Source organism: Malus domestica, chromosome 17 (assembly GCF_042453785.1).
Source record: "Malus domestica chromosome 17, GDT2T_hap1".
Taxonomy (NCBI): Eukaryota; Viridiplantae; Streptophyta; class Magnoliopsida; order Rosales; family Rosaceae; genus Malus; species Malus domestica.
In genome coordinates, this window is record NC_091677.1 from 3,441,151 (window position 1) to 3,500,585 (window position 59,435).

The 59,435-nt window shown below is 36.1% G+C and overlaps 6 protein-coding genes across 9 annotated transcripts; 2 read left to right on the forward strand and 4 right to left on the reverse strand.

The window, feature by feature from the left end:
• Window positions 1-1,607: 1,607 nt before the first annotated feature.
• LOC103404424 (uncharacterized) lies at window positions 1,608-5,043 on the forward strand. Its single transcript, XM_008343331.4, has 5 exons — window positions 1,608-2,057; window positions 2,178-2,227; window positions 3,711-3,834; window positions 3,945-4,052; window positions 4,257-5,043. The coding sequence occupies exons 1-5, from the start codon at window positions 1,862-1,864 to the stop codon at window positions 4,880-4,882; spliced, it is 1,104 nt and encodes a 367-aa protein (XP_008341553.1). The 5' UTR covers window positions 1,608-1,861; the 3' UTR covers window positions 4,883-5,043.
• Window positions 5,044-5,264: 221 nt separating this feature from the next.
• LOC103404423 (serine/threonine-protein kinase PBL34-like) lies at window positions 5,265-10,110 on the reverse strand. 2 transcript variants are annotated; one of them, XM_008343330.4, is made up of 6 exons: window positions 9,124-10,110; window positions 7,451-7,785; window positions 7,206-7,341; window positions 6,405-6,541; window positions 6,202-6,325; window positions 5,265-6,068 (listed from the first exon to the last, which is right to left on the reverse strand). In XM_008343330.4, the coding sequence occupies exons 1-6, from the start codon at window positions 9,302-9,304 to the stop codon at window positions 5,548-5,550; spliced, it is 1,434 nt and encodes a 477-aa protein (XP_008341552.3). In that variant the 5' UTR covers window positions 9,305-10,110; the 3' UTR covers window positions 5,265-5,547. The 2 variants fall into 2 exon arrangements, with proteins under 2 accessions (XP_008341552.3, XP_008341551.3); XM_008343329.4 differs by having other exon boundaries at window positions 7,451-7,788; window positions 9,124-10,022.
• A 10,912-nt stretch (window positions 10,111-21,022) lies between these two features.
• On the reverse strand, window positions 21,023-23,519 carry LOC103404422 (homeobox-leucine zipper protein HAT7). The gene is made up of 3 exons (XM_008343328.4): window positions 23,016-23,519; window positions 22,447-22,862; window positions 21,023-21,770 (listed from the first exon to the last, which is right to left on the reverse strand). The coding sequence occupies exons 1-3, from the start codon at window positions 23,113-23,115 to the stop codon at window positions 21,372-21,374; spliced, it is 915 nt and encodes a 304-aa protein (XP_008341550.1). The 5' UTR covers window positions 23,116-23,519; the 3' UTR covers window positions 21,023-21,371.
• Window positions 23,520-34,884: 11,365 nt separating this feature from the next.
• LOC103404429 (uncharacterized protein At5g39865) lies at window positions 34,885-36,991 on the forward strand. The gene has a single exon (XM_008343338.4). It carries the CDS (start codon window positions 35,425-35,427, stop codon window positions 36,685-36,687), a length of 1,263 nt encoding a protein of 420 aa, XP_008341560.1. The 5' UTR covers window positions 34,885-35,424; the 3' UTR covers window positions 36,688-36,991.
• A 3,311-nt stretch (window positions 36,992-40,302) lies between these two features.
• Window positions 40,303-43,161, reverse strand: LOC103404428 (binding partner of ACD11 1-like). Of its 3 annotated transcripts, none has more exons than XM_008343336.4 (5): window positions 42,983-43,161; window positions 42,091-42,384; window positions 41,557-41,632; window positions 41,073-41,183; window positions 40,303-40,921 (listed from the first exon to the last, which is right to left on the reverse strand). In XM_008343336.4, the coding sequence occupies exons 2-5, from the start codon at window positions 42,204-42,206 to the stop codon at window positions 40,475-40,477; spliced, it is 750 nt and encodes a 249-aa protein (XP_008341558.1). In that variant the 5' UTR covers window positions 42,207-42,384; window positions 42,983-43,161; the 3' UTR covers window positions 40,303-40,474. The 3 variants fall into 3 exon arrangements, with proteins under 3 accessions (XP_008341558.1, XP_008341559.1, XP_070673399.1); XM_008343337.4 differs by having other exon boundaries at window positions 42,091-42,249; window positions 42,983-43,151; XM_070817298.1 differs by having other exon boundaries at window positions 42,091-42,234; window positions 42,983-43,139.
• Window positions 43,162-51,428: 8,267 nt separating this feature from the next.
• LOC103404427 (transcription factor PRE6-like) lies at window positions 51,429-52,927 on the reverse strand. The gene is made up of 2 exons (XM_008343335.4): window positions 52,604-52,927; window positions 51,429-51,899 (listed from the first exon to the last, which is right to left on the reverse strand). Exons 1-2 carry the CDS (start codon window positions 52,721-52,723, stop codon window positions 51,744-51,746), a joined length of 276 nt encoding a protein of 91 aa, XP_008341557.3. The 5' UTR covers window positions 52,724-52,927; the 3' UTR covers window positions 51,429-51,743.
• Window positions 52,928-59,435: the final 6,508 nt, after the last annotated feature.

Genomic DNA, 59,435 nt, shown 5'->3' on the forward strand with positions numbered 1-59,435 from the left:
TTTGGCCTTATGTCCTCCTTGACATGTTGTATTTTTCTTGTTTATCAATAAATTATCCTCAAAGTCACTTCCTATGATAATAATGCTAGAGTGAGGTGGATTTTGCGGCCAAATTTAATTAATATATATATATATATATATATATATATATATATATTATGATTAATAAAATAAAATGAAAAAAAAAAAAAACACTGCCTACACTATTTGAAGCTATTGTTGCTTCTTCTTATTTGATTTGATGTGATTAAACCTTATGGGGAGGGGGTATTTATACAAGAGGAAAATCTACTAAACACAAGACATAGTGACCACTCATCCTCCATGGATGCAAGCCTAACTTCCAATTAGAAGTGGGATTACTAATCCTCCATTGATGCAGTGGCCAATCTTACCTAACGATAGAAGGTTCCATAGGCTGGACCATTTATTTGTGTTTGATAACTTGGGCCCAAGACAAGTTTATAATTCAACATGATTATCATGGTATCTCCACAATTACATTCTGTGGTATGGAAGTACCTCATTTTTTATTTTGATCAGAAATTGATTGGTATGGAAGTTCTCCATCTTTTATTTTGATCAGAAATTGATTGGTATGTGCGATCATTTATTTACTTTTGATTGGAACCAAAAGTTTGCAGCCTTTTTATGTTTATACCGGCGCAGTAATATCCCGTCTTATGAAAGTTTTTCTTCTTTATTTATTTATTTATGTTAAAATTGATTGGTATTGGTAATAATTTATTTATCTAGTTATGCAATATCTTTTAGTAGGTACCTTTCCCAAAACAATACAAATGGCTGACATAAAAAAGGCAGATATCCTTAGGGAACCAACTGGTTGTGTCATTGCTTTCGTAGCCTGCCTCTCACACGGTTCTAAAATTTTAATATATGCCATTCTTCTCTCTTACAGGGACCCGGTAGTCAACATCTCCTGCCGCTTCGCTTCTCGGATAGCTAATACTTGTGTGCATACATTCCCTTCACTCCATCTTGCTCGTCACTGGATTAAATCACGTAAGGAGTGAGATAGGAAGAAGGGATATACCCTCGTTACATTGCGGAGCGAATGTCAATGATGTTTTTTCTCAATTTGCTTGGTAGGTACATGCCACATGTAGTCAAAAGTAACATTTCCAATTTTGCTTCTTATTGATGACAGAGAGTTTAATCCAAATCTAAAAACTTTAGCAACTAATACTTTACGAATGAGGATGATATTACTTTATTGCATGGTAGTCATGATTTGCAGACAAAAGCCAAAATCTTTGGGTGTCGTCACGGGTATCTTTTGTAAGACATACAGTCAAGACTTGAGGATCATGGGTCATGGAAAGTTATCTTATTCAATATTATCTTGCATATCATTGCTTAAAGCCAAGAGATTAATGAATAAATTGCGTTAATAAACTCTTAGGGCTCATTTAGAAGTGTTTTTAAAACGACTGAAAGACTTTTGAGGAAAACGTTTTTAAAACTAATTCTTAATAAAAATCCAAGTGAATCTTGAAAAAATATTTTAAGTGCTTTATGCAATAAGCACATATTTGGTACTTCTTTTAAAAAACACTTAAAGTGCTTCTAGAACAAAAAAAACAATTAGGCCAAAAGCATTTACAATCGTTTAAAAACACTTACAAGCAAACTCTTAGCCTATATTATTATGTGACCACGGTTGGGCGGCTGAAGAATCTTCTCACATTGTTTGTAAGGTTACCAAGTCAACACAACCGGCTATACAACGATAAGAGCTTAATCATAATGTACAAACTGCTGCCTTTTCTCTAACTCGTTTCGTGTTCATATCCCATCCGTGACACTTCTACTCTTCCTTTGATCTCATCTGATATGAACCATGTTACTCAGCAAAATGTCCAACACTAGTGTTCTACTTTGTTTCATCGTTCTAGCCGCTTTCGCGATTGCGAATGCTTCTGGTTCCGAATCGAAGGAAAGGATTGGTGTGTATGCGCTCAAGAAGGGTGATCTTTCAGTCAAGTTCACCAACTGGGGTGCAACTATCATCTCCCTCGTCTTACCGGACAAAAATGGTTTGAGTTCATTTCTCGAATTCTATGAACTTTGATTTTACCTCGATAGTTTCCTGTTTCTCGAATTCTTGTGTTAACTTCTTTTCGGTTTTCCTGTTTCTTCCTTTCTGGTGTTTGCAGGAAAGCTTGCTGATGTAGTTCTCGGGTACGATTCCGTCAAAGAGTATACGGTGAGTTTTCTCTTTTCCTGTATTTTTTTTTTCTGTTTAGTGTTCTTGTTGTGGTGTTCCAAAGCTTCTATGAGGGATCCACACTGCTGTGTTTGTCTCATAGGGAGGACAATGTTAGTTTGGATTTTAGGCAAGAATTAATGTGGATGTGCTAGCTATGTTTAGTTGTTTTTATTTTCACATTAATCTTTGAAATGATTTGATTAGCTGGGCAGGGGAGCTGTAGGATGTGGTAATCTCTAGTCTTATTTTTATGGGAAATTGGCCGAAAAGGTGAAAATACAAATTTAAACGATAACTTTCAGTATTTGATCGGTATGTTGTTAATATTTTATCAAAATATTTGAGAGGTGTATGATTTATAAAATTATTATTTCAGTCAGTTTGTGTTAGAACCTAGCTCCACATCTTCTACAATTGCACAGAGAGATAGTAACAGAACAACAATATCATTTCATTCACCCCCTTCCTTCTCTTACAATGTACTATTTATACTCGTGCTCAACTCTAACTGTCACCACAAGATGATGCCATCTGGCATCCTAACAGTTTGTCTATTTTTTATTAAATGATTTCTTATTCTTGAATCAACCAAATCTACATTTCTTGAATGTCATGGAAAATTTGTAAAATTGTGATTAACCCCAGCTGGAAATTTATCTGTAGTCAAGGAAAATGCAGGCAAGATTTTAAGTCAATGGTCAAGTTTTTCCTAATCTTGAAACAAAAAAAGTTGTCCATTTGAAAAGTTATAGGGAAACACACTCCTTAAAATAATACAACTAGAGAAGTGATGAAGGGACTCTCTCAAAGTGGCTCTCATGGACTCTCTGTCACCTCAAAAACGTCAATTTTGTTGCCAACATTATAAAACATTGTGCAAAGTATGAGGTGACAAAGAATCTATGAAGAGTCCCATTTTTTTGAGAGTCCCTTAGCATTTCTCATACAACTAACCACATGGACAGAGTTTTTGGTTCCTGCACTTCTGCTACTCACAACAATTGTTTTTAACCAATCATTCCATATAAAACCAAAAAAGGATCATGCTATGCAGAATGCAGAGCAAGTTGAAGGTGTGCAAATCTAAGTCTTGACCTGGGTTTTTTGTTTTGGTCTATATTTAAATAGTTACTATATTGTAGATACTTGAATGATGATTTACAGTAACACGTGAATCGAAGTGGTTGGTTGACCAGTGTGTTTGTCCTGTAACTCGAGAAAAACTTACGTGCACTAGAATGTTAAAGTGGCGGTTTGCATTTTTCATGATCCTCTTATGTGGATTAGGATGGTGTTGATGGATAATTGCTTAGGGATCTCCAAGGCTTGTTTTGTTTAGGGTTTTTGACCCTCCTATTTTACCAAAAAAAAAAAAGAAAAGTGACGGTATTTCAAATCTACCACTTGGGTCTCACCTTGCTTTTTTACTCCTGCAACTGTCTAATTGCTTCTGTTTTCATTGTGATTTGCAATTTTGCAGAATGATACTTCTTACATCGGTTCTGTCGTTGGACGGGTTGCTAACAGAATTGGAGGAGCTCAATTTACGTTAAATGGAACTCACTACAAGCTAGTTGCTAATGAGGGAAAAAACATACTTCATGGTATATACATTAATCTTGTTTTAACTTGAAACTAATCTTGTTTTAATCTGTGTTTTAGCTTAATACCTGCAACTTAATTTACCTTATTGAATTGGTTAACTGAATGTCAGGTGGCAAAAAAGGATTCAGTGATGTTGTCTGGAAAGTGAGAAAGTACAAGAACGAAGGCCATTCTCCTTCCATTGCCTTCACCTATCATAGTGCCGATGGCGAACAAGGTATACGCAACTTCACTACGTTCGCTTTTGTATGTGGTCTAGATGCTACTGTGACGGTTTCCCAAGCAAATCAAGCATTGTTATGCTTTTGAACTTTCCAACATTGACCATACATGATTTAATTTGGATACTGCTACAATGACATCTCGTTGCATAAAAGTTCTCGTTCTGCACACTGAATTCATTGTTACATAATCTGTGCAGGATTTCCCGGCGATGTGCTAGCTACCGTGAGCTATACCCTCACTGGAGACAACCAACTGAGCATAAAAATGAAAGCTAAGGCTCTAAACAAACCGACACCGGTCAGTCTAGCTCAACACACCTACTGGAACCTCGGCGGTCACAACAGTGGCGATGTTCTGTCCCAAGACGTCACGATCTTTGCCTCTCATTACACTCCCGTCGACAGTCACCTCATTCCCACCGGCAAAATAGCTTCTGTAAAAGGAACCCCGTACGACTTCCTCAAGCCTGATGCTGTGGGAAGCAGGATCAACAAGCTGACTAGCGGTTACGACATCAACTACTGCCTCGACAGCAGCGGTGTAGGCAACAAACTGAGGCCTGCCGCGGTGGTGCACGACAAGAAGTCCGGGAGGGTTTTAGAGCTGTCGACGAATGCGCCCGGCTTGCAGTTCTACACGAGTAACTCTCTCAAGGATGTGAAGGGGAAAGGAGGGTTTGTGTATGAACCGCATGCAGCGTTGTGTTTGGAGACTCAAGGGTTTCCGGATTCTGTCAATCACCCTAATTTCCCTTCCACAATTGTGACTCCCAAAAAGCCTTACAAGCATTTTATGCTTTTTAAGTTTTCAATTAAAGCTTAAATTAGCTTCATACGTCTCATGAGTTTCGTGGCTAAAAGAGGAATGTCACTATTCTCACCTTTTGTGATTTGAATTTCTTGTAAGAGTAGGTTCTAGGGAATGAATAAATGTAATGATTAAATGCATTGATCTGGACATAATTCGAAGATTTTTCCCCAGCGCGTCATGGCATGTTTGCTTATTTAAAATAGGAAACTCGTGGTTAAAGTTTAAAAACAATCAACCAAGTGCACGTGCGCAATTGTCCACCGTGGATGTGTTTACTGCTTCGAAACTTCAAGCAGTTTCATGCACATCAACGGTTGGCAATTGCTCAGGCAGTTCACGTACGACACAAATAATTCAATGAGAAACACAGATTGCAGATTACCGACAAGGGCAGTTACTGACGAAGAAACAAGAAAACATGAAACCTTTTTCACTGCACATACAACAAGCATCTTTAAGATTCTTTTCTTTGGTAAATTTCTATGCTCAATATCTATGTCTAGCCATACAAGTTAAGCTTGATGACAAAACCCTATAAACTCGACTCTCCGAAGAACACACTGACATTCGACTCAGATAAAACAACTGAGGTCTTTTCTTTTCTCACTCTGTCCCATTCCTTAAACGATAACTTCTGACGAAAGGAAACGAAATGGAAAACTAACGGGAGCTCAATCTTACGATTGTGCAGATTGCGCAATAGGTCTGGGTGATCGGTTAAGATGGTTTAGGTGATATGGTGAGGCATGCGGACCATTTGGCATGGATCGGGTTCTGGTTGGTTGTCCATTCCTTGAAACCCCAGCCAGCCCTCTGCTGCCATTTCGAGAATTTGGATTGGACCCAGGAGCTTGTAAGGCTTGGTAGTAAGACGAGGAGCAGGCCATGTCTTTGAGATCGGGAAGAGGCTTCAGCACTTCAACAACTTCACTCATCAGGGGTCTAGCCTTGGGGTCACGGCTAAGACAACGGGCAGCCAAATGAAATGCCTTCTGAGCACCTTTGATAGAGAAGCGGCCTTCAATTCGAGGATCTACTAGACGATAGAACCTTCGCCTGTCTCTCAGATGCGGGTGTGCCCACTCAACCAAGTTATGCTCCCCTTTGGGTCGGTTTTTGTCCATAGATCTTTTACCAACCAACATTTCAAGCAGAACCACCCCGAAGCTATACACATCACTTTTTGAAGTGAGGTGTCCTGATAGAAGATGGCTTGCATTATATAAATTAGTTTACATTCCACAAAAGCAAAAGAGCATAAATAATGAGATGCAGTAAGCACTGTTGAGACCAAGGCAAAAAAGATGATTCATACAGTTTATGATACCAACCTGTCATTACATACTCAGGGGCTGCATAACCGTAAGTGCCCATAACTCGGGTGGAGACGTGAGTTTTGTCTCCCTTTGGAGCATCTTTGGCGAGCCCAAAATCAGAAAGCTTGGCAGTGTAGTCCTGGAAGAATAAATCATTGATTAGAAGAATAGGTATCAGGTAAAAACAAAGACATTCGAACCTGAACTCAGTAACACACCGCATCCAGCAATATATTAGATGTTTTGAAATCTCGATAAATCACTGGCCTTTCGGCTTCCTCATGAAGAAAGGTAAGACCCTTTGCAGCGCCAAGAGCTATTTTCATCCGGATAGACCAAGGGAGCGGCCAGGACTCTGAAATTGGGGAAAAAATAGTACTGAAGTATAAAAAAATCAAACAACCAGAACTTACACTGCAGACTCTCATTCACATCTAACTTTTGTTTTTTGTTTTTTCAGGAAACATCTCACGGAAATTTTTTCAGGTGTGGCAACTTAAACTCGAGCATTCTTACCACCTCACCACATTTAATCATGACGTGGATCCAACTTTGGTAAGTTTTAACCCCTTTCTTTATTTAGATGTAAATTAACAGTAGGAAATAAATCGTAATCCACAACCTCCAAACATGAATTTAAGATTGTATTATCACAATTTGCATATGAATAGCATCTAAAACATAGAAACTTTTCATTCCTAAGACAAGCACTTTCAAACACACTATAACAAGCTAAAAACTTCAAGGACCTGTGTTAAAACAGCATCCACACACGTCAACGCTAATACTAATAGAAAACCGGTCACCAAAAAATACAACCACCATCATCCTTATGTCCCTCTGCATCACATTAAACTCTATCCTAGGTTAAATTCAGTGGGAGTCACAGTAGTTCAAATCACTCGCAAGCATTAAAAGGTGAACATAAATCTTCAAGCCAAAAGAAAATACACATCTAAACACTTGTCACAAGGAAGACCAAATTCAAATTTCGAGCAGATATAGTTTTGAGTACATACTTCTAAAGAGGTGATTCTCCAAGCTTCCCCGAGGCATAAACTCATATACAAGTAACCTTTGATCATCCTCAATGCAATAACCATATAGTTTGACTAAATTAGGATGAAGTAGGTCGCCAAGATAATTAACTTCAGCCTACAACATGGAAAAGACAAAACATCATTCGTCATCCACGAAGGAGAAACAAACACCCCATAATTCTAATTAGTGGTAACGGACAAAAAATGATAATGAGGTTCCATACCAGCCATTCTTTATGACCTTGAAGTCCGTCATGGTTCAGAGTCTTTACGGCAACTGCAAGCCCACCTCCAGGTTTTACTGGAGCAGTTCCATGTTCGTCAATCCAGCCTTTAAATACACAACCAAATCCACCTTCGCCCAGAAGATTCACAGGTCTAAAATTCTTTGTTACAGACTTGAGCTCATCAAAGGTGAACTTTCGTAGCTGGGAAGCAACTTTCAGTTCCTCAGCTGCCTTAGGAGTAGGCACAGTACTTCCTGTGTTACTGGTGGTTGAAGACAAAGCAACTGGAGCACCTGGTTGGTCTTTGATCGATTCATGTGTACCTTTACTTTCTGCTGGTTCACAAATGACACCACATCAAATCATTAGGTATAATTTAAGACAACCAGCTTAGCCTTATATAAAGAGTAGGCACAGATTCTAAATTTGGCATGACTAGGATATATGATATGCATTGATAGAGAAGTCTGCATATTTATCAAGCATTGATGAGGTATTTTATACACCAGAACTCGTAATAGGAAAATGCTCTGCCAATGTGAGTATCCCGTTAAATGGTTTCCTCATTTAATTATTATTTTTTATTATCGGAAGCATACTCTGTGGATATGCTAAATTGTTTACGGATTAACATCTAGATGATCATAAAAAAATTGGACACGGCTATTTGAAGGAGTAGGTGACCATGACTAGAGCCCTCCCTGCTAAAGATAAGATTGCTAAACAGTTAACCGGACACAGGTAACACAGAGTTCCACCTACGTTACTTTCATGAAAGAGTTTTGTTTCAGTCAGTTGTCCACGTGCACGTGGAGAGTAACTATCATCGCCGTTACAAAATGTGCATACAGAGACGTGTCTCATCACATTAGAGATGCATTAATTGTCAAGACAACTCTAAAATCTTCCGCTAAAACTGGAAACATTATCATTTCACAATAGCACACAGCGAACAGCCAAATTAACACATGCACAGAATTTATACAAAACAATGAAAGGGTACACCTGTGTATCCCTCTTACCCCGCATCCAGAGACACGAGTCAAAGAATAAACTAGCCGCATTTCATAAGCACAGAGCAAATCAAACACGTGCCAGCATTTATCCAAAACCACAAAAGAATGATCTAGCCCTATATCCTTATGTTTGGGAGCATCCAGAAAACACAAGTCCAATTCGAATCTAGATAACAGAACATACTTAAAAAGTCAAAATCAAACGTGCTGGAAATGTTTAGGCAAGTTGGAATGTTCGGTAGAATTGGTACAATTCTAATTCAAAATGTGAAGAACACCTCATGGTTGAACTTTCGAAAGTTCTTAGCCTTTCTTGATTAATAAACTACCAACTAAAGAAACCTTATCACTGGATAAAACCAAAACCCAGAAACAATGCACAAACAGATACAATCACAGAATGATCGATGTATCCAACCAGAATAACAAATACAGAACCAAATGAAGATTGATGAATAACATGATCACTTCAATTCTTTCACAAACATCTATATTCATGGCGCACCGACGTGCTAAATAACATGATCGCACCAGTACATTGTCAATGAATCAATCAAAATCTAATCTGCAGGTAAAACCATAAAAATTGGGACAAATTGTATAAGAAAAACGTCGTAAAACAAAACGAAATTTAAGGAATGAATTGAATTATACCATCTGGTGAGCTAGTTCCACTTGCAGAACTATTAAGTTTGGTCTTTGGAGACATGCACCTCCCCATGAACCTTAACTTCATCCAACACCCTGTCACTTCATCTTCGTCATCTTTCTTTTCCTTTCCCTTCGATTTCCCGACATTCTTAGCTTCAACAAAAGCATCAGGACCCAATTCCATGTTGTCAAAACTCAAAATTAATCCCCCGTTTGCGAAAATATATGAAATTTCACCAAAAAAACCGATCTGTCAATCCCCTTTGAAAACAACCAAATTATGAATTCAGAAAACAACTCTGAAAAAAAACAACCTCAAAAGAGAAAAACTGCCCAAAGAATCATAATTCTAGGAAACGCATTGGGTCCTTCGCAGATATGAGAATCCTGAATTCAGAAAAAAAAACCCAAAAAACACTGAAACCAACTCGAAAAATCAAGCTTTTTGCTTCAAATCAAGACAAGAAAAACGACATGCATGCGAAAATGACGACCACCTAGTAAAATTTGCAGCTAAAACAGAGGAGAATGTCGGACTCGGAACGAAGAAAAAAACCCAGGAACAAAATCTCAGAGGGCGACGAGTTCTAAGAGAAAGAACACATTTTGCACTCGAAAACCATCACTTGGTCACTCGCAGCAAAACTAAAAAACAAAAACACACATTCACTGGCACAAAAAAGACGTAGAGACACGGAGACAGAACAGAAACAACTACTGAATCGCGTCGAGGTTAAGCTAACCAGAAACCTAAGAACAATGTGGTTTGGTTTGGTGAGAGAGAGAGGAGCCAAACGCGCGTTAAGCATGAAAAGGAGCGAAGGACAAGCGTGAGGAATGAGGAGGATGTTTGAGAGGGTTTTAAGGGAGAGAAACAAGAGAGAGGAGGGGGAACAAGAGGCAGTCACTCAGTGAGTGAGAAGAGATTTTTTAGTACGCCGATGACAAGATTTTAACATTAATTGTTATAATACAAATGCTTAGATACTTGAAAAAAAAATTATTTCAATCACTTATATACCGACATTTTAATGTACGGACTATGTTATAGCACATTGAAAATTTTCTAGTGAGTTATCCAAACAAACGGTTTGTTTGCCGTCCTCCAACTTGTGACTAAAACGTTACTATGCCAATTCTCGGTTGCCACATTTCATGTGTTTTTTGGCGAAAAAAGGAACATAAATTTTAAAATTGAAAAAGATAATTACAAATTTTGATGATGATGGATGCTCATGCAGATGCTCAACACATTGTTTGACTGCAAAATTATGGCGTTCTTAGGACTTAATTTGTCTTATTATTGCTAATTGGGATAAGGGTTTTTCTCTTTGGATTAGGCCAGTGTGTCCATCTCTTGTAGTTGAGTTTGAATTCCTTTTAATGTAGATTAGAGTAGATTTAAACATTCTAACAACGATGTTATTTAAACACATAAAATTAACATACTTGTTGACACACTTTATAGATGGTTTCTTCCATTATATGTCTGCACTAGTTTTGTGTGTCAAGTAGAAACATAAAACTGACAACATTACTGATACATACTCTAATACTAATGATCTCACGCCGTCCTAATGCTATTTAGACACATTTGATGACACACTCTAATGCAATTGACACATACAATGATAGGACCAACCTCATTAAATAGCGTGTTGAGCAATGTTAAATTGTTGTGCATCTAAATAGCTTTCTCAAAAAACAAGAAGACAAAAACAGAGGTTTTTTCCTTTTACTTTATCTTTTTGTGGTGTGGTTTTTATGGTGTTAACTTTCTGCTCGTTTTTTTTCAATTTCTGTTGAGGACACTTTAATGCATTCTTGTCGGATCTTTTTAACTTTTGTTGTTGTTTTTGTCGTGCAAGCCCAATTGCCATTTACAATTAGGGGATGCATGATCAACCGATTGGATTGTGAATTGAGATCTGTTTAGTTTAATTTCGCCTTACACCATCATCACTATTACTAATCTCACGATCTGTTTAGTTTAATTTCGCCTTACACCATCATCACTATTACTAATCTCACTTCTATATTATAGTGATATCAAATTAAACAGGTCTTCATGGGTACTCATTAATAACTCAATTTGCCACCTCTACTTACAACGGCTAATATCAGCACCATGCGCGAGTAAATGCACTTCTCTTCATAAGAAATTATGCTTTGACTAGTGCTATTCACACACCGCATTTTACTTCCTATATACTATTGTCAATTTTTGTCAATTGATCTTTTTCAAATGGGGCTTTCTTGCAGAAACGGCTATGCCGACTTTTAATAAGTCTCATATTCAACCAATTCTGAAAGCAAGGACTTTTGCTTCTGTGGTTTCCACCCCAACTAAAGATGTTCATCTCAGCCAACTTCCGACTCCAGTTGTGCTTGGCGACAAAACATATGTCAAAATTAGCAAGGATTTATACCAAGAACAGTTGAAGTTGTTTCAAAATAATCTCCTTGGACGTTTGCTCCTCAAAAAGGATTCTACGCCAATGAAGACCGGTGCTCTAAAATCTTGTTTAGAAGATGCATGGTGCCCTACTACACCATGGAACCTTGTTCCTATAAGTAAAGGTTATTTTGATATCCATTTCAATAAGGAAGATGATATGCGACGGGCATGGGGTAGCGGTACGTGTACTCTCGCTACTGGTTTATTCAGGTTATCAAAATGGACGCTAGATTTTTAACCAGGTGACGTTCTCCCTCAAACTCATGCTCAGTTATGGATTAAATTTTTTGGTTTGAGTCAGGAATATTGGCATCCTAGACACTTGATGGAAATTGTGAGAGGGGTTGGCACTCCCTTGCAACTAGATGTAGCTATAAGGGAAAGGCAATATGGTTATTATGCACGTATATTAGTTGATGTCAATCTTGCAGATGATTTACCTACATCCCTTATGGTTGAAAGAGAAAGTCATGGCTTCCCAGTTGAGGTGGTTTATGAAAATTTACTGCCTAAATGTAGTCACTATGGTTTGATAAGGCATTTGGTTAATAGTTGCAAACAACTTAAACAGATGCCGAGAGGTTGTTCTCGTAGCCGGACGCGGAATGTTGGTAACAAGGGGGACAACAAAATTGGAGATCACTCTCGGAGTCAACTGCACATGGAATATTGTCCCAAAAAGGATACGGCTACCAGTTAATGTTTTATGTGGGTCACATGCTTCTGAACCTCTTAAACATTGTTACCTGCCTTCAATACTGAAGGTAATGAGGCAGTGGTTGATGGTAATGACGAGCCCATTCTTCAGTCTCTGCTTGATACAGCGCCAATTGTCTCTGGTAATGATAATAATGTCATACTAACTCCCGATAATGCCCATATTCTCATAAACCAAGTTCTTGAACAGGTGGTCGATAAGGCCTTAAGGATTATTGCTCAAGTTGTGGTTAATTTTGAAAATGAAGAACATGGTATCCAATCCCTTGGGATATCTCATATTTGCAATTCTATGACCGGATCGTTGTCATCAGATGGATCACATTCTCAAAATGGTCATTCTTATGGTCAGCATTTCGGCAACACCGATGTCCCAAATAATTTTGGCTCGCAGGATCTTCATGACGACTCTAGCATTCCTCATGGCTTTGAACATGTTAAGACATTAGTTAAGGATGTTGTCGATATTGTTAATCACATAGATGGTTGTGATAAGGATGGTTTTACTCCTGTGTTATCTAACAGTAAAAAATAAATAAAAGCAGGTTACCAAGCTTAACCAACCCTCTGATAAACCCTATCCGAGTAGGGTCCGTGGAATACCAGCTCGTTATAAATAAAGATTATCTTCTGGAATATCCGTGGCATTGGTAATGATGACTCTCAGACAGAACTCTCTAACATCTGTCAGTTGCATCACCCGGATTTGGTTTGCATTGCGCAACCCATTGTGACTTTTAATTCTATTTCAGTTGCTTATTGGGACTCTTTAAATTTATCTGCTCTTACTTTTAATTCTATAGGAACTCTTGCTCCCAATCTTTGGTTACTAACATCTTCAACTTGTGCAGACCCTTTAGTTATTTCTATATCTGATCAACAGGTTACTGTTCAGTGTACTTTTGATCATATCCCAAGTCAGTTCACCTTTGTTTATGCAAGCACTTCATCTATCAAAAGAAGAGACTAAGTTTATTACTCTGCACTCACAAACACAAGTTCCATGGATGGCTATTGGCGATTTCAATCTTATCCTTGGTGCCCACAAGCAGATGGAAGGAGGTAGACCGTCTTAAACTTCATGCGCTGAGTTTAGTAACATGTCTTACTCTTGTAACTTTACTCACTTGAACATTTCTAGGGCAACTTTTACATGGTTTAATGGTTTGAGGTTTCATGGTCGCACAGAAAGAAGGTTAAATTGTTCTTTGTGTGATATAAGTTGGTTTGATTCTTGTCCTCACTTTAAATGCATAGTGTTGCCAAAGGTAGTATTAGATCATAACCCTCTTATCTTTTTTGGTTCAAAAGTTTTGAGTAGTGGTCATCGTCCTTTCCGTTTTCAATCAATGTGGGTTCAACATTCATCTTTTCGAGAAACTGTAACTTAGTGTTGGAGGAATATAGTTGCCTATGGTTATCCTATATTTATCATTCTGCAAAAATTGAAAGCTCTAAAAATCTATTTGCACCAATGGAATTTTTCAGTTTTTGGTGATGTCCATAATAAAGTGGCTGATGCTCGGCATAAACTCTTTATGATTCAACAGAGAATCTCAATTGAGGGTATCAATAATGATCTTTTCGAAGAGAAGATTGTCGCCAAGACTACAATAATGGAGTCTCTTAAAATGCAAGATGCCTTTTGGAAAGATAGAGCTCGTGTTAAGTGGTTGACTAAAGGGGATAGAAATTCTTCTTTCTTTCATGCCTATGCTTGTGTTAAATCCTCCAGCTCTCGTATCAGTTGTATTCTTGATGGAGATAATCTTTTTACTAATCCGCAGGCAATTGAGAACCATATTGTTAATTTCTATCAAACTTTGTTCAGTTCTTCTTTCATTCATTCAGGTATTGATAAGGTTTGTGAGGTCATTCAGCCAATGGTCACTGATTCTGAAAATGGTCTTTTATCTACATTACCTACTGATGAGGAAATTAAAAAGGCAGTTTTCTCTTTAAGTGCTTCTAGTGCACCCAAGCCAGATGGTTTTCCAAGTTTTTTCTATCACAATTGTTAGGATATTGTTGGCTTTGATGTTATTCAATTTGTGAAGCAATTCTTTCAATAGAATTGGTTATACCCTAATGCCAACAGTAATTTCTTGATTTTGATACCGAAGGTGAAATACGCTATTTCCATTACCCAATTTATACCCACTGCTTTGGCAAATTTTCTTTTCAAGGTTATTCCCAAAATTTTGGCAGTTCGTCTTTCTCATGTTGTTCAACGCATTATTTCTCCTCAACAAGCTGCTTTTATACCTAGGTGACGTATCACAGATTGTATTGGCCTTGTTTCATAATGTTTCAATGTGTTTGACAAAAAATCTCGTGGTGGTAATATGAGAGTTAAAGTTGATATAGCTAAGGCTTTTGATACTTTAGATTGGTCATTTCTACTGCGGGTGCTTACAAACTTTGGGTTGTCCACTTGTTTTATAGACTGGGTTTCTACTATCTTAATATCTGCTAAATTGTCCATCTTAATCAATGGTTCCCCGCATGGTTTTTTTTCTCTTGTTCTCAAGGAGTGCACCAAGGGGATCCTCTATCTCCGTTACTTTTTTGTCTAGCTGAGGAGGCTCTATCAAGGGGTCTAAGTCGTCTCCAACTTGATGGGCTTACTAAGCCAATTTTTGCCCCAAGTGGTTGTATTTCTCCTTCTCATGTTCTATATGGAAATGATTTATTCATTTTCTATATAAGTGATAAAGTCACACTGGGTAATTTGCAAGGTTTTTTCGATAGATATAGTTGGGCCTCTGGTCAATTTATCAATAAGGCAAAAAGTACTTTCTACTTGGGCTCTACTTCAAGGCACCGCAAAGTTGAGGTTGAGAGTTACTTGGGATTCAAAGAAGGCAAAATACCATTTGTCTATTTAAGAGTTCCAATCTTTTGTGGCAAGCCTAAGAGGTGTCATCTTCAAGCCTTGGTCGATAAAGCTAAAGCTAAGTTAACAGGTTGGAAGGGGAAACTTTTATCTATGGCAGGAAGAATTCAACTCATTCAATCAAAATTTCAGAATATGCTTCTGCATAGTTTTTCTGTTTATCAGTGGCCTTCTTCCTTGCTGAGATCTCTTTCGCGATGTGCTCGCAACTTTATATAGTCTGGTGATGTGACCTCAAAGAAGATTGTTACCGTTTCTTGGCTTTAGATATGTGCTTCGAAGAATGAGGGTGTTTTGGGCAAGGTTCTAAAAAATGCTAGGCGCTAGTCGGGTGGTGAGCTGGCGCCTAGCGCCTAGGCAGCTAGGCGGGGTCTAGGCGGCCTAGGCGGCCTAGGCGGATTTAGGTAATCTTCTTGTATATCTTATAAATAAGTGCATATTAACACGTACAAAAAATTATACTTGTATGAAATCCATGGATAAGATAATAAAAAATGATAAAATGCAAAAAGAGTATCCAACAAGTCCAAATTTTAAAAATACATTAAGCATATATGCCATATAACCATAGTGAGGAGTATTGTAGAATGACAAATGTATAACAAGTTCATAATTTTAAACCACTTAGACTTATATAGGATTTTTTATTTTATTTTTCAATTTCATTAAAAAAAAAAAAAACCGCCTAGCCCCGCCTAGCCGCCTACCTCGCCTAGGCGGCCGCCTATAGCCGATCTGATTTTTCCAACCGATTTGCAAGAAAACGCCTCGGCTCACCACCGCCTAGCGCCTAGACGGCCGTCTAGGCCGTTTTTTAGAACAGTGGTTTTGGGATTGTATGATCTTTACTCTCTAAATACTACAACTCTCTTAAAGCTTGGATGGGTTATTATTACTTTTGATTCTCCTTGGAGTGTTTATTTTCGAGAATGATTCCAGCTACATAATCGTTTATATTCTTGTAGTTACAAGCGATCTTCTATATGGCCTAGTATTAAATCCATTATTCATATCTTGTTTCAGAATTGTCGTTGGGTGATTGGAAATGGCTTTAGTACTTCTCTTTGGGTTTATAAATGGTTGGATACGCCTATTGTGGACGTCGTTGGTGCAACTAAGATTGCTCATTCTCTATCTCGTACTAAGGTCTAAAAAATTATTCGTATGGGAAAATGGGTTATTCCTTCTATTTTTTCTTCTACTTTTCTTGACCTAGCTAAAGAGATTTTAGAGCTTCCAATTGATTAGGAAGCTTCTACATCTGGAGTCTTTTCGTTTTCAAATGGCTATGAAATTGTTCGTCATCAATTTCCTGTTAAGAATTGGGCTTCCATTAATTGGCGTCATTTCATTCCACCTCGCTACTCTATTTTAGTTTGGAAGATTCTTTTCAAAAAGCTCCCCACAGAGGATCAACTTCAACAACGGGGCATTTCGCTGATTCCAATATGCCAACTATGTTACAAGAATTCTGAATCTATTAACCACATATTTTTTTAGTTGTGAATTTGCAAAACATGCTTGGTGTTAGCTAGCTACCCAATTTGGCACTACTTTTCCACCTACAGGTTCCCTCTTTGATTTATGGCTTGCTTTTGTGTCAAAGCAGTTTTCTCCACAACTTCGCAACGTCTAGCTAACTTCAGGGTTTTTCTTACTAATGGCTATTTGGAAGATGTGTAACAAAGTGAAGTTTGAAAGTAAACCCCATTCATTCTCACGCCTTTGTTGTTCCACCTCGACCTGGATTAGGCAGGTTAAAGTTCTCACCCCTGGCCATGTACAAGGCATTTTGGATAGGCAACTTTTAGTCTCTCTGATAGGCAACTTTTAGTCTCTCTTGGAATCTCAGCTAAGTCTTGTAAAACTCCTTTTATAGTCCCTGTTCTTTGGCATCCCTCTCCTTTTTCTTGGGTCAAAGTGAATACTTATGGCCTTGCTAAAGGTAATCCAGGTCCTGCAGCTTGTGACAGGGTTTTCCGAGATTTTGCAGGCTATTTTCTTGGTGGTTTCTCCCTAAGCTTAGGGCATTGTACTTCTTTCTATGCGGAGCTCTATGCTGTCATCCTTGTTGTGCAATTGGCTCACGTGCAGGGTTGGCAAAATCTATAGCTTGAAAGTGACTCTTCTAGCGTGATATCCTGTTTTGCTTCTAGATTATTCTCTCCTCCTTGGTCGCTCCAGACACGCTGGAGCAATTGTATTCTCCAATTGCAAAACATGGTTTTCCGTTGCTCTCATACATTTTGAGAATGGAATGTTGTTATTGACAAATTAGCCAATTTAGGACTTCTCTCATCTTCACTTGTTTGGCATTCCGCTCATCCTATAGAGATTCTTCCTCTTTTGCACTCAGATTTCTTGGGCATGCCAGCTTACAGGTTTGTCTCCCCTTATTGATGTGTGATTTCCCTTTTTTACCTAATCTTTTTGGATTTCCTTTTCCGTTTTGTAGCTTGTCTTGCAGGTTCTTACCTTTTAAGGTTTATAGAGGGGTTTGGGTATATGTCCACCCAATCTTTTTCTTGTATTTTCTTTTTCAAGAGGTGTATGGTCTATGTCCCCCCCCCCCTCTTTTTCCTGCATTTTCTTTTCAAAAGGGTTAAGGTGTATGTCCCCCCCTATTTGTATTTCGTTTTTCTTGTTCTATGAGGAATAAGGTTTATATCCCTTCCTAACTAGGTGTAACTTCTTTTTTTCCTATCAATAAATTTACCTCGTCCCGCCGAGATTTTCCCAAAAAAATAAAAATAAAAATAAATCTTTTTCAAATGACACTTTCAAACGGGCCTTAAAATCGTTATCACATGCCTCCTCGTGAATTTGGGCTTTACACTATGTTGAGGCCACATCTCCATCTATGGATCTAGGCTACAATATTTTGAAGTTTGTAACTGTTGGGCTTTGCCACTTTACCCAAAAGAAAAAGGAAAAAAAAGAGAGAAAAAGGATGGATTTTACAATAAACAATTGGAGTGGTAGAGATTTTTTTAATGTGCCAGAAACGTGACCTGATACACTATATTTATAATATAATTAGTTGAAAACTTTAAAAAGAAATTTCAACTAATTATATTATAATACTTGATATATCAAACTGTGTTCCTGGCACACTGAAAAATTTCTTGTGGAGTGGATGGAGAGGGTTGCACATGATCGTTCATTAGTCCGCCATGCATCAAGAAAATACTATCCCAATGCATCAAACTATTGCAAACTCTAGAAAATGATAATGCTAGGGGGATTAAATTTTTAAACTAAATTTGCAAATCAAATGATGTGTAACCAATAGGAAATAAGCACGTTTATCAACACCTAATTAATAATTCAAGCATCAACAACCACATCATTTAGTTTACATAATTTAGATTATTAATTATCTTCTATTGGTGATACATCATTTAGTTTGCAAATTTGGTTTAAAATTTTGGTATCAAAAAACAACATGCAACTGCAAGCACGGTGTTCAAGGCTTGGCTTGCAGTTCCAAAATCTTCAATCATCGACTGCTATATTATATAGAGCAGATGAATATCTAAGAACCACGAAAGTGATTCTTGTAGAGTGTACTTTGAAAAAAAAAATCCTAAAAACTAAACGGTTGAGCTCATAAAAAAAAACAGTGTGAACTAGACTATGGGCTGGTTTGGTTTTACTGTGATTTGACAAAAAAAAATTCTTTTGTTGTGCTGTGAGAATAAGTTCATTTTGTTGCTTCACGTTTTCAGCTTTTTTTCACCCAAAATTGTGAAAATACGTTGTTTTTAAATATTTATCAAACACCTTTTTTAGCTCAGTTTTTTTAGATGCCCACTTTTTATAAAGCACCTTAGTACCAAACCAGTACTATGTGTCTCTCAAAAAAGCTGAAGAATCTCGCAACTGACGCTCAAAGTTTTAAAACTTTTTTCATAAGTTTTCCTTATATTATAAGCTCAAACCCATGTCAACAATTAGCTCATGATTTATAAAGAACTGAGATGCACGGATCAAGAGAGGATGGAAGGTGACATGAATGGATCATATTCGACTAGTCCCTTCCTCCTGCAGACTGCAGAAGAAACGTCACTGAACAGTGTGTGTGTGTGTGTATTAATCATAAGCATCCCTCTAATTTTGTAATCATGTCAATCATGTACTGGAAATTCATGCCAAATTTCATAGTTTCATGATGAGGGCATTGAATTAATAAGATATACTTTCCAGTTCCCAGCTTAAACATGTGACTAAATACTTATGGTCTAAATTGAAGGAGACAGAAGCCTTACATTTTCACATGTACTCCACATGCTAGCTAGTACTACATGCGTATATATAACTCACATTGTAAGCGAGATGGGATTAATGTAGCCAAGCATTATATGAAGGGTGGTGCTATATACATACTCTGTTTTACCTTCAACAAATCCATCACCATTTATGGCTGTTAGATCGAATGAATTGAAGAAGATCTAATGACAACAATTAACTAAAGGCATATATGTGCATATATATGTGTGTGCTGCCAAGCGTATGTACATAACCTTGCATGTTGTACAACAATTTCGAGGTTACAATTGATAGGAGTCAAACTATTAATCTATCCTAATTCTCATTCATCCACTGACATTCACCGCAGATTCCAAAGTTATACATATAGTTTTATTAATTAGTGGTTAACTGTTGTGACCTTGTTTTCATTGGTTAACTTGATATGACCATTTCGGTCTCCTAAACACCAACCCATCAACACAATTTCTATCAAATCCTATTGAAAATGATACATAGATTACACAAGAAAAGAAATCTTTTGTAATAGTACCTAACTCAAGAAAACTACAAATATATAGAACTTGGATGATGTGACCACTCAAAAGATAAGTACTCGAGTATTCTAAGGCTCTGTTGATAATAGATATATGTCATGAAATGGACCCAAAAAAAATTAAAGATATATTTCATGAAAAGTTAACTTCTATGACCGTATCGTAAAGTAATTACGTAGATAAATTAACATACTTTGATATATTATGAAAGTAATTGAAATTTTGTCTTAGTCAATTAGCTAGCAGGAGGATTTCAATTCTTTATAAGTTTATGCAAAGTTTTTTAGTTACTTTTACGTGAGGTTCACACTACTAACAGAAAATCTGGTTTAGGAAGGGATTCACATATGGTGTGGCAGTAGGTCACATGGATATACACAGGTAGATACTTTATCTTGTCAGATGGAAATATACAAACGTCACCTTCAAAAACCCTCACAAATATTATTTACAGTCCAATGAATCCATTTGTTTTCCTTCTCCTCCCATCTCTTTGGCTTCTTTCGACTTGGAATGTGTGCTCAGAATCTACCACTCAACCCTCGTTTTCCCACCTCTTTAATTGACCCTTCGATCTTTACCTCCCACAGAGATTTTCCTCACAGTTACCTTTAAGGCTTTAATCTTTATGAACACTTCTGTAGCTAATCTGCTATATGAAGTCAGCTTTTTCTCATCACTGCAAGTCTGCAACTTATTTCCACAGAGCAATTCTATATATAGAAATTGTTTTATATTACAATATATCATGATCCCCAAAGCACCAACAAACATAGAAATTAAAAAAGAAAATTGAAAATTTTGCAGGTGAAGAGAATCCTTTTGATCTCACGTCCCATATGCTCCATGGCAGTGCTGGAAATCCACTCACTGGCACATGTGTGTGTATATATATAACTTAATTATTTAGCTAAATCTTTTTGTAGTGTACTGTACGTAGTCTTGTAAAATTGAGCGTAACCAAGTTGGTTATTTCTCGGCACTCAAGTTTGAATATCTTCATGTAGTTTAGATTAGACTAGAACATTGCTCGAACAAGAAAAAATTCTTAATATGATCTGAGTGCAACCCAGAAAATTAACAAGCCTAGACAATCTAGAAAAATTTGGGATATAAACTAGAATTGAAGTATTATTCAGAGCCAAATCAATTCCCCCACACTGATTTTTCAGCCCAACTGATGAAATTGATGAAGCAAAAGTGGAACTCTGTACATCAAAAAAAAAAAACCTTGAATATTTAATTAAAACTCATAGGAAAAAATTTCCCAATTGTTTTTTAATTACTTGTCTGATCACTGAGCCTTGGCCAAACTTGCTTGAGAATAATGTAATTAATCTTCAGGGTTTGGAATTTAATTGGATGATCAATCCAATTAATGAAAATGCTGCTGCTCAGGCCATGGCCAAAACCCTTGCTGCTCTTGATCAATGCCATTGAACATGCTGCACAATCCTTCGTCCTGAATCATCTGATCAAGTTTGAGGGACTGAAGATCTGACCTCGATGATCCTTGGAGGAGTTGGGTTGTGCTTGCAGACATGAGGGAGGAGGAGGACGGTGGAAAGAGGTTTTTTCCGTTCATATGAGGAGAATCAGAAGGTGGGCTGCTGGTGGTTGCCGTTGTTCTTGAAATTTCTAAGTTGAGATGGTGGTGGTGGTGGTGGTGGTCAAAACTGTTCTCACTTCCATTGCTCCAAGAACCCTGATCAATTTCTTTCTTGAAATTAAACCCTCCTTCATTTGATGAATCTTTGCTTTTTAGAGTCAATAACTGCATCATATTTAATTTTAAACCAAACAAATATAAATATCTAAACAATTGGAGTTAGGTAAACTTTTGAAGCAACTCAGATTAAAGTACCTTTGTTCATTAAGATGCACATCTTACAGACTGACACTGATTAAGATAAAATAATTAGGGAATATTACTATGACTTTTGATACTAATTATATATTTCCATGTGCATTGGATCAGGAGTTGATCCAGCATCCAGTAGAATTGAGATTAAGATGTCCTAGTAATCATAATGCACCATAATCAATGCTGATGCTATAAATAAATATTCCTCTTACAATAACAAGTTATTTAATCATTTAATTAAATGTTTAAAAGAAAAATTAGCATTTTCTAGCTACTTCAAACTCTATGTACACCTCAGGAAAACCAAGGAAGGAAGGAAGAAGAAGGTCAATCTGCAATGAAATTAGGGAGATGAAGATTCAAACTGCAAACTTGGTTTTCATCCGAGAAGAAAATTGAGGAATGGAGGAGAAAATCAGTCTGCGATATTCTACTTTCATCTAATCTAAATTACAGGACGAAATTCAAACTAGAGTGCAGAGCATGGAGCACATCTGCTCTAGCCAGCTTGGTTATGCTTAAGGCTGCAACAATTTATTCTTCAAAAGTTATAAACTTGAGCTAATTAATTAACTTAATCGATTACCTCAGCTTGAAGCTTCTTATTGTGAGCCTGAAGGGCATCATTGTCAGCCTTAAGGGCATCAAATTTGTTCTTCAAAACATCGTAGTCTTTCTCCAACTGCTTTGTCTTCCACCTTGCCCTTCTGTTCTGAAACCATATAGCGATCTGTCTCGGCTGCAAACCGAGTGCCTTAGCCAGCTGCATTTTTCTCTCCGGTTCTAGCTTGTTCCCCATTTCGAAGCTCTTCTCCAGAGTCTTGACCTGCTCAAGATTCAGCCTCTTCTTCTTCTCTCCCATCTGGGATCCGTCGTCCGACAAATCATCATCCCCTCCTCCTCCTCCATGCAGCGCCGCTTCTTGGTCGTGATGGTGGCATCTATTGTTCTCAACGCCTGAAAACGACAGTGATCTCTTCATCATAAAAGGCATTCCACCACCTGCAGAGAGCCCACAAAAAACCACAAAAAGTAATCAATAATTAAACACCCCATCTATTCATTAATCAATTTAATGAATCACAAAGTATAAATTTTTTGGTCGAAAATCACAAACTATATAAATGAAAGAAAAAAAAAATGAGAAAGAGAAACCATGGAAGTGCTGAGGAGGGCAAGAGGAATTAGCAAGGTGGAGGTCTGGATCTTCATGGGTTTGAAACATGAAACTGTGACAAGGAGGGAAGGCCATCATATGTGATGTGAGCTATGAAAAATAATAATAATAAGACTTGGATTTTTTTTTCATGCAGGAATGAAAAGCATAGCATAGAAATAAGGAAGCATCATGTACTAAAAATCCCGATGGTACTGTGAGTTTTTTGGAACAAATTTTATACGGAGGGGAGCTTTAGATTATGGTGGTGCTGGCTCTCACTCTCATGGCTGACAGGGCTTTCAGAAAGAGAAAGGGGATGGGTGAGATGGGTGCGCAAACTGAAAGACAGCGATTTTTAGGTGAGAGAGAGAGAGAGAGAGAGAGAGAGAGAGAGAGAGAGAGAGAGAGAGAGAGAAAATGAGAGAGAGAGATCCATATCCTAGGATGGGTCCACGAAAGCTCTCCTCCAATATTATACACAAATACCTCACAAACAATATACTGAGAAAAGGAAAACGATCCTTGCCGGATCATTTTTTTAGGGATCCAGAGAATTCCGTGATCATGATCGTTCATCGTACATCTTGTAGTCAGAAAAAAAAATTGACCGTATGATGTACAATAAACGATCATGATCACGGAATCTCCCGGATCCCAAGGAAAATGATCCGGCGAGGATCCTTTTTCCTGAGAAAAGCAGATGACCGTTTATGGCAGTGTCGAAAAAAAAAATATTGTATGAGTTCGATTCTAATTGATTCTCCTCATTCTTAACAACTAGCTAATAATTTAATCTATTAACATTATCATTTGTAATAAGGATACTGTGAAAAAAAAATGTATTGAGAAATATTCAACTAGGGTTAAATATTTTTAAAACCCTCCTCTTAAAACAATGTCGTAAGACCAAATTATTGTAAAGTTAATTCAGTGGTGTAATTTTGTACTCTCGTTTTCCCTCCACTTAAAAATGCAACAGAAGAAAACTATACGTTTGTACGGTTTACCTTAAGATTGTGAAACAATGTCATAAGACCAAATCATAGTAAAATCAATTTAGTATTGTAATTTTTGTACTCTCATTTTCTCTCCATGTAAAAATGTAAAAGGAGAAACCTATACATTAGTACGATTTAACTTAAGATAATATTGCGATTAGTGGTGGACTACACATCTTGTCTTTTTAAAATTTTAACTGAATAACTAAATATTTTTTAAATTGAATAAATAGATAATGATAAAGAGAATGAATAATTGAAATTATAATGTTACGTGGTGAAACGATGTCATGTTAAGAATGAGGGAAGTTTTGTCCCTTTAGGGGGTGTTTGTTACACCTCCTTAGGAGAGACTGGCTTGGACTAGCTTAAATAAGACTATAATCCTATGTTTGTAAGGCTCTGGACTAGAATAAGTGGGACTCGCCTCGACTACGAGGCACTCCGCTCTTCGCTAAACCTCATTAGCTAGTCCCCTGCTTTCGCTTGGTATTAAGCAGGACTACGAAAATGAGGCGAACATCCAGTTCCAGTTCACGGGCCTCGCTTCTTTTTCTGCATCGTTGTCATCATGGCCAAGCCGTCGGTGGTGCTTGGAATCGGGAAGTTGGCTTTTTGAAAATTGGAGGAGTTCTCGGGAGGGTTGGGTCTTTGGAATTGAGAGGGCTGAGATTTTTTTTATTTGATTTGGGGATTTTGAAAATCGAAGGGCAAGACCTCCAAACCACAAACTCACCCCATCTTCCAGATATGCTCACGAATTTCAAGTGCAAAGGAGAGGGATGGAAGATTTGGATGTTGATTGTGAAAAGCTTCTAGAATGCAAACCAGATCTTGATTGTATAAAGGCTCTGCATTTTGACAGCGAGGTAATTTGGATTCCAATACCCCAATACAAATTCTCTTAATCAATGAAGAAAATTAAGAGATTGATGTAGGATTTAACAGAGAGAAAATGATGGGGAAGAGATAAACGATGAAGGATATAGGAAGGAAGGGAAAGAAAATGTTCTTGGTTCCATTCATCTCCAGACTTCACCCCTTTTATTATTAATTTTTGTTTAATTTTTAAGTGAATTAAAAATGGCCAAAAACTTAGTCCAGCTTAGTCCGATACTGCACCAAACGTCTTACTAAGTTAGTCCAGCTTAGTCTAGTCTAAGCCAGTCCAGCTTAGTTCCTGAAGCTAGTCCAGTCCGAGATAATCCGGTGCAACAAACGCACCCTTAATTTATTGTAAAGGATAGAGAAAAAGTGATTAAAGGAAAGATTTGTGGAAAAATACGGCAATATGAAAACCCACAGAAGAAGAATATCATATTGACATCAAATACTTCCCCAATGCATCGAAAGATCACATTATGTGTGACGAGGAAACTGGGCATGCAACATGAAATTCCAGAATCCAAGGGGAAAAAAATAATAGACAATGGTTATGGCTATAACTAAGTTTTTCGGTTGTTTAAGAGCATCTTCAATGGTGTAGGGAAAAAAATAGGCAAAGTTGCACTCTAATGACTAACTTGGAAAGTCGCATACTCATTTGCTTCATAAAAAAAAGAAGGTAAATTTCCACTTTATTACCCTCAAGTTTCACCAAAATCGCATTTTACTACATTTACTTTTTTTTGTATCACTTTCACACCTAAAATTTGATTTTTCTGATATTTTGATATTTCCTTAGCCTAGCCATTAATTTTTCTATTAATCGATGACGTGGTAAGATCTTGGCCCACTAATTCTTATTTTACTACTTTTAAATATCGTGAAATTCGCACTTTACTACCCTCAGAGGGGGTGTTAAAAGGGAGCGAAAGGTGCAGTTGCACAAAACCCTAAATTTGAAGGGACCCCCAAAATTTTTGCCATCTAATGTTATGTAATAATGTTATATATTTAGAAAAATATTTTTGTTAGTACTTTAAAATCTCATTATGCATTCCTTATAAGAGTAAATTTTGTTCATTTCTAAATATAAAAGGGTAATGCTAGAGAGACTAAATTTGTGAACTAAATGATGAGTCACCAATAAGAAATGATCACGTTTATCAATACTTAAGTAATAATCCAATAATCAACTTACATGTCATTTAATTTACAAAATTTTGTCTACAAATTTAGTATCCCTAGCATCACTCAATATAAATTTTTTTAGTACAATGAGATATTCTGATTGTCAATAATAACACCCTAAAAACGATAGTTTTCCAATTTTATTATATAATAAGGTTATATATTCAAGTGGACTTTAAAGTTAGAGTTTTGAAGTTTTTTTTTTCATGTTTAGTTGTTTAAGATTGAACTGCTTTTGATTACCTAGTGAAGGTTATGTTTGTAGCTTTTTAAATTATAATTAATGACATTTGTAAACTTGCAATCAGTGTTGATTTAAGTGATTGTTTTATAACATCAATACATTGTTTTACTTTTTTTTAATACTATTTTAAGGAGAGACCCTTTTATAAATTTCGCACAGGCGTTAGGACTCTCGAAATCTCAAAAAGGGCCATGACTACCCTTAGTTTTTTCATCTCACTTTTATATCGAAAGTTATGTGTTGCTCACAGATTCATACTTCAGTTAGCCTTAATATCAAAAATTCTATTAAATTATGACATGACGCTTAACTGAAAAATGATTGTACACAAACGTGGCACTGTGATTACGGTTACCCATTCGCCTACTCTGGAGATGTAATAAGTTAACGGTTTGATATTCGTGGACCCTGTAATTTGCTGGAGAATTTTGGTTTATTTTGTATCAAACGTTATGTAATATTTTATATGAGCTGTTCCTGTGTCACCTTGGGATTTGAAACATAGTTACTGTAGAAGAAATAAAATCATTTACAATTCATTTTAGCATGGTATTTTTATAAAAGCCAAATATTTTAACCTATATTCTCAGATATCTTGCCTAGTATATATCGAAGAATATTTAATTCCTTACGTGTAAATAACTATTTTTCCTTATAGAACGTTTGCAGTTCGAAATACAAGCGAAAAAAAAATCTTTGTATTTTTATAATGTTTATGCGGACTGTAATTCGTAGACAAGTAAAAAATGATTGCTTATGTTTGATGATCTAATTCAATTGTAATATAGATACTTTAGTAATAAATAAGTACACTAGCTAAAATGTTTCTGTAAGTCTTTCCAACTCTTAAAATAGTGAACTACGTAGCGAAATCATCAACTAGTCTCATTAAAAAAAAAAAAAAAAAAAAAAAAAGCCTAGCCTGTTTAGGATGGACTACCGTTGTGAAACACTAGCTTGTTTAAGGTGATTATCTTAATTAGTAGACCTAATTAATTAAATCCCAGCTATGTAACCACCCCGACACATATTGTTCAAGACATAATTGAAGTGGGAATTGCAGAACACATGAGATTCCGCATTGGTTGAAATTAGGGCATCTCTCTCTCCTTCCCACTCCCCTTCAGTACTTTGGTTTGGTCCTCCCATAATTTTATGGTTTGAAAGCTGAGCAGATAAGGCTTCAGGAGGAAAATGGATGGGATTGTCCGTGTCATTTATCCATGAAAGGAGAAACCATTTGTCGCTTTCACTTTTCTAGTGTTAATACCTACAACTATAAGTCCGACTGTGTTTTGGTATAGGCCGAGGGATGTAAATTGTTGTGTCTAGAGTCCCACATTGGCTAAGGCCACCACCACCATGCATCCCCATTTCGAGAAGAACCTTCAAGTAATGGGAATATCATTACAGTTGTATATCAAATTAATCTTGCATTGTCATTTCGAAAAATTAAAACGTATAATGTAATAGGCCAAGGAATGGAAATTCGTTGTCTAGAGACCCTCCTAGGGCTATGGCTACCACCACCACCCCACTTCTTGGAGGAGAACTTATAAGTAAGGAATTGTCGCTACAACAACTATATTTCAAATCAATTACGCACTGCCGTATAAAAGAGTTAAATTATATAACAATACATGTTCAGCATCAAATAGGCCATAGTAATATGGGAACATATCCTCTCCAGATCCCCTGACCATTCATCAGGATCCTTACCATCCCTCACCTCCCCCTCCCCTCCCAATTCCCACTGCATACCCTCACCTTCAACCCCTTTCATTTTCTTCTTCTCCTTTCTTTCTCTGCGGTTCTTTTTCGTCAATCGCCGCCAAAGAAGAAGGCAAGGATCGGTAAAAAAAAGAGTGAGAGCTGAAAAGAAAGACTGATCTCAGCTGTACAATTTTAAGTGAACGACTGACACTATTTGGTCCGCATGATCCGAATGGAAAAAAATCCAAAGAGGATCATGTTCTCAGTAATATCTCCAAGTTATATAACAGTGGTAGGGTAAAGAAGTTGGATTTTTGGGGCAATGTGGGACCTACAAATGATTCGGCATTTGAGCTGGCCTACAACAAAGCTCCTCTTACAATCACATGCCTTTATTAGAAGATTAGAGGGTACCCCCTTGGGAGAAGGGTGGATCCATGTTGTTCCTTTGTTGCTCATTTCAAAAATAAATTAAAGAACGGGAGCTCGGAATCTTCCTCGCATGGCCTCCTGTTTCCATGTGCCCTGCTTCCAACTCCTTTCTCTTCCTTCTTTTTTCTCTGAAGGGGGTTCTTCAACCATGTTATTTAGTTTAATATATATATATATATTGTTATGTGCATTATGCTTCTTCTATTCTCCAACCATGAAATATTGTTTGAGGTGAGCATTAACGCAATAGAAATATTGTTTATTTGTAACTGAAAGGTCAGAGTGCAAGTCTTGAAAATAATCTTTTTGCAAAGCAAGTGTAAAATTGTGTATGATAAACGTTTCCCCTCTCTCTGCCTACCCTTGCAAAGCAGAGAGCTTTGTTGGCTTGGGGTCGCCTCTTTAATTGTTCATTATCTATATTATATAATATTTTTTGGGTTGTTTTGATACACAAACTTATTAATCATATCATTTAATCAGATGGGACCCTTTCATCCAAAGAGATGAGCAAAAAACAAGCATTGAATTGTGGCATCCACAAGGTATCCAATTGAATTCGACCTAAACAGATGGGGTTACCCCCCAGATGGGAAAGAAGAATAGACACATTTGAAAGCTAATACTGTTTTTGCATCCACTAATTAAAACCAAAAAGAGAGAGAGAAGTTTTGTAAGTGATATGTGGTGCTTGCTTGCTATGCATGCACTGGATATAAATACAAGTAGCTAAACATAATTAAGGAAAATAAAATGATTCTCGCACACTTTTTTTTTTTCCTTCATATTTTTGTCTTTCATCAAATCAAGTTACTGATGGTTTTAATGAGTTTGCGAAATTTTAGAAAAAAGAATCATAAATGTATTTCCATAGAATTTTTGTCCTTGGATAAGCTTTTCTAATTCACACATGACAAGTTCAAAAACACTTCCATTAAATGCACTTTCAGTCATTAAAAAAACTCTTCCAAACGAGCTTTTAGTAATTTGTAAGATACATATTAGCTTCTTAAACACTTCTTTCTTCTTTTTGTTCTCCATCTAAGTTCCTTATTGTTTAAACTGAAAACTCCGAACAATTTTCTCTAGCCAGTCTTGGTACTCTCTCACCATCGTTGAATATGTTATGCTCCTTTTCCTGTTCCCGCTCTCTCAAAAAATCTTCTTTCCAACTTGAAAAAAAAAATGTTTATAATTCACTTTTGTCCTACCTCTTGGCTTGAATACGATCATGCGATACGCCCTTAAGGAGTTTGGAAAGGATCATAGAGTTTGCAACATTTTTGTTTTCGAGAAACTTCGTTTATCTCAGCCTTTTGCCTTTTCTGCTATGTCTGGTCTTGTTCCCTCCCTCTTTTTTTTCTTGGTATCGTAGATTAGGACATGTCACCAACTCATGGATTATAACATTTTTCTTATTACGCACACAAAAGATTTAACGAAAAAACCAGTTTCAGTCCAAAACATAAACTTCTGTAGATAATAAGGCCCAAAAGATTTGAATCCATTTGCAGATGGCCCAGCTCAAACATTGTAGACTTATATACTCGGTTACTCTTCAAAAAATTAGAAGCCTATCCAGCTACATCATTCTTCAGTTTTGCTACTCTGAAAGCTTAATTTGATGGGCTACCCAAACTCATGCCGAAACGCGAGAGAGCGATTCTACCTTAGCTACGGAGATATTTTTCTGAGTGATCAATATTATATACTTATATGCTAGGTAACAAGGTGCTAAAAGTTTCGGCCACGTGATGAGTAAGACACTGATATGAGCATTTATCTCTTGTGACGCCTAATAATTTCTTGATTTGTTCGTTAATAAGTAAAGACTTTAGTCTCCCAAAGACGATGTTATTGAAGAACAAGATGTTCAATAAAGCTATTAGGGTAAAAATTGTACTAATAATCTTCACCATTAACATGCAACATTCTTGTAAAACATATTGTAATGAAATTTGCGGTTCAAAACACGTGTAAACTATGAGAAATCAGTGTTCCCGGAATATGAGGAGATACACCGTATGCTATTATATAAGTGGAATGAAATTTTATTTTTAAGTGTACTTTCACTTGTAAAATAAAATGTGGTATCACCCCTTATTACGGACACACTGAAATAGTTTGTTTGATTGTCATCTCCAAAATTAGATCAAAAAGAGACAATCTGAGCCGTCCGATCTAAGTCTCAAATGTCTAACCCCGATATACAATTTCCCCAAAACACCTAATAGATATTTTATTAGGACATGATTAGTATTTAGTTGGATAGTGGAAGCCATGAACTTAAACAAGAAGATAGCACTACGCAGACAAACATTCCATCCAAGAAGCCACTCACCCACAAAACGTGGTCAAGTTCCACTAATTTAATGATTTCTTCATTTCAAAATGTGTTAACTAATTTAATCATTTTTCTTTTTTTTTTGACAAGAATTTAATCATTTTTCTTTTGTTGCAATTTTTGGAGTTAAATATGAATTGCTTAGTCACTCCCTTTTTGTAACACAATGTTCCCTTCACGATAACAATATTTAGAATAAAGTTAGAGCTAGTCCATGAACTAAAAATATATTGATTGCGGTTTTTTTTTTTTTTTAAGTAATCAATTGGTTCACTACATCAGTTCATTTTTCTGAGGGTCAGAAAAACTCATATAGGCATTTCAATATCTCTTGACCACCATCGTGTGATTCGCCAGTGTCTGGAATCAAATATAAGATATGCCATGTATTATTGCTCCATACCATAAATTTAAATAAAAAAATTCAATTAGTATGATGATGTGACACTCAGGTAAAATTAATCTAAAGTCAATTCTAAATAGAGAAAGTTCATAGAGTAATTCTTTTTTTTTTTTTATCTAATACATGTATTTCAAGTTTCATCATTTATTCAAAATCATTGTACTATTTCATTTGTGCTTTGCTCTTATTTTGCATTTTAAATAGATCTTTTCATACTTTCCGTCGTGCTATTTCTAAAGAAAATTGGTCACAAAGCTCCTCCCTCAATACTATTATGTGTATGAAGTTTTGGGATCAACCCTAGATCATTTTGAAAGTACAAGTATTCAAACCACTTCGTCGGTGTTTCACTCCAATTTAATGTTTCTTTATCTTCTTTTGAGTTTAATGAAAGGGGGCATGCACATCAATTGCATGTAGTCGGTAACAGAGAAGATGGAATCGAGAGATTTTTCAATATACTTGGAACACATAGTATTTTTTTAATTGTCCGTTATATGTCATTGGGAGAGGTTTTTTTTTCTTTTTTTTTTCAAGCCTCTCTATTTGTATAACGACGTATGTGATCATATTCTAAACATACGGAAAAATGTCTCTAGAATCCTACCATTCATTATGGTCATCTTATTATTCCCAGACGTGCCTAATAAATCTTCAATTATCTTTTAATCTCGAAGCATAATGAAGTGGTTCCTTGTTCGGTTGAAGCCATTATGGAAGTGATTGCATTAATTTAAGATCAGATTTAGCAATTTAAGGAGTATGGTGGGGTGGGTCTTGGAAACTGCATACAAGAAGCGTCCACGTGGCCTCACGTGGAGAGTGCCAATTCACCATGCCTACGTAATAATGAGAGTAATGAGGATCCTCTTCGGATTCTTTTAGTGAAAATCTGAGAATTCTCAAATCATGTCCATTCATCGTACATCGTACGACTATAAATTATTTTAAATATTTTTATTTAAATTAAACATGAATAATAACTGACGAAAACCGCAGAATATACGATAAATGAACACGATTTAAAGATTCATGGAATCCTCACAAAGAAGATCCGGAGAGGAACCTCATTCTAATGAGAGAACCAATCCCCATGCTCTGTCCTAGCTGTAAAATTTAGACGAGCTTATATTATAGCCTCCCAATTAACTATGGTGATACCAATTATCGACCTTTTCTCGTAACTTTAAGTTGAGTAAAGTTAGCTAGAGAATTTATTAAAAAAAAAGGTGGCTAGAGGATTAAACATACGAGAAATGTTAAGAGGATTTTCTCAAAAGTGAAACTTTTTATATACTTTTTGTCACTTCACATTTTAACGCTAATTCTCGTATCAATTTTATAAAATATTGTGCCAAAAACATGAGGGGACATGGAGTCTATGAAGAGTCTCACTTTTAAAAGGTAATCCCTAGCATTTCTCAAGACAAAATTACTCTCTAGAAAATGTAAGGGGGTAAAATAAAAAATTATTATTTGTATTTTGGATACAATGATATATTTACACTAAATGGACAAAGAATCAATTGGTTGCGTGCTCGTCATTTCAAGATTTGAACCTCTTTCGTTTAAGGCAACCCTCTTTGTAATCAATTTTACATTTTTTTTTAACAACTGATATTATTTACACTAAGAGGAGGTGGTGGGTTTAATCTCACAATGAACTAGCAATTATGTGATTCGAATTCGCCTTTGACGATAGTTAAACCTAAGATCTCTCACTTACAAGTAAAGAGGAATACCACTAGACCGTAGTACTAAGTGACTAGTTTTATGTTTTTTTTTTATATATTAAATAAGCTTACTCATAATTTTTAAATCAAAGATAATATAGAAATTAATCATACTATTTTTATTTGCTTTTTTACTATTATAATTTGTCAAGTTAACTTCCTTTTTTGCTGTCTAATATTTTGATCTCGTACGGTTTCCCCGACACGTCACTTCCGTTGTAACAATTAGTAACTACACTAAGGGTTGGTAAGAAAATGTTTTTAAAATTGTTAAACGCGTTTTTAATAAAAATATTTTTGAAATCAATTCTTAATAAAAATAAAAATGAATATTGAAAAAGTACTTAAAATGATTTCCACAATAAGCACTTTTTTTTTTGTGGTAAAGATGCAAGAAGCACTTCGAATGCTTTTGAAAGTTAAAAAACATTTTTTCTAAAAAAAATTTCAATCATTTTAAATACACTTACAAATGAACTTTAAAAAATCATAGGGCAATTACAGATTGAGTTCGTGTCAACAAGAATTTAAACACAATTAGAATCAACTCGAACAATACAAAATTTAAATAAATTTATCAAATTGCGGGATTTGTTGCTCGAATGGCTCCACAGGACAGAAGTCGGACGAGGCAGCACCATTCGCTGCTTGACCTGAATGATTTAAGCGAAGGTTGAGGAATTGTGGGCCCCCTGTGTTGTGTTTTTGCTATAGTCGCATTTCAGGTTGATATTGACTTAATCTAAATCGATACATTTGGAGCGTGAACTAGAATTTTGAAATTGGTAAATTATTTATTTAAGCTGGTGCTATCTACGTATTTATTTTTAAATTTTACACATTTTTTTAATTTCTGATCGTTGAATTGAATAAATTTAAAAAAATTAATGAACAAAACTTAATAAAAATATGTGAAAGGTAAAAAAAAAGTGTATGAATAACATTATCCTTCAAGCAAAATTATTGTATTATTTTTTAAGTAATAAAGAAAGTTCAACTACTTTTTCATTAGTTTAGTCAAATAAAAGAAACAAATTGTACTAATATTTTCCATAATGTATTAGAAAGAAAAAAATTGTAGCAATAGTCCACTAATAGTTTCTTAACTCATCAAAACGTGCAGCTATGTTTCTTTTTGTCACTTTGTCATAATTCCGTCAAAATGACTCATCTTAGAAGGACTATGCCACAATTGAGTTAAAATTAAGGGATCGTTGCTTCAATTGGGTTAAACTTGAGGAACCATTTCTCCAATTGGGTTAAGGTTGAGATATCATTGCTACAATTTTTTTCATTTGGTTTTCCATATTTATCCCTTGATTTAGCCTCACGTGTGTGGTATGTGACTCATTTTGATGGAAGTTCTAACGAAGTTAGCAAAAAGGACTATAGATGCTCATTTTAATGAGTTAAAGGATCATTGGTCATGAATTTTTAAATGAGGGACCATTACTCCAATTAAATTAAAATTGAGTGGGTATTGCTACAATTTCCTTTATTAGAAATTTCATTAGTTTAGCATTATTATGAGGCAAAATTTCTTTTAAATTGGATTTTTAAATGAGAAAATGTGCACAATAATGAAAAGAAAAAGCAAGTTAGTTGACAATCAATGCTCAAGTGAAAACACATGGGACGAAGATGTGAGAAAAAATCATGATTGAAAGTAAAAATTCAAATAAATTACGAGGATACGAAGTTATTGCACTTACTTAGCAAAGAGAGAAATTTTAAACCCAAAACACATAAGTCGGTAAAATTTTTACTAAGATATTGACTACATGCAACACTTGCATTTCATTATAAGCAATAAACTATTTCATTAGCATAACGTATGTGAAAATTCAAGTAAACTACGAGGACTTTTCTAGTAAAAATTCTAATTTGTTGCCAAGTCAAGGCACAAATATATATATATATATATATTGACACATTCTTTTGGGGAATGTTGGGTTCTTGCTTCCACTCCATTGCAGTTTTCGATTTTTTTGTTTTCGAGAGACGGCTTGTGGGGATCGGAGGTGGGAACTTAGTCACAATGGTCTTCGCCCTCCTTCTCTGACTTTTCCATTCCGTTCATTCCATTACCTCCTCCCAACTTTTTGTTCCCTTTCCCTTCTGGAATCTCATTCCGTTTGTCCTCTCCCTCACGGACTGCAAATTTCCAGGACCAGAAAATCCACTTCTTCGTCGTTTTTCTCCTCCAGGTCTCTTCCGAGAAAATCCACAGTTTCGAGTCTCTCCGCCATTAATGCGAGTTTCTCACGTGTGTCTATATCTCTCGTCAAGCAAATATATTCACAAAGAAGAAAGGAGAGGAATGGTTTTCTAATCCTTCTTCATAATCCAACAATTTCCCATTTTCTCCTGAGGAATTCCATTTCCGATCGTTTAGAAAAACACCCTTTTGATTTTTGATCGAATCTCGTTTGTATCCAATCGAGCTTCGGCGGTTTTGGGGTCCGATGGGTTGCGCAACCTCGAAGGAAAAGCGGTGCCGGCACTGCGAAAGCGCCATTTCTCCGATTTCCCGAAGCTACTCGATGCATGTCCACCACCCGCCGCAGACCAAAGGTGACAGCAACCATGTCGTCGCCCTCACCTCCTCCACTTTAGGTTCTCTCAACCGCCCTGAAAACAGAGTAATTGCTAACGGATGCGATGATACCAACGAGAACATGATCGAGCACGAGAACAAGGAATTCTCAGTGGGACTAATCGAAGCCAAGACGTGGTCGAATATGATCGAAGCGAAAATCCCAAAAGTTGTGCCAAAAACTCCGACCAGGACTCCGCCGGGCGAGCCGGAGACGATCAATACATGGGAGTTGATGGAAGGCCTCGAGGACATGAGCCCTCTCAGGTCGCCAGCCCATCACCTTCGGAGCTTTTCTTTCGACGTTGTTCGGGACCTGTGTCCGAGGCCGATTTCCCCTTCCGACCGCCAGAAATCGAGATTCCAAGAAAATGGGAACTCTCCCCCTAAGCCGCAGCCAATGTGGCTTCAAATATCGGATGACAATGATCAGGTGAAATCCAATTCTTTGATTGCAGATTTTGATCCGGATGTGATCTCCGCGTTCCGGAAATCATTATCGGAGATCAAATCCGAGGAAGATCCCTTCGATTTAGCGCATTTGGTAGTCAGCAAGGAGCCGGCTTGGGCCTGCAATGACGTGTTGGAGGTCCAGGACAAGAAGGGCAGGGACAGAGTGGTGTTGTACTTCACGAGCCTCCGAGGGGTACGGAAGACGTACGAGGATTGTTGCCACGTGCGGGTGATACTGAAGGGCATAGGGGTCCGGGTGGACGAGCGGGACGTGTCGATGCATTCGGGGTTCAAGGAGGAGCTGAGGGAGCTCCTCAAGGACAGGTACAATGTGGCTCCGCTGCCCAGAGTGTTTGTGGGGAACAAGTACGTTGGCGGAGCCGATGAGATTCGGCAATTGCACGAAGACGGAAAGCTCGAAAAGTTGCTCGATTCCTGTGAAAAATTGGATGGCGGTTGTGGCGGCGGAGATGGTGGTGGAGTTTGTGATGCTTGTGGGGATATAAGGTTTGTGCCTTGCGAAACATGTTCAGGGAGCTGTAAGATATATTACGAAGACATTGATCGCGACGGCAAAGAAGAGGAGGAGGAGGAGGCGGAGGAGGGTGAATCGGGGTTCCAACGCTGCCCGGATTGTAACGAAAATGGCCTAATACGCTGCCCCATATGTTGCTATTAGTCCTAAATTCAGGTACTGATTAGTTTTAACCATTTTTGTGCTTATTTTCTTCTTCTCTTTTGGGTTTTTTTGTTGGCGAGTTGTTTGTTGTACAGTAAAGAGTTTTGGTACATTTGATGAGAAAAGAAAAAAAAACTGCAATAGGAAACAGTGGAATAATCTTTCAAGCAGATATAGGTTCCCTCAACCTATATGAGAAAGCCTTGTATTGTAAGACTATATGAACCTTTGCAAGAATCTGAAGGCCACATTTGAAATGCATATTGTCAGCCATGATGAATGGACATGGTGGTATCTCTTCGTATACCTGTATCATGTTGTATTTCTGTTTCCTTGTCCATGCATTGTAGATTGTCAGCTATTTGTTCTTGTTTCACGTACTAAACCTGATTAAGACAACTCTCACACTGAATGAAACTAGTGTAAGGTCATACGAGATTAAAATATAGAGCATCATACTGTTGTCAGAAATTCTCAATTAAAAACATAATTGGATGCGGCCACACAAGTTTATTTCCTTCTTCATCATGATATTTTGAATTTTCTTTTTCTAATTACAAACACTTGACTTAAAATTGATGCCAAAATTATCACCAACGAGAAATCTACTTTATCACCGATTGTACAACTATCGACTCCTATATATTATACAAGAAACAAATCAATATTATTATAGTTAAGCGTAAAATCGTAGCTTGAATAATTTATTCATACACAATATTATTTTATGGTGTATTGTATTTGGATAGTAGTTGGCTTTAACCATCTCAGAGATAGAAGGGGTCATCCAACATCTTTGATGCGTCATGTTCATGCCAAGCACATTAGGTGGATGAAACCATCAAGGGTCAATGTCGGCGAAACAACAAAAGTTTAGTGCCCTAGTCAATCCACCGTCTTTCGACTTCTCACCAATTTGAAACATACTCAATTCTTTTCACAGACAAAATATAATTTGACATCTGACATGCGTAAAAATTTACTCTATTTTGATTTATTTTAATAATAACTTGCAACTTACACACTTGTGTCAAATTGTAATTTTTGGTATAAAATTATAACTCATTACATATAAAATGTTAAACAATATTCAAGACGTCATGTGAAATAATGACAGCTTTTTGAGTGAGTCTTGCTAATATTTTCTGTATATTTAAATAAAAGTTTCTGAAAAATTAGGTTCTGCAAAATAAACAAATGCCCCCTTTATCTTTAGCTTTGTTGTCAAAGCAAATGTGTGGCCCTCAAAGTGTATAAAAAAACTTGGAGTCACCTGAAGCGAATGAACGAAGCCGCAGACTAGTTTTTATATAGAAATTAGGTTGACTACGCAGGCAGAATACAATATCATGACATGGTGCCGCTAAGGGACACTAACACAATACAAATTAATGAATATTGAGTGCCAAAATTTTTACCATCTCTCCTTTCCTATTCTCATCTCTCGTTTGGGCAATCAAAGTCATATTAGGGTTTCGAGGCAAGGGCTCTTACTTATAATCAAGAATATATCATCTTAAGTTTAATACGCATCACGTATTTTTATTATTTGGGTACTTATCGGATGATGAGTGTTGTAAAACTTTGTTCGTGGCATTGGATTCTTTCTTTTCTGAGATCTTAAAAATTTTGATTATGACCACCTGACCACGTTATTCGTAAATATTTCCATAAAAGCATGAAACTCTTTGTATTTCACTCTCATTAATTCTAAGTTGGTCTCATAGAGTGCGAGAACAGTCATAAATGGACAGTCCTATTGAAATGTCGTTGTAGCAGTTAACATGGTGGGTAAGGCGGAAAAAGCTCTAACATCGGATGTAACAATTGGCTACGTGATTTGTTCCAAAAAAAAAAACACAATTGGCTACGTGACACTTTGCATCCAATCAAATCATATCAATTTGGGTTGTTAAGAAATAGAGGGCACATTAATGTGGTGACCAAAAAGAAAGGGAAGGAGATCATCTCTGTATCCATTATACCTAATTCTCATCATTAAACAATTTGAGTCCTTAAAATTTGATTCAAGGGCTAAAGTTATTATAACTTTTAAAGTGGGCCCATATTTTTAGCCGTTGGATCAAATTTCAAGGATCCGAATTATTTGATGAAGAGGATTGGGTGTCAGGATCCATTTCCAAAAGAAAGGGATAGGAAGAAAAGAGTGTAATGAACAACTATTTCTTGTCGAAAACATTATGTCATTTAATAAAACAGTCCCATTAATTTAAAAGGGTAACGACATTATCTAAAAGTTGCATTTGGGTTGCCACTTAGTACAACTTTGAAAAAAAAAAAGAGTTAATGATCCGACTCGTTAATGAATTCTTAACAAGTGACTCGATAACGACCTGACTCTTTAACAAATTAACCTAAGACCTGCTATTTTCATATCGTTTTGCATTCGATTAACAGCTCGTTTAAGAAATTGCCAAGTATCAGGCGCGTTTGCCCTATGTTCGGCTGATTCCCTGGAAAGTGAAAGGGGAAGCAAGTTCCAGGCTTTCTAGTTGTATAATAATATGCTTTGAATGATGGGAGTCTTAAACAAACCATGAACCAAACAAAGCGTAGGAGGAGCAAAGTCAGTGAAGATTCATAATCTGCAATGACCATAAAGCTGAGATCTCATGATCCAAAACCAATTGATTAATCAATCTTATAAAGCATGATTCTCCTAAATTAGGACAACTCTCACATCGAGTGAGACCAGTGTAAAATGAGGTGAGATTAAAATACACTTATACTTTTGTGAAACGCGTCCAAAAATAGATATCTCAGAAGCGACAGACACTGCATCTGGACCCTTTCGGCCCCACCCGTTTCTAGAACTTGCCGCACAGGGTAGCCGCAACCTACAACTGCTCCGTAGATGGTGGCTCAAAAAAAAAAAACAACATGATTTTAAAGTTGGAAGAACGTCACGGGGTCGTTTGAAAGTAAAGACTTGAGCAGGAGTAGCTGCTGTGATGCTGAATAAGTGTATAAATAAGTGCACAATGACTGGTTGGCAGATGAAGAACATCATAAAAAAATTAGGAAGTAGTTGATGGGGAGGCAGAGGGAGTTGTGAAGCTTAAACCTTAAATGATGAAAACTAACAACCACAACTGTGATGAAATTAATGATATCTGAAATATTTAACATTAATTCTGGTTGTTACTTGGAGTGAAGTCCCAGTTGCTGATCTTCCAGGGTGCTTGCTGATTGCTTGCCTTCCAAGAATGGTAGGTTTCAAATAATCGGGTCAAACGTGTTGATGGAGCATATTGAATGGGTCATCGTTTGCATCAGTGTTTTGACTAAATTACTTCAGACCAATTAGGCGGAGAAACACTTGCATGTCATGACTTCATATTTTCTCTCTATCTCTTTGTTTAACTGATCAGGTGAGGCAAGAGATGAAGAAAGAAAGCGGATATGAGCCCGGGATACCAAACACATGTTTATCATGGTGAGTGTTATTGGGTTCCAAAAGCACTTGAAGTGTTTCCTGCAAGGACCAGTTATGTGCTTCTTGCAGGAAGCTCTTCAAGTGTTTTTTCATGATTTGCTTGCATTTTTACTAAGGATTGTTTTCAAACGTACTCTCATCAAAAGCGTTTTCAGTCATTTTAAAAACACTTCCAAACTAACCATTTGTCACTTTAAGCACCAATGCTTGAATGTGATATACTACGACTTTAAACACCAACAATTTCCAACCAAAGTTGGCATGTAACAAAAGATGATTTATTTGCAGAGAAATTGGTAGACACAAAACAATCTAGACAAATGTTGGACCTTATTTACCGCCATGGGTACCCAAATTGGCTGCAGCTTTGCTTGCACGAGTCAATACATCTGAAAACCAAAGAGCTCCTTTGGCAAAGTAGCTGCTGTTGACCACAGCGCTTCCTGCTGCCACAGCTGCTTGCCCAGTATACGTAGCAGCCACCACAGCTGCCGTTCCAGTAACGGTTGCAGCTGATTTGGTGATATCTGAAACATGGAACTTCTCGTCCACGGTTTTAACAACTTCCATGCCTGCGTAAATTTTTTCAGTGAGGCCGATTCTGTTGCTGAGCTCGCAAACCTTGGCTGCTGCAGTTGCTGAGAGTTGATGGGACTCGTCGAAAGCTTTGGCCTTGGTTAATGCGTCTTTTCCCAAAACATATCCCTTGGCTGCCATTGTTTTGACAACAGTTACTGCTTCTCCAGGAGTAGAGATGAACTGACTCGTGTGATAAGTCTGATAACGTCGTACAAATTTGAGAAATAATGAAGTTTGAATAGAATTTTAAACAGACAATTTTTCAGAAGCACATGAAAAATTTGTTATGCTAAGCTCGTACTGTGATAAATCTTCATCCAAAACAACAAAGCAGTTAATTTACACGTACCGTTAAGCTAGTATTGCCTTCGGGGTTGTAAGGACTGTTCCAAGCATCGGATTCATCAGTATAACTTCCCCACCTTGTTATGCATACACATTGATCTACAATCCTAGCTCCCTGAAGTTGGGACGGACGGACAAATCAGTGGACAACCAATATCAAATATCTGAGGCATTTTAACACTAAAAATTTATCCATATGAACACGTAATCGTTTTTTGGAGTAAAAGTGCACAACCAAACGTCAGGCAGGTGTAAGTTCTACCCGACTTGCATATGAACACGTAAAATTTATCCATGTACTATCCGGACAAAATGCCTAATTACATCTAATCGAACATCACGCAAGTGCAGGTTCTACCCGACTTTTTATGGACATCTAGAGCTAATGACTCGATGATAGCGATTGCATTTATGGACTGAATTAAGCAGGGAAAAACGAACTTTTCCATTCGAGAAGCATTTGCAGGGTAGAATGACCACCAACTTACACTGAGTAGTATAGCAGTCTGCAGAGCAAAAGCATCTTTGAATGTCACATATGCGGTACTGGCATATTCACCAGATCTGTTTCCAACAACAAAAGCATTAATCAGATACACATTCATTAAGGAAATTCAGAGGACTTAATTAACTGAGGATTGTGGAAACTAGAACTCGTGCAAACATGACTTCTCAAATTCGATCTTTTGAACCTTGTCTTCTCACTTTTGAAGATTTCTCAACCAACCCTCGTTGGCTGCAGTGATGACTTCTAAACTCATGGAAATCAAAATTAAACCTTTTACACTGCCGACTTCAATTTCTTTAACAACTAAGTACGACGTAAGGAAATTGAAGAGGCTTCACATAAGTCATTGTTCCTTTTAACCAATTTCCAAAAACAACCTGCTTCTGACTGATTCAATGAGTTTACAGTGAACAAACCCCACACATAAAACATGACTAGACAACCATTTTCCAGATTCAGTACAAAAATTCGGAATCATTCTCAATAATTAGAAGCAGGGAAAGATGAATTCTACCTGATGATTTCAACATGCTCAACTGCACCGCAGTGACTGAAAAAATCGTAAACATCCTCTTCTGTAGCTTTAGAGGACAAGCTTGTAACTTCAGCGGTGTATCCACCCGGGTACATTTTCCCGAGAAATCACTAGAAGAAAAAGCTGGACCGAGAGAACCTAGGAAAATGAGAGGATAACGAAAACCAGCTCATACAACGAACGTAAATGAACATCAAAAAATCATTTCGGTCATTGAACTTGGACTCGCAACAGCATTTCACAGCAAGGTTTCAGCTTTCTAGCATAGAATTCCTAAATGGAGGAACAAACAAAAGGGATAAGAAAGTTTTCAGAAACAGATAGAAGGCATTGTCATGTTTCAATCCATATGCCATGTGATGATCATCTATTACCCCTAAGTGGTCCCTCCATAACTAACATAATTTGACAAGAAGAACAAGAAAAAAAATTGAATGCTTCTAACATCTAGTGAAATCCATGAGTTTTACAATGAGAACTTGATTACTCAAAAATTAAAGTTAAAAACTTAAATCCATCAATGCCATCACCGTGTGGTGTTACTAATTCACGTGGCAGTGCAAAAGTTACTACGTAAATGCATCATCAAGTAATGCAGCAGTTATAAGCATAATTACTGATTATAATTCTGGAAGAAATAAAGAAAGAGGGTAATCCTCAGGACCATCACAGAAAGTCAATTCCTGAGGAACCAGTGTCAACTTGCATTACAGAATCAAAGCAAGTCAAAGAATGATTAGTGGGAAAAGTGATAAACTTTGCTCTGATTGATTGCCGAGATGATTCTTGTAATGATAATTCGGAAAATTAATGAACTGAAAAACCAAGATAGAAAAGCTCATGAATTTGATAATTATTGCAGTTTACATACCAGTTCTTGAATCTTGATGCGAGTTGCAGTAGCACTGTGAGAGGCTCCAGCGAAGAAGAAGTGGAGCGTGGCGTTTGATTGCCGTTGGAGGAGCGTAGGGTTATCTTTTTGTGACGCCGTCGGAGATTTTTATGATCCGATTGCCGGGGAATGATCTAGTTTTCTGTTAGGATAGAACCATATAATCTGACTATAGATCCAACTTAAATTTTAAACGTGAATTGTCCCTTCTGTCCTTGTGAAATAATTACTATCAAATACATGATAAAATTATCAGTAAGACTATAATTTATCGATAAATTCATATTTAATAATCAAACTCTTACCATCATTGATCATACAATCTAACTTCTTATTTTAGCTAAAACTTTAAGACGTTGTCTATAGAGGAAAAAAAAAAAATCTTTTTGCCGGATGGATGATGATTTTGAAGTTTTGGATCCATTAAGGTATGAATTGGCTTATGACGATTTTGGATCCTCCAAATAAGATATGAATCGAGTTATGGATCTTCCAAAACCAAGGTCAATTTGCAGTACGATCACTGAACTCTTTAACATCTTCCCACTGATGAAAACTGTTTCGAGAGGCCTAGCTATCCATTGTGCTGCATGAATTGGCTGTGTAAAAGATCATATCTATGCAAATATTTGAACCATTTCAGTCATTACACGTTGCTTTGGATAGTCTTAATTTGTGGAAATCAACTGAATTATCACTCCTTTTGCAGTTCATGACAAAATGTACAACTACGAGTACAAGACACTGAGAACACGCTTCTTCACACTTTGTATTCCCCTTCTGTTCTTCACTGGCTAACTCGCTTCAGTGGAAGAACCAGCAACCCTATATACAAAAACCCACTAAGGAATTCAGATTGTTGCAATTTCCTTATTTGTTAGGATACAAGGGTTCTCCATAAATCACTTCAAACAATGTTTAATTGGAAAACGATAATGTTTAGCAAACTAAGAAAATATTAATGCCTTGTTCACTCTCCCATACGTGGGCATACCTTTAACCTTCTTTTTTTTTAATTGGGCTCGAAGATCTTAGACCACGACAAGCAAAACATCAACACACCAAAGTCAAATGGATTCATGACTTGTAAACAATGATCATCTTTATATATAAAGCCAAGGCCCAATGAACAGGGTTTTTTGGGTGTCAAGTTTCACAAAAAGTAATTGAACAAAAATATCCCTCAAACAAAAAACTTCAAAAGCAACAAAAAATGATGTATCAAATGTGACATGGGTATTTTCGTCATTTTAACAATATTCTTTTATAATAATTATTTTTTGTACAATTATTTTTTAATAATTAATACCTCACAATAGGCTAACAATAATATGATTCAATCAGTTGTTCATTAAATATTATTTTCTCTATTTTTTAACACGTTCAAAACATTTTAAGAGGCCTGTAATACCGTTTATAAAAAAAAATCTTTTACACGTGGATAATAATGTGATTAAATTAGATATCAAATGATTTTTTTTTCAACAAACGATATTATCTACATTAAACGGAAGTGGGTGAGCTTAACTTCACAATGGGCTAGCAATAATGTGATTCAATTAGTTGTTTATTAAATATTATTTTCTCTATTATTAATATAAATTCAATAGAGACCAATTTTATTATGTGGATTCAGCTGCTTTAATTGGTTTATGAAGGGTTTCTTCTAGCATAATCTAAGATTATTCTTTTACTTTAAATATTTGACTTTTCTTTTGTCAATTTACATATATAAATACATTTAAAACGTGTAAGTTGCGCGTAGCACGCCGTGATTCAAAAAATGTCTTCTACACGCGCGTGAACGTGTGTATGAATGCTAGTATATATAAAGACAAGTGATCCAAAATACCCAAGATTCTAAAATACACTATAAAAAAAAACGCTAGGCGCTAGTCGAGCGGCTGGCTGGGGCCTAGCGGCTAGACAGGGCCTTGGCGGATTTAAGTAAATTTATCGTTTATTTGTGAATAAGTGCCTATTTACATTTAAAAAAAAACATAATTGTATTGTGATACGTCAATTGTGAAAATCCCGTTCCTGGATTTCATGCACTGTTATAATCTATGTATTTGTATTATTGAGATTTTATGTTATTTTTGGAGAATTTATATCAACTTATTTGAATTTAGATTTTAATTAAACTAGTTACGAAGTTTGAAGTTTGGAAATCAATTATCTAAAATTTGTAAACCTTTCGAGGTCACAATTTATATTTTCGAATAGAGATCAATCTCACGAACACATAGGTCACGAATGCATAGGTAAAAACCGTTTGCGAATCAAAGTTGAAACGAAGAAATTAGAGATGTTTTAGTTGTTTTTTTTAATGAAAAAAGAAAAGAAAAGAAAGAACTCTAGAAGATGCCAAATGGCAGCAGGGGAGAGGAAAGAAAGGAAAGGCGGGAGAGAAATGAAAAGGGGGGAAAGGGAGATGCCCAATAGGAGGGGAGATCAATGAGAGAAAGGAGGGAAGTGAGAAGCACTAAACCCAGACTTTTCCCCTTGACCCGTTTCTTTCACCCTGACCCGGTTCAATTGACGTCTATTTTCGACGCCCTCACAACGTTTTCCTAGCAAATGAAATCTCCCCGCCACTACCAAATCATTTCCCTACCACTTTTCCATCAATCTTCATCCAAACTCGACGTGTTTAGCCTTGTTTTTGAGAAAAAAACCACCATCGGGTCCGAGTGGTTCTCGGCTTTGAACCACCATTTGTGAAACAATTTCCTTAGATCTCCATCACCATTAGACTCTCATTGAACTCAGGAACAAGGCCCAAACAGTTTTGGGGGTGGCGTAGCACCAAAGGTGATGGATCGAAGCACATCCTATTTAGGGTTTCCGGCGGGTTTGAGGTAATTCCAAGCACTTCCCGGCCGAATTGGACTTCGGCTTATGTATGAAAATTACTCCCCTAATTGAATTTTTTGAAATAGTTGACTTTTTCGATGAGTCGGGGTGGCCGGCTGCCACGTGTGGCGGCGCGTGGGCCGAGACCCCACCTAACCTTCCTAGACTAATTTGGATACCCTGATTCAATAGGTGATGTTCAATTGACGAAATCTCATCATATGACTATAGTTTTGATAGAGACCACTACTTGAACATTATATGAATTGATGATACGACCATTGGATCTTGACCAAACTTTAATACGTAATATTTGAGGATAATAGGAACTTACGGATCTTCCCAAATTGGATCTCTAAGTTTGTAAAACTAAACGTTGGCAACTTTACCGATTGGCGAAGATCCGACCGTTGGATCGTAATGAAATTTAAGTACGTTGTTCTAGAAGTATAATGTGGACTTTGGTAAGTTATGGATCAGAAATCTGATAGGCGGATCTTCCGGTTTAGATTTCTAGGGTTGTGAACCCTACTCTCGACCTTGATCGACGGTTAACTTTTTAGTCAACTAGTCTGAGTTCTTCTAGATTGTCGTTGATCTTAGAGTGTTGTTGAGATTCCATGGAGCTTATTGGGCTCAACGAGAGTGTTGTTGAGATTCCATGGAGCTTATTGGGCTCAGTGAGATGACGTGTTTGTCTCGTTTGACACGTGTCTCGATTTACGTACTAGTGGCGCCATATTGTGTTATACTTGGTTATTAAATGTAATTCCTATTGAATTGCTATTTTTATTTTTAGCCATCAATTTATATGATTTGATTGTGAATTGGAAATATTTATGAAATGTGATTGACGTACAAATTTGAAATGTGGTTTGTGTTGTATGATTGGCATGATGTGATGAAATGTGAGGGCTAGAAGTGGACCATTAACCAATTGTCATGGGGTTTGTTACTTCGACACTTGTTTCACATCTTGTTTTCTTGTTTCACTTTTTGTTTCGTTCAGCCTTTCTAATTGAGTATTTGGTACTTGTATTGTTTCTTCAAGCCGTTGCTATATTCCTTGAACTTCCGCTCGGTTCCGTTGAGCGATCCAGAACTAGGTATCTATTGGGGTTCCGTTGAGTGGTCCGGAATCCCTCGTGATCCACAATTCTATTGAGTGGTCTGGAATTGTATCTAGCTTGTATTTCATTGAGTGGTTCGATATGCATTGTACTCCGTGATTCTGTTGAGTGGTCCGAAATCGTATCCACTTGGATTCCATTGATAGGTCTGAAATCCCTTCTACTCCACGATTTTGTTGAGTGGTCCGAAATCGTATCCTAGTTTGGATTTCGTTGAGTGATCCAGAATCTCCTTGATGTCTTGGTTTCATTGAGTGGTCCGGAACCTAATGTTGATGGATTTTGTTAAGTGATCTAGAATCTCCTTCCAAACGGCAGCCACAGCCTTGGAGGAGTGGATTAATTAGCATCTTGTTTATAACTCTGTTTTCTTATATTGTCTTATACATCAATTTAATTGTAAGATAACTTAACGTAGTACTGTACCACTTACAGTCCAATGTTTCCTTCTCTCTCCTTTTTCCTTTGTTTGTTAGCAATCAAACAAAAGTTCATGTAAATTAAATTACGCTCGCATTTTCCGTGGTTTATGGTGCTAATGATTTGATTAAATAATGTAAATGTTGCATACATATGGTATGCAAGAGTTTTTCTAGTGTGTCTAGAACACGAGACGGTACGTACAACACATTATTTTATAATTGGAAGAATTTTTTTTTTCTCGTATCTCTCTAATTATATAATGATATATGGATGTTCCGTCCCTGATTTGAAGCAAAATGAAAATCTCGAGTATAGGCAATCTCCTCGATGGATTCATTAATGTTTCTTCCAAAGTTGACAACCTCTGCAGATTCAATTAATTAGGCTCTTCATGTTTCTTAATCGAAGGAAATTTCCCATAAACCCTCTCCTAATCATGTACCTACAAGTTTATAGTTTTTAGATGACTCCTTCGATGAATGGTCAAACTCAAATGTCTCTTTTGGATATATGAATGCATTGACCTGATCACAGTGATCAGGAAGCAACGAAGTCACCCGTTTGTCCTTTTATAATTAGTCTAATCTTAATTATATATGTGATTGATTGCCCTATACCGCTTTAACTGTGTGCTCATTTCCTTGATTTTGAGGATGACATTATATGGTTGCATGCATTCATGCATTAACGAATTTATGAATTATAAATTAGGTTTGTCAAAAATATTCATAGATGTGCAACTAGTTGATTGCCCTAGTGGTTAGCGTTGGGGTTCAAACACTTCTCATTTTTTTAGTATAAATTAATATAAATATCGCTTGTAATAATAAAAAATATTCATAGATGTGGGATGCGAACAAGTATGTATATATAAATAAAAATTTTGATTATATTTTCAACAATTCAAATATAAAGAAAAAATCACTACATGGTATATATTAATCTTTGCATGATTAATGTAGGAAGGATCTATTAATTTTCGTGATCAAATTTCTTAATTAAAATTGAAATTTAATAACCTAGTCTCGGGATACCATGTAGAATTATAGAACTTGATGATTGTATTGAGAGCACAAGGTGCACTTATATACACGGTTATGACTTGATGTAAAAGCAAAGCTAACTTAACGTACAAGAATACATGTGGAAAATGGAAATAGGTACATCATCAAGTCCTAAACTTAAGACTAAACGGATTCCTCGTGGAGGACTCCTCTAACAAGATATTGGTCAACCAAAACGACCGGAACCAAAATATCCCATATATTTCAAGCGCTTGCAGCAAAGGATCAGTTAGTCACATTATAATGTGACTGATAAAGTTGTTTTCGTCACACAAAACTCGGCAAACCCCATGAGCTTGAAATACCTTGATGCAATTGCAGAGTAGTGAAATATAACGGAATATGATATATAAGTAATGCTAATTTACATCATGATGCCAAAGGCTACTATAATTTACATCATGATGCCAAAGGCTACTCTCTAATCCAGTCTAAATTCAACTGATTATCAATTAAGCAATATACATATAATTAGATATCCAGATAAACGTTTCACAAGTTGTATGTCAAATATCGAAGATGAGTACTCTTACCGCCTACCATTGAATTGTCAATTTTAACGTCATATTAAAATGTGAGCATTCAATTTAAAATTCAAATAACGAGTGGTAAGGGTCAAAATCATATGAGCTCTTTTGCAAGATTTTAATACGTTGCGGACTCTCAAACTCTTATGACATTCGGATAAACGTTTCACAAGTTGTATGGCAATTAACAAAGATGAGCACTCTTATAGTCTATATCATTGAGTTGTCAGCTTCGATGTCATATCCAAAGTTCCAAAAGATGTTAGGCACTAGTCAGGCGGCGGGTTGGGGCTTAGGTGGACTCGGCGGATTTAAATAAATATATTGTATTTCGTGTAAATAAGTATCTGTTTATACTTAAAATATAAATAATTTCATCATAACTAGAAAATAGAATGAAATATATATTATGAAGTATTAGAACATAATGAAAACATGAGGAGCAAACATATAATGTGTGTTTATTTAAGTGTTCAATAAGTCTCTTACAATTTATTGGAAACAATAAAATGCAAAAAGAAAGCTATCTATTTTCTATCTTAAGTGAGTTGCAACCTAGGCAGGTGTCTAGGCGGGTCTGTGCAGGCTAGGCGGGTCTGTGCAGGTTAGGCGGTGCCTAAGCGGGTGCCTCAGCAGGTCTAGGCACTTTTCTTAATTTTCAAACGCTTAGGCATTAATCGGGGCGGTGACCAACCACCTAGCGCCTAGGTGGGGTCTAAACAGCGTTAGGCGATGATTTTTAGAACAGTGGTCATAATAAAATGTGAGCATTTAATTTAAAATTCAAACAACGAGTACTGGAAAGGGTCGAAATCATATGAACTCTTATGCAAGATGTTAGTTCGTTGCGGACTCTCAAACTTTCATGACTATAGCTAGGACCCTAGTTTGTGGAGATGAACAAACGACAATCATGATCAAATTATTTTCACGTGAGTGTTTGGTGGCTGTTTTGCTGAACCTTGCGACATATTGGTTTGGCCGATTTGATGTTACTGTGCCACGATTATAATATTAAAACAGGCAAGTTAATTAATAATCTTTCCATGCACGATCGTCTGTTGGAATATAATGAGAAAGAGAAGCGTGACAAGTGAGACTTCTACATTACTAAGTTTGAAGTCCATAACCAAAAACCACACTACCTAAAAAGGATATAAACGAAGAGCTAGCACTAATCTTGTGCGTAAATGCAGTGCGGATATACAATTTTCTGGTTTCAATTTCAATGAAATGCAGAATAATGAGGGTGAGTCTTGGCGGAACAAAAAGGTTGTTTCTTTGTGACCAAAAGATCACAAATTCGAGTAGTGGAAATAACCTCTTGCAAAGTAAGAGTAAGGCTACGTATAAATGTTTCCTTCCCAACCCTTGCAAAAGGAAGAGCCTTGTTGGCTTGGGATTGTCTTTTTTTTTTTAGTTTCAATGAAGCCTAGCTAGAATACAGAATGGCAAATGATTTTTTTTCAATTTTTTTCTTGGAAAAATTAGTATCTGGTCCCTAGTTTTTACTGTTCATTGACTAAGACCTTATTAGTTCTCAAATTTTGATTCAAGTCCCTATCATTAATGTGATAATGAATTTACATGTTTATTATATAATTTTTAATATAAAAATTAGTAATTAATTTAGGGTTTAATACTCACACCTCTATTAAACTTCTAATTAATTTTCAATTCAAACATTTCCAAAACAATAAAAAATTAAATTAAATTAAGTTTGTACCTATTAGTTTTATATATATATATATAAAAAGATTCTCAATTTTTTAATCTTAAATGTACCCATTCATATGATTTTTCAATTTTTTAAATCTTAAATGTACCCATTCTCAAATATATCAATTTGTTATATGTAAAATGTACCCTTTTTTTAATATAAAATCCATTCAAATTTTTTAATCCATGTTTAAACTTATATGGGTACATTCTTTTTCGTTGATTTGAGAATGTATCCATGTTTTGGTACAATACCTTTTTTTGTTAATTTTGGTTAATGTACCCATACATATATGTACACACACGCGCGCGCGCACACACACACACAATATAATAGAGAGTATAATTTATATTTTATTATTTTTAATCCCATAAATTATGGATTTTATTTAAAATCTCATTAATATAAACAATTACAAATTTCAATTTTAATTTTTAATTTAAAAATATAGTAACTTACATTATTATATTAATGTCGAGGACCTTAATAAAAAACTAAAAACTAAAAAGGCTTCAATCAAAGAATATTGATAGTTAGGGACCGCATCCAAAGTGTCCCTTTTTTTTTCTTCTGCCCGTTTTTGTTTGTTTGTCGATCCTTTAATTCTCTTTACATTTATTCAATTCAAAGGCAACAATTAAGTTGTGAGAATGTGTAGAAGAAAGAAAAAATGTGCAGAAATCATTTTTGCGTAAAGAAATTACATAGAGTAAATAGGAATTCCTTCTTTATGATAGGACTTGCTAGTAGCAGTGCAAGTCCTTCAATTTATTAAACAAACTAGAATACAGTACGCCTCTAATTAACAACACACATGACATCTTTAAATACATACAGTACTAAGTACTCTAACCTGGAAAGAAAGTAAAAGGACACTTAACTATATAAATTAAAATGCTCTTAGACACACATACACACACATATACATATACATACATACATATATATATATATATATATATATATATATATATATATATATATAATATTAGGGTTTCTCATCATGATCTGATGATCCATCTACTGCGTAATCAAGCTCCTAATTATAGCGGCCTCCGGACTATCAGCATCAATTGTAGAGAGCAGTTGGGAGAGTCGCTCGCTTAGGTCGTCAACCTCTGTGTGTAAGTTTCTGATATAGTTGCAAGTCTCTTGCAGGACCTTCGATGCTGGCACCTGCACCATACAACAAAGCAAAACCCAGATCCCAGTTAGCGCCATAACTACTGGCTTTCTAATATTTCTACAAAGGAAATAATTTTTTGTAACATTACTGCTGCACAACATCATCAAATTTGCTTACCCAAAACAATCTCTCCGTATAACATATTATATATGTATAACGTAATAAATTCTCCAAATTCTAAACATACCATCACATGCCACATGACACGTGACACGTGACACGTGATGAGGTTTACTACTAGATGGTCCCAACTCCAACCACGACACTGTTTAGTAATATATGGGTCAATGGGAAACCGATATTAATATTATCAACCCATATATATCTAGTTACCATGGAAAAAATGTATTGATCCCTTGATGTCCGGGTCAAGTTTTTAGACTACTATAACAGTCCAAATAGACTGCAATAGTACAGTTTACATCCGGTCCTAAAGTTACCTCTTTTTGCTCCATTGTTTCTACTGTTGTTGAGAACTTTTCAAATCTAGATGCATATGCAGCATGAGAGAGAATTGTTATTGGCACATTAAAAAAAAAAGTTCTATATTACATATCATATGCGGTTTTAACAACGTATTTGCTAATTTACCTACGATAATGAGTGCAAAATCAATGATTTTTTTAAAGTACAAATAATGACTCCAGTATTATGATCGATGTATTTTCATTGAGAGCAGAGAGGAAGAGTTTACCTTGTTGGAGCGCCTATCTCGAATCTCAGGAACCAGTTGACGTAATTTGGACACCAGTTCGATGATTTGGTCATCTTTGATCGCTGGAGTACCTGACTGCCTTGACCCTCTGCTAGACATGATCCTTACTTACCTAGCTAGACAAGTAGCTAATTTTATATTATCGTTTTCAAAATATATATATGTATGAATGATCAGCCTGGCAATGGAGCTTTATATATATAGGGTTTAGGAACGAGAATATTAACCTAAAAGAGACTAGCAACAGAAAAATACTGGGGAGGGGGGAAAGGAAGGAGAAGTTGATGAAAGAAGGAGGAGAAGGAAAAGGGTAGCTAGTAACAGAAGTGGCACTAGCAGTCCTATAAATAAGGTATATGATGGGCTTAGCCCCAGACAGTGATAAGAGATATAAAGAGAGGAAGGACCACTGGGGAAAATAGGAGAGAGAGAGAGAGAGAGGGAGAGTACTATAACATAGACAGCGATGTTGGATGTGAAGAAGACAACTGCGCATTGGAGAAAGCAGTAGACTAGACCTGGTATTTTAAGCCAAGTGAGAGATAGAACACGAGAGCCACGATAATTTTTTATATATTCCGAACACAAAATGTGTTAATTATTTCACGTGTTATAACACACATAGACAATATAGGTTTAAGATATTAACAAAAAAAAAAGGTAAATCGCTAAAATGGTCCCTGAGATTTGCATAACTCATCACTTGGTCCCTGAGATTCCAAATCGATAAAAGTGGTCCCTGAGATTGTCCACCATCCATCATTTTGGTTCTTCTATTAAAAACTCCGTTAAGTGTCCCGGAGCTCTTGGCCGGAAGTTTGGGCAATTTTCAAAGCTTCGTAACTCAATCGTTTCTTAACCAAATTTGACCCATAATATATCAAAATGAAGATAGGAACGTGTAGAATAAGATTATACCTATTTCGAAGCCCAATGGTTGCCGGATATTGCCGGAAAATAGCCTCAAAGTTGATTGGTCCGAGTGAAAACTTGAAAACTCGCCGGAAATTGGGTAAACTTTACACGTTCATAACTTCTTCAATACTCAACGAAATCAAGTGATTCAAAAACAAAAATCATACTTCTAGATGAGACGAAGATAATGGTACCTTTTTCAATGGCTAAATAGATGTGGTTTGGCCGGAAAATGGCTCGAAAGTGGTTGTCTTGGTCTCGAGTTAGCCACTTTTGAGCCGTTTTTCGGCCAAACCACGGTGATTTAGCCATCTAAAAAGGTACCATTCTCTTCGTCTCATTGAGAAGTATAATTTTTGTTTTCGAATCACTTGATTTCGTTGAGTATTGAAGAAGTTATGAACGTTTAAAATTTACCCAGTTTCCGGCGAGTTTTCAAGTTTTCACTCGGACCAGTCAACTTTGAGGCTATTTTCCGGCCATCTCCGGTCACCATTGGGCTTTGAAATAGGTATAATCTTATTCTACACTTTTCTATCTTCATTTTGATATATTATGGGTCGAATTGGTTAAGAAACGATTGAGTTACGAAGCTTTGAAAATTGCCCAAACTTCCGGCTAAGAGCTCCTGGACACTTAACGGAGTTTTTAACAGAAGGACCAAAATGATGGATGGTGGACAATCTCATAGACCACTTTTATCAATTTGGAATCTCAGGGACCAAAGTGATAAGTTATGCAAATCTTAGAGACCATTTTGGTGATTTACCCAAAAAAATGAATTTACGTGTTAAAAATACTAACATTACGTGACTGTGTTATCTCTTCTCTACTAATTAATAAAACCCTCTTTGTCAACCAAAAGAGGGTGAAAAGATAAATTAGTCTTTTATCACAAAAAAAAAATAATGGGTAATAATGTAATTTCACAGGTCAAAATTTTACTATTTTTTATTGAAACCTCACCTACAGGTGATGTTAAAATACTTCCAATATTTATAAATAAATAAATAAACCAAAAAGAAAAACCTCTCACTCCCCCACGTACTCTCTCTCTCCCTCTCTCCTTCTCATTTTCTAAAAAAATGTGTTCATACATACAAAGTGTGTAAGCAAACACTAGTAATTATATATATAAAAAAAAGCATGAGGATCCTCAAATCACATTTGTTCATCGTACATCGTACGGTAAAAAATTATTGTAATTTTTTTATTAAAATTAAATATAAACAGTACTTTACAAAAAATAACCATACAATGTACGATGAATGAATGTGATCCTTACAAAAATAATCCGGCAAGGATTCTCTCTAAAAAAAAATTGAGAGAGAGAGAGAGTTAGATGCTCTGTGTATGTTCCCAAGTTGGGGTTTGCTTTCAATGGGCTTCAAGAAAGTTGTTTGATTTTGAGCCAACAAAGTGGGGCCTTCATGTATATGTCTCCATACGCACCACCATGTGATCGTAGGATACAGATCCTCTCAACTTCCACAACTAAGGTTACTGAATTTTATTCACCAATCAGCCATTGCCAGCCCCTTGAATTTTCAGCCACGGCTCCTATGTTTCAGGGCAGTCATCTCCAGATGCAGGTATTTCTTTTCTCCAACAGGATCTCTCCGGATCTTTTTGGTGAGGATCCTAAAAATCTATAAATTATGTTTGTTCATTATACATTGTGTGATCAATTTTTGTCAAATACTGTTTATGTTTATTTTTAAATAAAAATATTTAAAATAATTTTTTACTGTACGATGTACGATGTACGAACACGATTCACGGATTCCCGAGATCCTCACAAAGAAGATCCGGCGAGGATCCGGACTCTTCTTTTCTACCCATTATTCTGACTTGGCACGCAACAGTTGGCTTTCAACACAAGGTGGATTGATTACATACACTGGGGCTTCTACTTGACAAGGTTAAAACTTTAGGAAAACTAATGAAAAGGGCTTGAAAACTTTGAGTTTTAATGATAAGGACAAAATAAAGGGTAAAGTGAATAGTACCAGGATTGACTTTTTAGTGTAAAAATGTGGTTTTTCGTTAAAGTGAACAGTACCGGGTGCTTTTCGTTAAAGTTCCCTAAAACTTTAGTAAGATTGCCTTACTAAGCCGGTAGTTTTTACACGGAGTGAAACCAATTTAGTGTTGTATGCATGAAACGAAAACATACAGAGAAATCTCATGTTTTTTCTTAGGGACACATTGGATGCAGTCTCTAGCTATCAATATTCTTTGATTAACCTTATCTGTTTTTAGTTTTTTATCAAAGTCTCTGACATTAATGTAATAGTGTAATATTTTTTTAATTAAAAATTAAAATTTGAAATTTGTATTTGTTTATATTAATGAAATTTTAAATATAACCCATAATTTGTGGGATTAAAAATAATAAAATAGAAATTATACCCTCTATTATATTGTGTGTGTATGTAAATATGGGTACATTCATCAAAATTAACACACAATAAAATTATTGTACCAAAACATGGGTACATTCTTCAAAACACAGAAAAAAAGAAGAAGATATTAGGCTTAATAACATTAGTAAATTTCTTCGATTAAACTTGACATAGATACATTCTCAAATCATTGGAAGAAAAAAAATGTACTCATATAAGTTTTAAAATGGATTAAAAATTTTTGAAAGGATTTTATATTAAAAAATTGGGTACATTTTATATGAAAAATTTGTACATTTTATATTGAAAAAATGGTACATTTTACATATAACAAATTGGTATATTTAAGAATAGGTACATTTAAGATTAAAGAAATTGAAAATTATATGAATGGGTACATTTAAGATTAAAAAATTGAGAATCTTTTTATAGAAAACTAATGGGTACAAACTTATTCTAATTGATTTTGGAAATGTTTGAATTGAAAATTAATTAGGAGTATAATAGTGGTGTGATTATTAAAATGCTAAATCTTTGACCAAAAAAAAAATTAAAATGCTAAACTTATTTTAAAAAATATGTAATAAACATGTAAATTCATTATCACATTAATGCTAGGAACTTTAATCAAATTTCTAAAACTAATAAGATTTTAGTCAATGAACATTAGTAACTAGAGACTGTATACTAATTTTTTCTTTTTCTTATATAAGATGATGTGGAAAGTTGGGTTGGTTCTACTCAAGTTTTTCCTCTACTTGACAAATGAACTTACGGTTGGTGTTGTAGATTCGAATTTTCTTTAACCTGTTTCAAGTTTTCTTTGAATTCAATGCATTTAGTTTTCCAACTGCCTATTTGAAAGATTCCTTTCATATATCCCATGAAAATCATATCAAATCTTCTTATTTATGCATTAAGCAAATTGTAAATGAAATACTCAATTCATTTTAACCAAGCAAATCTCTCCTCTCTGAGTCTTTGACTACGAGTCTATCTTTCCCATGTCGCTTTCTACATTTGTTTTCCCTTCTTATTTGGGACACACAACTACGTGAGTACTACATGGCATAAGCTTCAGGGTCACATGCCAATTTCCTGGCTCACACGACATGCCACGTGGCACGCCATAAACCTGACTACACACAATTAGAGGATGAGATATTTTTTCAGTGTGTTCGGAACATGAGGTGGTATACCACATGCAAGTAGTGAGATACTTATGTTAAAAAATTAACAACTTGAAAAATAATTTTTTTTTCCCACTTATACAATGACATGTAATGTACTACATACGTTCCATACACAATTAAAAAATTCTCCCAGCGGTGGGAGGTGTTCTCTAAAACAGGCAATGGATGTGAAATTTCCAGGCTTTTGTCAAGCACTGTCACGTGCGACTATAAAATTAAACGACCCCTATTTGTCTGCAAGGACCACCGACCCTCTATTTGTCTGCAAGGACCCCCCCCCCCCACACACACACACTCCTTCCTCTCTCTCTCTCTCTCTCTCTCTCTCTCTCTCTCTCTCTCTCTCTCTCTCTCTCTCTCTCTCTCTCTCTCAGAGAGCCTCTTTGTGAGTTGTGTGCTTATGTGCTGCATGTGTGTGTATTTTGTTGCAAAACCAACGAAATTATATCGGGGATAAATATGTTGCGTGGGCGTATCTTTGATGTTTCCAATCTCTAATCCCCATTTGATATATGTTTAATTTATAAAGATAGGATGTTTTGCTAAAACAGTTTGACATGTTATATGTTATCAACTTAAGCTATGAATAAAATCATAAACGTAGTTGTACTTACTAATGAACATAAAACTAGGGTTTACTAATGGACGCATATACCGACATTGCATTATAATCTAGAATTAGGGTTCAGTAAAAAGATAATCTTTTGTAGCAATGGCATCTCTAATCTTTTAGATGAACTTTTTGGCCTCTATGTGTTGCGTAATGCAACCAAATGGTACATGTATTATGCACCCTAAGGAGTTGCAAAGAGAAGGAAACTTTCATATTCCCTTCAAACGCACATAATCCACTGAAAATGGTAAAGGCTAGACACACATGCAGTTTCTATATACATGCGTTATAATTCGATAGATTCACATGGCTTACTTCATGAAATTTAATCGGGAAGAAAAATTAACCACCCTATATATACAATCAAATCTTATCTCATTGATCGTAATGTATTGTCCTTATATACATGCATGCATGTGAGGTTGCTGTAAAAATAAGGGTGTAGTACCGACCCCATTTAACTTAATGGACCAATACAGGATTCATTTAAGGCAACAATCAGCTACTTATTAGCTTAATCTATCTTCTTGTTGTTTTCATTAATCATTATACACACCTTATACTCGAATTTTTTTTAAGGTATTGAAAACACAAGTCATATGGTTTATTATTACACATGTTATAAAAACGGTGGACGATATAATTGAAACGTCTCACTCATAAGATATTTAATAAAAAAACAAATCAAAATACTATAATTTAAATAATGACGTATATTAGCATCACACCGTCACATAATCGGGTTCCAAATATGTTGAAAATTTGTTCTACGGTGCTCTTTGATTGTGAGCCGTATTGCTCTTACTCGATCCAGGTCCCCCTATTATTGATTCAATTAATTCAACGAGGTGTGGCCAATTTTTGGGGTCCTCTGGGGGGCCTTTTTTGTTCCTCTATATTTTTGAAAGTTCTGTATTATTTATTGGGGTCTTGCTTTTATGTGGAAAGGACATTCCAAAAGTTCAATGATGGCCTACTACATTTCATAAATCTTCCTGAAAGTTATGTGTGTTGCAAGCTACAAAAATCTGTTATATATCGATCTGTGTGATGTCAAACGTGAGTTGGAGAATAAATTTCACATTGATGAAAGAATGGATCTTGTTTAATATTGTCAATTTGGTTTTATGATGGAACATCAATTTTCTTTATGATATCAGAGCAGGTTATCCCCAATGTGCAGCTCAACGGCCACATGCTCCACGCCACCCCGTTTGTTTTGTCCACGTGTTTGACTTGAAAATTCTCTTGAAGTAGGGGTGTGTTAAGAATGAATCTCACATTGATGGGAGAAGAGACCTTGCATTGACTTTTAAGTAAGTTGGGATACTCCCTATAGAATGAATCTCACATGGATGGAAGGAGGGACCTTGCATGGGCTGATAAGTAAGTTTGATTACTCGCTATATTGTTAATTGGTTTTATGGTGGAACCTCAACTTTCTTCATGGTATCAGAGTCAGATTGTCGCACGTGTAAAGCTCAACAGTTATACGTGGTCCACCTTATCGATTTGTCTTGTCCAAGTGTTTGACTTGAATTTCATCACACGTGAGAGTGCGTGTTATGAATGAATATCAAATTGATGGAAGCGGGATAAATCTCATCTTTTTAATGCTAACTAGGAAGAATTATTGATTAAATATGAATTCATGGTTTTGTATCGGCTGTCAAATATTATACAAC

Bases quoted from the DNA above. Each gene is read 5' to 3' on its own strand.
- LOC103404424 (XM_008343331.4), top strand. From the start codon at position 1,862: ATGTTACTCAGCAAAATGTCCAACACTAGTGTTCTACTTTGTTTCATC. The intron at 2,228-3,710 runs GTGAGTTTTCTC...GCAATTTTGCAG, and splicing joins ATTCCGTCAAAGAGTATACG to AATGATACTTCTTACATCGG. The intron at 3,835-3,944 runs GTATATACATTA...ACTGAATGTCAG, and splicing joins GGGAAAAAACATACTTCATG to GTGGCAAAAAAGGATTCAGT.
- LOC103404423 (XM_008343329.4), bottom strand. From the start codon at position 9,304: ATGGAATTGGGTCCTGATGCTTTTGTTGAAGCTAAGAATGTCGGGAAA. The intron at 7,789-9,123 runs GTATAATTCAAT...TTTGTGAACCAG, and splicing joins TGGAACTAGCTCACCAGATG to CAGAAAGTAAAGGTACACAT. The intron at 6,542-7,205 runs GTATGTACTCAA...CCCCAATTTCAG, and splicing joins GGAGAATCACCTCTTTAGAA to AGTCCTGGCCGCTCCCTTGG.
- LOC103404422 (XM_008343328.4), bottom strand. From the start codon at position 23,115: ATGATGGCCTTCCCTCCTTGTCACAGTTTCATGTTTCAAACCCATGAA. The intron at 22,863-23,015 runs GTTTCTCTTTCT...GGCTCTCTGCAG, and splicing joins CCCTCCTCAGCACTTCCATG to GTGGTGGAATGCCTTTTATG. The intron at 21,771-22,446 runs GTAATCGATTAA...AATATGATGCAG, and splicing joins ATAAGAAGCTTCAAGCTGAG to TTATTGACTCTAAAAAGCAA.
- LOC103404429 (XM_008343338.4), top strand. From the start codon at position 35,425: ATGGGTTGCGCAACCTCGAAGGAAAAGCGGTGCCGGCACTGCGAAAGC.
- LOC103404428 (XM_008343336.4), bottom strand. From the start codon at position 42,206: ATGTACCCGGGTGGATACACCGCTGAAGTTACAAGCTTGTCCTCTAAA. The intron at 41,633-42,090 runs GTAGAATTCATC...TGTTGGAAACAG, and splicing joins GAGCATGTTGAAATCATCAG to ATCTGGTGAATATGCCAGTA. The intron at 40,922-41,072 runs GTACGTGTAAAT...CGACGTTATCAG, and splicing joins AAGGCAATACTAGCTTAACG to ACTTATCACACGAGTCAGTT.
- LOC103404427 (XM_008343335.4), bottom strand. From the start codon at position 52,723: ATGTCTAGCAGAGGGTCAAGGCAGTCAGGTACTCCAGCGATCAAAGAT. The intron at 51,900-52,603 runs GTAAACTCTTCC...TGTATGGTGCAG, and splicing joins GAGATAGGCGCTCCAACAAG to GTGCCAGCATCGAAGGTCCT.